The sequence below is a fragment of the Haemaphysalis longicornis genome, unplaced genomic scaffold, assembly GCF_048455015.1.
Source record: "Haemaphysalis longicornis isolate Haplotype H1 unplaced genomic scaffold, Haemaphysalis longicornis Haplotype H1 scaffold_6, whole genome shotgun sequence".
In the NCBI taxonomy this organism is placed as follows: Eukaryota; Metazoa; Arthropoda; class Arachnida; order Ixodida; family Ixodidae; genus Haemaphysalis; species Haemaphysalis longicornis.
The window spans coordinates 27,388,216-27,459,139 of record NW_027526407.1 but is presented as its reverse complement, the minus strand read 5'-3'; the positions used below and the strand labels follow the sequence as shown (position 1 = coordinate 27,459,139).

The 70,924-nt window shown below is 53.3% G+C and overlaps 1 protein-coding gene across 1 annotated transcript; it reads left to right on the top strand.

Moving 5' to 3' along the window:
- The first annotated feature begins 21,713 nt into the window (after positions 1-21,713).
- On the top strand, positions 21,714-68,812 carry LOC144142347 (G1/S-specific cyclin-D3-like). The gene is made up of 5 exons (XM_077673776.1): positions 21,714-22,226; positions 25,602-25,817; positions 38,586-38,742; positions 63,795-63,940; positions 64,736-68,812. Exons 1-5 carry the CDS (start codon positions 22,011-22,013, stop codon positions 64,949-64,951), a joined length of 951 nt encoding a protein of 316 aa, XP_077529902.1. The 5' UTR covers positions 21,714-22,010; the 3' UTR covers positions 64,952-68,812.
- The last annotated feature ends 2,112 nt before the right edge of the window (positions 68,813-70,924 follow it).

Here is a 70,924-nt window from a genome sequence, read left to right as displayed (position 1 = left end):
TCTGCGCTTCTCGAACTTCAAACGCCGCCCATCCTATATCTCCCTGCACTGCTTCGTTAGTTGTTTTTCCATGCGCGCCTAAGGGCAAACGGCCTACCGTTCTCTGGTTCACTTCAAGGCCTGATAGAACGTCTGATTTTAAGCAGAGTACAGCATTCGCAAATGTGAGACCCTTTATTGCTACTTTATTGCTAGCAAAGCAATGAAGTGGCTTTGACGCATGACATGTGTATTTTTCTCCGCCATTTCTCCGCACATCATGTTGACGAGCCAGAGATACCGCACCCCGCGACGAGTGGCAAAGACACCACCCAAATGTGCAGAAGCGGCAGATGTAGGCTTCCCGATCCGCACCCGCAACTTAGCCGAAGGCAGCAAACGATCGTGCGACGTACGCAAGCGCGGTCCCCATCCCGTGCTCTTGCACAAAACGTTCCCAGCAGAGCATGACACTTCATGCCCGTTTCGCAGACGATCCGAATGCACTCTAACACACATCCTTGCCGAGAGCACTAAGCTCAAGGACCCCCCACCCCAACCCCCTAGAGCGATTGTCCAGCCCCGACCTAGCGACCCAGCTGGCGCTGGCCACCTCCTTCTCGGGTGGCCGGCAGGTGCTGGACACCCGAGAAGGAGGTTCCTCCCCGTCTGGTGCCTGCGTGCGCTAACCTTCGCTAAGGGCTCAATAAAAGTTGCCCCACACCAGGGCCTATTGGCCTCCTCCTGTAATAAAGTCATCCATTCCATTCCCCCTCCCTTATCGTTGGCTTTGTGCGCAGCATTTCAGCTATGCGGGAAAGCAGAACACACGAAAGGGTAGCACGGAGTAGTTGTCTTCTTGCACAACACTGCCGCTATGCGGGAAAGCAAGGCACCCGAAAGGGTAGCATTGCGATACTTCAGCTGCAAGAGCAGGTTGTCACGTACCAGTTGTATTAGCCCCAAAAGGATCGACGCCACTTTCATGGTTGGGAATCACTGGTCTAAGCCGTCATCAATGCGCGCCGAAAATATACGGTTTGGGCTGGCAGCGTTGAGACGCCCATCATAGACCGCACGAAATCTCCAATTGTTTTATTTTATTTCTTCGTGTACTCGTATGCAGGTACTGCCTCTACGGATAGAGATATTTAAACAAAAAGTATTTCTTTTTTTTCTTTTGACGCTGCTGTTGCCGAAGTGCATTATGCTCACGTGATCACCACACTGTTCAAGGAATTTCGGCAATAGTTCGGCGAAATATGCGCCGCCTTTCGATGGGAGTTTGGGAAGGTCGCCGGGGAATAAAAGCGACCGCGGGCATTTTCAACGGATATTTTGGAGGTTTGACGAGGCACTGCTCTCCCGAGCTTTGAAAGAGAAAAGGCTTGGCATTTTGAAAGCGGGAAATGACTGCCGACACAGGAGTGTGCGCGCTTAAAGATGGACGCCGCCGAAAGCACACGATGAACTAGCCAGCTTGAGCAGCATTCGCGAAATGAAAACACGGGAGCAAAGGGATGTCCCCTTTGTTTATGCCGAACGCCTCGCAGGGACCCTAGATTGGTCATGTCCGTGTGCATGCCACAGCTGCGTGAGCCCGCGTGAGCCCGCGTCGCTCTTCGAGTTCAGGGACGAGACGCAGTTTTTAGCGAGTCTTCTGGGATCTACTGACGGCGCCGGGTGTGCTGAGCAGACTGCAGGCGGTCATTTATGCAAACGGGCGAGCGCCCCTGCCCGCAGCTCAGAAAAACTTTCGGGTTCGGCGACCGCGAAGAGGAGCGCTACCTGCAACAGTTAGCGTGGATCAGGGGAGGAGAGAGGATCCGCATGCACGCCACACAGAGGCGACTGAAATCCTTTACATCGCACGTATCGGTGACCCACACACAGAGAGAAAGAGAAAATTCTTTAGTGAGACCGAAGGCCAGCCCTGCATAATGAAATTTGCTCTTCGGATGGTTGGGAATCATGTAATGAGGGTTAAATGCAAAAAAAAGTAGCAATAACAAATGAATCGCACAAACACAGTGAAGTCTATGACTGCACACGTATAGAAACGGGAAAACGTCGGAATTACCATGTTCGGCCTAATAAACCACACCTCTAGATCGTGAATTCACTCGTAAACGCCAAGACAGCGCAAAAACTTGCATTCTATTTTGATGTGCTAATGAATGCCGAAATCTGGTATCGGGATCATACTGGAATCCCACGTATAACCGAAACCTGGTTATACGTCTAAAAAGCACGTGTTAGAGGCGTATACTTGAACGTAATCGTAAAAGAAGTGCATTATGCCCCAGCTAGCTCAGCTTATGTCTGTTATGCGTACACTCCTTTTAAACACTTGCCCTGGCAATGTAACTACAGTATCATAGCAAACCACCCTCCTGTATACTATCACTATTGTTTTGCTTCCTGACACGTATAGCTCCCTTACATACATAGATAAGGGTAATAACTACAGGTTAGTTTTAGGAGAACACTTCGACATAACTTATCACGGCATTTTTCCCATTGTATAGCAGCAAAGCGATAGATGCGCTCAGAATTACAATACTGCCTCTTAAGTGTGTGATCGATGTTATCGTGCCATATATCACAATTTTTAATGTAGGCTTGTTACCCGGAATCTCTTCCCTATAGCGTGCAAATCGCAGAAGTTAACAGCAATATTCACAAAGAGTAATAGGGGCGACAAGACTAACTATCGCCCTGTATCAGTTTTGCCAGTTTTCTGTAAAGGCTTAGAAAAAATTGTACTCAAAGGAATCGTAATTTTTCGACCTTCATAAAAAAGTCCTGCTCAGTACGCCTTCCACAAGCAAAAAACGACTGAATTGGCTCTTGTTGCTCAAAAAGAATTTATATTGAATCATTTTGAAGCCGAGCAAACAGTACTGGGACTGTTTCTGGATTTCTCGAAGTCCTTTGATCTTATCTATCACAAAAGTGTACTGATAAAGCTCGACTAATATGTTATTAAAGCCGTAGCTCATGCTTTAATTTCTTCTTGTTACAACATCGGCGCCAATTTGTAACCATCCGAAATGAATCTTTGCTGGTAAAGCCAGTTACATCAGTTGTTCCCCAAGGAAGCATTCTAGGACCTTGTCTCTTTATACTTTATATCAATGAGGTAGTAAACATTGACCGAGCTGCAAAATATATAATATATGCAGATGATACCTGTGTGTTCTTTGCAGGTAGCTCTCGTACCGCTGTCGCAACTAGCGCAAGCAGCGCTAACCAATATTAATATTTTTTTTTTATTGCTGAAGTTTGCTATTCAGCATGAGGGGAAATTAAATGTACAGATTCACCCCGGATTCCCGAAGGAATCGAAGCAGGGGGCCATGATGTGGTCCTTGTATCCACGCCATGAAGTCTGGCGGACGTCCGGGGCGCGGGCCGCAGGTGGCGATGTGCACATCCCGTAGGCTTCGCAGAGCAGGGCAACTCCACACCAGGTGCTCTGCTGTAGCCTGGTCAACTGGAGCGGGGCAAAAGGAGCAGGTGGAGTTGAACGGGGCATGGTATTGAGGAGGCCAGGACCTCGTCACAGCTGGCGTGAGGGCGACTCCCAGGCGAAGACGTCTGAGCAGGACCTCATCTTGGCGAGACAACCCGCCAGGGAGATCTGTACCGCGCGGAGGTATGAGAGCGCGCGCGGTGCGCTGTAGACGTTCTTTTGCACTGGCAAGGCGAACACCGTTTGACGAAGGTGCAAGAGGAGCTGGATATTGCACACGCACGGGGTGTGTTCCGGCATCTGCAGCAGATTAATAATTGCACCGTTGATAATTGTTTGAGAGTAAATAAGGCTATTCTGTTTCATCCCCGCAACCAAAGCATTTAATTACATTCCGTTAAATTAAACGACACAGAAATCAAAGTATTAAAATCTTTTGAAACACTTGGGGTATACTGCAATAGAAATATGACGTGGGATATAACCATATTACGCGTATTATTGGCAAATTGTCTGGAACAATCGGCTTTGTACTCAGCCAGATTTCTTCTTCAAATATCGATCAACAGGCTTCTGTCTAACTCAATAGAATTGTCTTTTATCAACTACGGAATTCTTGTTTGTGGTACTACCACGAATGAAAACTTGCACAGGCGCAGTCTTGCGAAAACGAGTCATTCGTTTGTGTTGTAAACACTATCACATCTATCACACACTATCGATGCTTTTAAAAGATTTGACATTGTTCCAATTAATTATATGTATAAATATAAGCTGTTTTGCTGTCGTAAAATAAGTTTAATCAGTAATGACGATGCACTAACCAGGCTTGCCGAATTAACAGAAAACATTGGAGTCTACGAGGCCCGCACACCAGAACCTTGGAGCGCAAACAAATGCCACAGAGTACACAAATGATCCAGTACTGATGTTAAGTATTGTTTTTATTAAAGGAAAAGTGGCCGTTTCAACGCTTTCATTCAGGGAGTCGCGTGATGTGATCTGTAATCCCAACGCACCGCAATGAGACTCTGTACCACCTGACATTTGTTATTGCTATGATTTGTATTGAAAACTGCACTACGCTTGTTTTGCACTAGTGTACTAGTTTTACACTTGTTTTGCAACAGTACTGCACTTGTTTTGTAACTCCTCTCGTCGTGCTTGCTGCCGTGCAGGTGGCCCTTCAGGCTGTTTCAACAGCCTGCTCTTCCAACAACACGGTCGTAAAATAACTCAATTCAATTCAATCCAAGCATACTGCATCCATCCTCGCAACGTGCCGACCTTTATCGCACCTCAGAAGCAGTGAAACGGCGAGGTGGGAAAAGAGGGAGGGAAGCTCGTCTGTAATGCGCAGCCACAGTATAACGCCTTCAAAGACGGTATCAACGAGCTGAATCGCAGACAGCCTAACGCGGCATCACTCCTTTCACTAACGTGTGGGAACCAGCGAGATCTGGGATTTGAAAAGCACACACTAGCTATACAATTTCCCGGGTGTACTCATACCATATATCACGAAGAAAGCGTTCGTGATTCTCCCGCCGAGCCGATGCCATGCAGTCACTGTATTTCCGACTTGGAGATCGCTGCCGACATGCATTGCGGCGAAGAGCAGGCGACTCTCGATCCGAATCAGACGAGCGCAGCTTTGTGGTTCCCGGACAGACGTGTCCACACCCATCGTCGCATCATACGTACGTCACGCAGTTGGTCGCAACATCTGCGTCGTGTTCTGCTGAGCAGAGCGCTGGGATGCTGGATGAGTTGCGCCAGAGTGCGGAGCATGCGTGAACGCTCACATCAAGCGAACTCAGATGCCTCACGCAAGGTGGGCACCCACGCATTTCATTCCGACTCGCGATGGTGGGTGGATGGGGACCCCGTCTCATACTGGTTCCCAGAAAAAAAAGCAGCGTCATATCGAGGTCATTGGAACTTAGGTGTTGCAACTCCCCGAATCTGGTAACATACAATAAACACACCTGACACGAGTCTTTCCCGTGCAGCCCTTCCATTCGTGAGTAAAGTAAAAAAGAAAATAAACTGGAGTACTTCCGCCGAAAAGGTTAAAATGATCAACATTAAGGCCTACTGGTGGATATTTAATTGCATCAACACGCACACTGAAGCTTAGTTTAGCGACTGACTCAAGGAACAGAACGCGCAGAGCCCAGGAACACCGGAGGGCTCAGAAGCCTGCAGCCGAGGGCCTCGTCTCCCGAGGCAGGGGACACGGAAGCCCATCTACTCTAACTAGTTTAATGTATCGGAACATAGATATGTAACTTCGAGTGACACGTATCAGGTGACAAGAGCAGAATGAGGGGACGGGGCTCCGACTTAATGGAACTTCGTTCAAACCATCACTTTCGGTTCGCTCCACTAAGTCGGCCAACCGAACTGCCCCCGTCCGGCCCTTAAAAGAAAATCAGCGGGGAGCCTCGGCTTCTTCGCGGAAGCATCTACGCGGCCTCCTCTTTTTAAAACCAGAGTTCAGGATCCAAAAAAGCGTCGCGCGTGTTGTGCCGTTGGTTTGTTTGTTTGTTTCAAATAATCGAGGAATCGCTCGGTGTAGGAGCATTCACCGCAAGGAATTATGTGGGCTAGCCGCAGAGCGCAGGCCTGAGAACGACACCGGTTTATTCGTGGGGTCCGCAGAACTCCACTTCGGCACGTGTTTCCTCAACCTGTCTCACCATGACGCTTCTCTTTGCTTCTAAGCGTTGGGCGGCCATCAGCAGGCCGCATGCGTCTTGCCTCGACACGTCCGTCGTCAGAGGGAACACCGTTTCTCTGGATGGACATGCACGGATGACAACTGCGGAAACCGCCGCTCGGCCAACCATGGCCTCCAAGAACGCGCCTGGGGTGATCTGGAAGACCATACGGGCAAACCATTCAAGTCACAGCGAATGGTAACGGCTGTGGTGGCTAGCCACCATAGTAACGGCGACGCTCAGTGACACTCGACTCCATCGGTCGGCCAGTGCTTTTGACGGCTGTTTCCGTCGGCGGCGCCGGTGCTCGAGATTCGAGAAGCCGACGGTAGAGGCGGTTCTGCCAGCAAAATGCGACTCGCGCGAGAAAAAAAAAACGCAAGGACGATACAGACGAAAGGAAACGGCAGTGAACTGTCGGGGGCTAAATGCGAGGCGGGAATAGGCGCCGTGCTCTTTCCTGGAAACAACTGAATGCAACGGCAGTGGTGTTGTTTATTGGAAGGGCACTCGCCTTAACAGCCGGATCGCTTTGACAGTGTGAGCCCGGACCCTGAGCCGCGTTCCCCGACACGTTGGCGCCAGACCTCGTTAACCACAGGACTTACATGAGAGATGGCATGGCATGAAAGGCGTGTTGGAGAGAGAGAGCAATCTTTGATGATACTGGCGATGTCAGAACTTGGCCATATATGCCTCTGGACCGCCCTGGAAGCGCGAAAGCGTCCGACGAACTCGCATTTCTGCTCGTCGACGCACTGCTCGAAGCCTCTCGAACTCAGAGTCAGCAGCGCTGTTTTTATATAGCAACCACACGCCACCATGGTGTTAGACGTACGAGCTCTTGGCATTGTTTCCACGAAGGAGTCATGTGCACTCACCGAGTCTACACACTCCTCTATCACAGTTATGAATGCTTCCCAGTTCGAACAGCGAATTACACGCTGTGGGCGGATACCCGTAAGGCCATCCACTGAAATGTAGGCCGGCACGTGGTCGCTGCCATGCCCTCCATAATGCGCTGTCCAGCTCGTCCTATAGCAATAAGTTGCGACGAGACGACCGTGACGTCCAGGGCGCTTGATACCTCGTCCCAGAAAAAGTTGGCTCTCCAGTGTTGACGGCGCACACGCCATGCCTATGAGCAGTGCCCTTTGAGCAGTGCCCTTTGACTGTCGCTTTTATACTGCCCCAGAAGGGGAGGTAAGCGTCGAAATCCACAGTCAAAATGTGCGGCGCTGATGATGCTTTCTAGGCGTTTTGTATTTAATGCCACTCCAGGCGGAATGTAAGCAGAAATTATTGTGGAGGACAAACCAGCGCCCCTCACAGTTGGGGTCAACGTCCGGACGCTATGGAAAAGACTGGTGCGCAGGCGGTGATTGGTCCAATTGGGCGCGGGCTGGACATCTGAAGTCGACCAGTATAGGACTTTTGAGCTGAGGAAAACGGCATTACAGTTGGACAGGACAGTATCGTTTCTTTCTGTTGGGAATTGTTTAAAACATCATGTACATAGAATGTGAAGTCAGTAGAAGACGCAATATATCTACTCTAATCAGATGACTTGGAAACTGTCGCCTCTACGTGGTGCCAGCAACGAGTTCGCTTTGTCGTAGGGTGGCACTACACAGCTCTAACACCACCAGCCGGGTGAACGAGAGAGTGAATAGAAACATCACTTGGTCATTCATTTGGAAATAGTTAGAAATACGGAAGGTCCGTTCGAAAGCATCAAAGTTGTGCATCTAAAAGAAAAGCAAAGTTAGAAAGAGAAGGCTGGGAAAGAAGTTGCCAAAGATGACGAAGCATCCACTCCGTGCAGCTTTCACGAAGCCGCATGATTGCTCCCCTCACGAAATACAAAACAAATTCCAAAAATTCCCATAGCACCGACAGTGTTTCTACATGTGGAGAACTTATCGGGCCCAATACGATTGACTGATTGAGTATAATTATAGGGTTTATAACGCGCCGATGCAACGCAGGTGATGAGGTGCGCGTTGAGGGCTCCGGATTAATTTTGACCACCTGGGGATCTTTAACGTTCGCCGAAATCTCGAAAACATGGGCGTTTTTGCTTTTCTCCCCCATCAGAAAAGCGGCCGCCGCGGTCGGGAATCTAACCCGCGTCCTCGTGCTCAGCAGCACAACGCCTTATACCACTGAGCCACCGCGGCGGGTAGTCCATCGCTACGATTTCCGGGTAAGCAGCGAGACTTCACTCCTCGTGATTGCCCGGACTGTGAGGAGAGGACGCGTACCCCATCTGTTTCTACCTGTGAGCAACCGCCGTCGTCCAAGTTCTGTTCCCGAGTAAGCTACATTCGTGCTACTTGGTGCGACCCATGCCATGGAGTTCCACGTGTGCGTTCTGCCCCACTCGATTTCTGCTGCCTCCGAATCAGTGTTGTACACGTTCCTCCAAAATATGAACGAAAGCTCGTTCCTCGTTCCTTGCCAATTTTGAAACGAGTTCCCGTTACAAGTTCCTTTATTGCGAAAGGAACGCGTTCCAGTTCCACTTCGAAAATTGGAACGTGTCGTTACATTAACGTTACAATTAGGTTTTTAAATTAAACTTATAGTCCGTACACCGAAATGTGCACGCACATTTCGGTGTACGGACATTTCGGTGGACAGACATTTCAGTGTACGGACATTTCGGCGGCCAAATTATCCGGTGCTTGCCTGTTTGCGACAGCCGTTATATTTTTATTTCCGCTTAACGTGGGTTATGAACAACAATCTGGAGCAGTGAATTTATTTTTTTGTAATTGATGCCATGTTCGATCTTTGCCAGGTAGTTTTAGAAATTCTATATTTATATATTTTCGTTTAATACCTCCTCCTGGGGACACCTGTTATGCGGCCGATTGAATTCTTTAGCACACGTTTTTTTTTTCCATTTATGACAGGTTGTTAATTTATATTCGCTCTTTTTTAGCGAATATAAATTACCCGTGTTTACGATGGTCTACCGCCTCTTTTGTATTTTTTAAAAATTACATACCCTCAAATTACATAAATTACATGCACACTCTCAATATCCAAAAAGTAACAAACATTAGCTAGCCCCCCAGAATGAAGAAAACCTTATGAAGAGTATTACGTAGGCTGGGCTGCCTTGCTAAAATGAATTCGTGAACACTGATCTAGGATATTGTCGGGGAGGAAAAACGGGCCTTTTGGAAAACAGCCGCAGGTTCTAATGTCCTAAATGCTGATTAAGCGCGTACCGGTTGTGCATACAAATACCACCCATTGTGTTCGGGACAACCAACCTTCGTTTAATGTTTACAAGCCTACATTTACCACATTTTAATTCTTTGTTCTAGCGCCCCCCCCCCCCCCTCCCACCTCTTGCCTGTGCGATCGAATCTCGACCACATTTCTTTTTCAGCCATATTATTTTCGGTTTCCCCTGAAAATCCTACTGGCGTGGTGGAGTTCACGGTCTCGGAAGCGTCACCGCAGTGATTTTTTTTATTTTTTTATTTAGAACATACTGCTAGCCTCTTAGTCGAGGCTTTTGCAAGAATCGGGTGATACATTCAGAAGAATGACATAGCACACTTCGCGTTTAAAACAGAGAAAAAGCTTTACATTCACCATGGGCGCACGAAACCTCTATAATGTGACACAAAAAGCCACCCAAAAAGCCGCTGAGAACACAATGGCCACTATCGTTTGCTGGCTACGCCCTTCCGCGCGTCGTGGTCATATCGACGGCGCCCCCACTCCAGGAATGGCTCTTTCTGCGCCTTCAGTCGCCCCCTTGGGAATTAACTCATCAAGTCGCGCATATGATGGACACCCCAGGTATACATAGCTTCGTCCCATTATAAGGAGCAAAAAAAATGAATAGGCTAGTGTGACGAGAGCGGCAACAGTCGTCTTCAAGTTTTCGAAGTCCAGTCGAGGCAATGGTGAAGCACAAGTGACACCCCTCTCTCTCTACTTAGGGGGATGATTGCCGGCGGGGCTCAGCTTTCCCCTCCCCTAAGTAACGCCACCGTGAGTGCGATCGTTGGTTTGTTAGTTTTAAGTAGAACTGACACCGAATGCAACGAAGGCGAGATTGATTGAGAGAATAATTAAAACAAAATGCACACGCGCCTAATCGACCTCGGTTTCCTGGATTTTTTTTCGCGGACGTTTTCTTGGGGGGGGGAGGGGGGGGGGAAGAGGGAGGAATGGACTAAAAGCAGCAGCGTCTTGCACCATTGGGTGAAGTGAAAGGAAAGCGCTTTGGTAACACTTAAAGTATTAGGGTTGTTCACATGAATGTTAAAATAACAAAAAATGGTTGAACGGATCCAAATTAAAAACGTTAATTTTTACCATCTGCTACAGAAATTGGGTTTCACGTGGCAATGCTTCGCCAGGGTTTAGCGTTCGTTTTCACGAACGGCGGCGCAAGCACAAGTCTCGAACGTAAAATCATATCAAGTCACGAAATTACAATATTAAAGCTAAAATGCTAAAAGAATGCCTGGGACATCCCCTCACTCAAAATGTCTGGGCCAAGACGTCGTGCACCAAAATGTCCGTGCACAGAAATATCCACACCGAAACGTCCTGGACCGAAATGTCCGACACCGAAATGTCCGGATTCCGTTTAGCAGTCCATCCGTTTCGTTGGCTACGTTGTTACCGGGGTTACCGGGACCGGTCTGCTCCTGAGCGCGGGGAAGGGCGAGTAGGAAGGGTGCGGAGGCACGGACATTAGGGTGCCTCGATGCGCGCCCGCTCCGCGGAGGGTGGCGCCACTCTTTGAAGGGGTCGCCGCCGCCAAGACCGGTTCTCGGGAGGCGCCGCCGCCATTTTCTTGCATCCCGCCCCCGCCGACTCCCACGCTAGGCGCGCGAAAAGCGGCGCTCTTCACAAAATCTCTTTGCAGAATGTCTGGGTGCTGCGTTCTCTTGTGTTCTAGCAGCGCTAAAAATCTCTGGAGCATGTTTCGTTTCCTAAAGACCCAAAAAGGCGGCTTCTGTGGACGGTGAAGATCAAGCGGGACAAGTGGCAGCCGACGAAGCACTCCTGCATATGCAGTGCAAAATCTATTTGGGGCTATTGTAAGCTTGTCTGTGTGGCTGTTTCTTGATACTAGACGCACGGTTTTACGTGTTTATGTTGGAGGTTTCATCATGCTTTTGCGGCCTTTTTACATTTTGATTGATGCAAACGGACGTGGCCTCTTAAAGCGGGGGGCCGATATAAAACGTGTGGCGCTTTGCATCTTCAGTCATTTCACTTTGTATCACGAAATAAGGTGCTCGTTGTAAAAAGGTGTGCGACAAATTTCTCAGTCCCGAAGCGTCACCCCGGCGCATATCACGCTTACTTCCCCAAAAGCCGATTTTTTGGCAGTGTGAATGATATATCAAAAAGCGTAAAACTGCATGCGACGCGTTTTGCTCGTGTTTCTCCGTGTTTTCTCAACTTAAGGTTTGTTATAAATCTTGTTGTGCGCAAAAATTATAATATTTAAGACATTTATTGTCGCTTATCATGCCATAAAAGTAGCGCATGGAGGTGAAAAGAAATGTGTTAATTATACCTCTATTATGTGAATCATGTGGGAATGTGAGCCGATACGCGTGGATGCCGGTTTGTTTGATTTGCTTGATTTCACGTCATATATTCTTATTTCTCGGGAGCAAAAGGCACCTATATTGACAATTTAGCGTGCAGGCTCACTTTGAAGGATCCTGTTTTGAACAAATCTGTGCAGATGGATGGAAGGAGCTGAAGCCAAATGCTGTGCCAACGCCTTTCCCAATCAGAGGTCGGCATTTACCATTTCATTCACTGCGTGTTTTCGTATAAGTGCGTACATTACTTTAAAAATCGGTCCAAAGCAGCGAAAGGCACCCGGAGACAGAACGCAGCCTGAGCCCACAATCCAACAATGAAGAGGTGGACAACACCGCTCAAAAACTTCACGTATCATCAGACAGCGGAAATCCTCCCCGAGTCAACTCACAAAGAGACGCCATCGGTATACCAAGAGACGGTATCACAAGAGACGTCATCGGAAAACCTCCAACTCAACAGCCCAGGTGTCGAAGCTTTGAATGTCGAAATTCCAAACTCGACAAATAAAACTCTCACAGCTAGTGGGACACAAAGGGATTGAGCTGAGTTGAAAAAGCAGTTGGCAGACCTGGAAAGAAGATACACCGCACTTCAAGAACATCACACACGTACATGCTAAAAACGCAATTCAAAACCTCAAAAAGCAAGTTCGAAAACATTCGAGCGTAATCATCATTACCTGTATTATAACTGCAGTGAAGTGTGTTTGTATCATTATGTATCAGCAGTGGAGGATGTCGTTCATCACTTTGTGCATAGTGTATTTTTGCTTCAAGGTATTAAATGATTTTCCTACATCCGTGTAAGCCTTTATGTTTAGATTGCAGCCCAAGGACGCTGGTTCGATTCTCGACCGCGGCGGCCGCTTTTCTGATGGAGACGAAAATACAAAACGCCCGTTTGTTTGAGATTTCGGCGCATGTTAAAGATTCCTAAGTGGTCAAAATTAATCCGTAGCCCTCCACTACGGCGCCTCATCACCTATGTAGCGTAGGCGCTTTAAACCTCACCAATCAATCAATCACGTTCATATTGCACAGTGCATGCATGACACACTTTGCCGCCAGGCAATCCTGTATATGTAAGTACCGCGTAATAGTTTCAGTGGCTGTAAGCGTGCCGGACATTTGCAGTTGAATATGCAGCAGTTCCCTTCCTTCGTGTACTCCGCCTAATTTCTGCTATGTTTATATGTAAACGCAACGACAGCAAGTTCACGGTGCCGGTATGACACGACGGCGTTAAGTTTTCCGCCGTGTCACCTATCGTAAAAAAAGAAATGCATTCACCATACCTTCGCTTATCACCTCAAAATAGAGAATCCTTCACCAAAACCTTACTATTCTGTTAATCTACGCTAGAAAAAGAATGTATATCAAAAGTAAAGCCAAATCAAGCCCACACTCGAGACCAGCACTATCAAGGCGCGTCACGCAGCAAACGCGCGCCCCGCGCCTAGCGGATGCAAGAAAATGGCGGTCGCGCTAGCAGACGACGCGGTTGTCCTCACCCTCAGCGGAGCGGGCGCGCATCGAGGCACCCTAACGGACATGGCGAAGGCAGGCCCGCGGAACTAATCCCCCTATCGCGACGAATGCCCAAGTGCCCAGCCGGGTCCCGGTCAACCCAGTAACAGCGCATACGACAGAACGGACGGACTGCTAAAACTCTCTATTCTCTCCCAGCCAGGGAACAATTCTATCGGCCAGACGCGCATTGTGGCCTCCCCAGACAAACGATGAAGGGTGAAAAGCATTCTCGCGGCTACGCTATTCACCCGTCGAACGCCGCGTAAGCAACCAGCATGAAAGCAAGCACAAGCTGCGGCCTGCTGCGTGGTTATTCTTCTGCCTTTGACCTTCGAGGAAGCACGTACGGAAACGCACTAGCGCTTTGTGGATTTTTGTACTCGAGACTTGGCATCAGAAACAGCCAAATCCTAGCGATGTAACGGCAGGAACGCCGTTCCTGTCGTTCCTTCAAAAACGTAACGAGTTACCGTTACAGTTCCACCGACCCTTAATGGAACGGTGGCGTTCCTCCGTTCCTCCAAAAAGGAACTAGTTCCAGGAACGCCGTTCCTTGTAACGCCGTTCCGTACAACACTGCCTCCGATCAACTGGCGCTAAACCTCTCCGATCAGCCCCCTGTTGCTGACGAGCTCCAGCAAACGCTGTCTTGTTTCGTGGTAGTTCGACTGCGGGAAATATTCCCCCACAAAGCGCGTCCCTCTTGAGGACGGATTAGCTGGCTTTTTTGGGGACGCCAAGCAAATACAGAATCCCAGCAGCAAGAGGTAGGCCTCGATATTATCCAAAGTGATCCAGTTAAATGGCTGGACGTTATAAATGAAAGCTAGAATTCAGGGGCGAGTTCATTGATAAAGGGCCATGGTATTTTAAAAATCGGGCAGAAACTTCTCCGTCTTCAGAAAGACAATACAAAAGTCTGAAACTCTATAGTTACCTCATTTTTTTCCACGCAAGGCTGAAAATAGGAAAGCATACGAGCGATACTGGTTAATGTATTCGAAATCCAAAGACTCGGCTCACTGTTTTATGTGCAGACTGTTTTCGGGTAATCCGACTTCTTTCTCCGCGCGCGGCGTGATTCGAAAATCCCGGACCATCTCCACTGACGTGAAACCTGGGGAGGAGCGAAGCGTGCACTGTATAAGTGTATTCAAAGATTGTAAGCCTCTCTCTTTCCCCGCGGCGTGCGCTGATTGGGCGCCGGACACACGCCGCAGTGGCTCAGTGGCTGAGGCGTTGTGCTGCTGAGCACAGGGACGCCACTTTGCTACTATAAACGCTGGGTTAGATTCCCGGCCACGGCGGCCGCTTTCCTGATGGAGGCGAAAAGCAAAAACGCCCGTGTGTACGAGATTTCGGCGCACGTTAAAGATCCCCAGGTGGTCAAAATTAATCCGGAGCCCCCCACTACGGCGCGCCTCATAACCTGTCTGGCTTCAGCGCTTTACACCCCATAATCAATCCATGGCCTCCGAGATTTTCCCGCCATGATCAATAAATCAAGAAGCGCCGTTGGGAGGAGCAATCGCGCGCTTGCTGGGGCGGTGGCGCGCTCTGTTGCGTTGAACCGGATTTAAGCAATTAAATGAGAGGCATTCTGGCCGTAAGTTGTCTTCGTGTCACACATCGCAGCATGCTAAGAAGTATGCTTTACAGGAGAAAACCTGGCTTTTGAACGTTGAAACCAATTTCGAGACGGAATTTAACAACACTATGTTATTAATGCAATTAAATCCTGACTATTTCTGTATTTCAAATTATGTTAAATCTAGTTCGTTTATTTTTAACCGGTTTTATTCGTTATACACTCGTTTTTGACCATCGTTTGACAACTTGATTTACCGTGACGACACAGGACGACGACAGGGGACGCCGACAGCCCCAGCCTCTGAGGTGCTTCACCCCTAGCCCCGGGGGCTCGTGCTTACAATTACATTCGCGATTTCCTTACCGATCGCACTGCAGTCCTTCAGATCAACGACCTGCGCTCTGACATAATACACCTACCCTCAATAGGTACCCCGCAGGGCGCTGTCCTGTCACCACTGTTATTCAATATAACGATGATTAATCTCCCCCAGCAGTTGAATAACATACCATCCCTTCATCACAGTCTTTATGCCGACGACATCACCTTGTGGACGATCGGGGGCAGTGATGGGCACATTGAGGATAACCTTTAACAGGGAGCAGATGTAGTCGCTGCCTACGCTCGTGGCATTGGACTTGAATGCTCACCGGAGAAAACGGAGCTACTAATCCTTCCTGCTAAACGTACCAGCAGAGACACTTCTCCTCCGGAGATTACAATCCGAGTTCACGAACAACCCGTTCCCCAGGTGCAATGCCTGAAGATCTTAGGCCTATACATACAGAGAAACCGTGCTAACACCACGTTCATAGCACACCTCACTTCTCAGGTGAATCAAACTATCAATCTCATACGTCGTATAGCTACCCGAAATCAGGGGCTCAGAGAGGCAGAGCGCCTTCGGCTGATACAGGCTTTCATTATTAGTCGCATCACTTACTATCTTCCCTACTTGCTAACTTCGCCCACCGAATTAGCTAAAATTAATTGTCTAATTAGGAAAATTTATAAAACAGCGCTGCAGGTACCTCAGAGCACATCCACTACCCGCCTTGAATCACTTGGGGTCTTTAACACCGCCGAAGAGTTGATTGAGGCGCATCTCTTGAGTCAGCTCACTCGTCTCACAGCCACGCTCTCAGGCAGAATGCTTCTCCGACGGCTGCGCCTTGACAGCCCATTCCTTATCGACGCGCCCATTCCCCTTCCCAGCCACATTCATGAGCTAATAACGGTGAGACCCATACCGCGCAATATGCACCCGACGTTTCATCGAGCGCGCAGGGAGCACAGGGCGAGGACGCTAACCAAGCGGTACCCAATCACCCCCTCCACCGTCTACGTCGACGCTGCGAGATACAGGAGCCGTGAAGCTTATGCGGTAGCGGTCATTAATGGCCCTGACGCACCTCCGCTTGCTTCCCTTACTCTGTACACTAACTCCCCGGCGACCGCGGAAGAGGCGGCAGTAGCCCTAGCCTTTACCCTCAGGCCGTCCCCCTCCATCGTAATCTCCGATTCCAAAACGGCCGTTCAAAATTTCCCCAAAGGAATGATCTCGCCTTTGGCCCTCAAAATCCTTCTTCAAAATTCTCCCACCACCCCAGTCGAGCTGGTATGGACTCCGGCCCATACGGGTGTGGGAGGGAACGAGGCAGCACACAGGGACGCTCGAGAGCTCACCGTCCGAGCTGGTCCTGGCCTTGAGCCCTTCCACGGAGCCCTATCAGCCCGCGACAGACTTGTTACCTTCAACGACATAACCTCGCACTACCGCCTCTCCCGCCGCCAACTACCCCCAGCCGCTCCGACCTTCTCCAACGAAGAGGAACGCCTATGGCGACTCACCCAGACACACGTACTCCCCTGCCGATATCGACTTCACCTAATCTACCCTTCTTTGTACCCCACCCCTTTGTGCCCCGACTGCGGGTCCCTCGACACCCAAGACCACTGCATGTGGCAGTGCCCCCAAAACCCATTCCCCCCTTTCACAGACGGAGAGCACTGGGCGAAGGCGTTGTGCAGCTCGGACCGTGAGGTCCAGGCTAAGGTCATTCACCGAGCTGCAATGGTCACCGGCCGGTTACCACCGCCGGTCACCCGCCACCCAGACTAGCCCCATGGGGCTCAAATAAAGTTTCTCTCTCTCTCTCTCTCTCGCCCCTAAAGAAGGAGAAAAGGTGTCCGCCCGTGCAAACACTTGAGATTTTTAGCATATCGTTACCGTGTTCACGTTACCGTTTACCGTGTTTGCGGGAGTCGACTGCGCAGCGCGCGAGTTACCGCGAACGGTGACTTGCCGGCACAGGCTTCACCGTCACCAGTGGCTCCCGGTAACACGGCTTCCGGTAACGCAAACACGGTAACGATATGCCAAAACTACCTACTGTCGAACACCGGCATTCCGTGGCAGCATGGCTAGCCCGCTGTAACTAAAGCGGCGCAGTCGACGAGGATAAGCACCTCGTCGCCAAGACCGGTCACTGGACAGAGGTGAGGGGGCGCGAAGCCGTGGCAATTACGCTTCTAGATGAGCACAGCCTGTCGGTCAGGGGCGCTGTTGAGGATTATGGTTCTCCAGTGAATGGCCCTAGCTTGTGTTCTGTGTGCTGCAAAAACAAATCTCGCGCAATACGTCGCGTGAATCCCAGTCATCGCAGTGGTTTTTTTTTTTTTTTTTCAATTTGGAGCAGCTAACATTGGGCTCCAAGAGAGAGCGAGAGAGGAGAAGGAGCCCAGGGCCCCGATTTCTCTCCAGCCCTGGTCTGCACGCCTCGAACCTCCCACCCTGAAACCATGGTTAAACGGCAAAATTGAAAATGATCGTGGAAGAGAGATTGAGTAGGCAGCTGTGGCGACCAGTACACCAACCAGTCGTGACGAAAGGCGTGAAAAGAGCCGAAGCCTGTCTGCTCCACCGAGTAAGAACTGACTCAGCCCGTAAACCAGCTTGGCTACATAAAATCAAGATTGTTTCATCCCCTTTGTGCCCCTCTTGCAGTGTGGCTGGTGACATTGATCACTTCATTGTGAACTGCTCCAAAACCAACCCTGAGCGGACGAACTTTTTTCGTGATCTCCAGAAGTTAGGAGTGCCCCATGCTACATCGGAGGACAGTATTAAAGACGATAGTCTTTCTTGGGCTACTTAAACCCAGAAATTTTGGTCTGTCTGTCTGTCTGTCTGTGACTCGATTCAGCCACCCGGCCAAAGTACTACAAGGCCTGCGCAATACTCTTATATAGTCACAGTTAAATCTACCCGCCTAAGTCCAGTGTAATGTTCATACTTGTCAACATTGTTGAAGAAGAACAAGACACTACGCAAATATAAGACAAGAAATTAGTACAGAAATTATATTTGCAGTGTTCCTTTATTAAAATCATACATGCTTGACTTTTGCGAAATTAAAGACTTCATCAACTGCAAAAAAAAAAACAATCACCCCGCCGTCGTCTGCTGTCGCCCGCGCCACTATAGCTTCTGGCGCCATTTTAAGAAATCAACCGGCAGCAGTTACGAAAGGTTCCACTAGATAGGTGCCACGTTCTGTCTGCAACACACGTGGAGTAGTGAAGTCGGGCACCTCGAGGAGGAGGAATAAACGTGTATCTGAAGCTGTCAGCCCTGGGGAAGAGTCCTCATTCCAGGACCCCTTGAGTCCGTCCGGCTTCTTGAGCTCGCTGCACCAGCCAAAGCTGGTCGTCAGGGTCCGTGCTGGACAGTGCTCTCTCCCAGTGCTCAGGGGAGGGGAAAGGCAGGGGGGGTAGGTGGGGGTTCTTATCACAGCCCCAAATGATATGGTAGAGGGTGCCCGGAGCCTCGCAGAAGCGGCATTGCGATGAGTACAGGGTGGGGGCCAGAATGTGGGCTCTAGTGGGGTGGGGAAATGTGTTTGTCTGAATGCCTCGGAGGTGGCGCTCTTGTTCTTTGGTGAGGCTTTTGTGCGCAGGAGGATATAGCATTCGTTCCAGACGGTAATGCTGAGTGACTTCGTGGAACGACAAGAGAGGGGAGACCTGCCACTGCTCGCCGAACTCCTGGCTTGCCCGGTGGGTCAACTCTCGGGCATGCTGATGGGCAGCTTCGTTGCCAGACACGGCGGAGTGGGCTGGAGCCCAAATAATCCGTACGGGATGTCGAGGAGGATGCTCGAGTAGAATTTTTCGGGCAGGTCGGGATATGAAACCGCTGGAGAAGGTTCTACAGGCTTGTTGGCTGTCTGTGATGATTATTTCTGCCGAAGTTTGTGCAATCGCTAGGGAGATGGCCGCTTCCTCCGCCTGCAGAGAGTGGATGGTGGGAATTGATACGCATGTAACGAGGTTTTCGGTAGTAGAAACCACAGCGGTCATAGCTCTTCGCCCGGGATATGAAGCGGCGTCTGTATAGACTGTGACAGAGTTTCGGCCGTATTGATTAAGAATAGCTTTCGCTCTGGCTTCCCTACGAGCCTCGTGATGTGTCGGATGCATGTTGCGTGGTAGTGGGGCCACATCAATGAACTTGCGAACCTCATCGGGAAGCTGAGTCGAATCCGCCTGCGGGTGTTGCAGAGGAGAGCGCAGGTGTATTTGAGATAGAATGGCTCTACCGGTAGGGGTAGAGCTCAGGCGTAAGAGTGCACCTCGATTCACGCGCGTGTTCGCCGTACGGCAGCGTTGGCATCGAGACACCCGGCCTGGAGGCTGGAGCAGTGGAACGCGGTAAATTTAAAATGATTTAAGCAAACCTTTGGCGTCTTTACCTTGAGAGGAGCGCGACGCCAGAGGAACAACATGAGAGGTGAGCGGGAAAGCGAATGTAGGCATTTACTTGGCAAAGGTCGATAAAGACTATCGTCTTTTGTCGACATTTGCAACGAAAGGAGCAGATACGCGGTTCCTTCGGTTTTGGTTCACGATGGTCGAGAAGGTCCTTCGCAAGTTGTAGCGTGACTCCGATGGAGCCTGGGATGCTTTCCTGGGGACCACTGGATTGTGCGAAGAGAGGTGTCTCATCTCCTACTCGGATTCTTGCAGTCCACAGGAAAGCGAGGTGTGGTGACATTGAGTGTCTGTTATTTTAGGACTAAGTGAGGTGTGGTGACTTTGCGTGTCTCTGATATCGATTAAATGTACAGATAAGCGGAGTACATGAGGAGGTCCCAGAGTAAGAACTGTCGGGGAGACTTCCTAACACATTGAGGATAAGATGATGCATAATATGCAGCACACAACTGACAAAGTTCTAAATACAATGTGTAGCGTGAACAAAGGGAACGAAAACACTTTACTCAATTTAAAAAAAAATAACGAAGATAAAGAACAAGTCTGCAATAATTAGAAGATGGAGCAATTGTCGGCAAGATGAAGATGAAGGTGAGGCAATTGCCGGCAGCTATGCAAGGCTATGTCCGCCTCATTCAACAATACATACATACATACATACATACATACATACATACATACATACATACATACATACATACATACATACATACATACATACATACATACATACATACATGCATACATACGTACATACATACATACATACATACATACATACATACATACATACATACATACGTACGTACATACATACATACGTACATACATACATACAGCTCCAACTGCCGCCTGACCGTTTCTTGCATACGGCGTCTTACATTTAAGCTTCTTTTATCACAGGTGGGCTACGTAAGCGCGACTCAAGCAAAAAAAATGAAAGAAATGCGCAATTGCCCGTAAGCTCGTGTCGCGGCGCCTCCCAACCTCGAAGGACTGACTGAAGTACTGCGAGAGCCACTGCACATAGATCCTCCAAAGGAGAGAGAGAGAGAGAGAGAGAGAGAGAGAGAGAGAGAGAGAGAGAGAGAGAGAGAGAGAGAGAGAGAGAGAGAGAGAGAGAGAAGCTCCTTAATGGGAATTATCAGAATTATCAAATATAAATATCTTTGTGATTCATCTTCCCAATTGACGCTGTGATTTCCTGTTCCATTTTACACGTGTTTTTGTTACCTATGTGCTGGAACATTAGAAGCAAAAATGGAAGCGGTCGTTTGTTTAGTGCAACCCAGATTACTTTCCTTTTTGTGCTTCGTTGAGTCACACCCTATCTTGTATCATTTTTGTTAATATATTGTACGCCAAGTATATCAGACCTTGTATTTCATCTTTAATGTTTATTGTTTTTTTTTTCCAGTTTGTGCATTTGAGCGACTAGTTATTCATTTATCATATTGTATATGCCACTTGCCCCCTATGCAATACCCTCGTGAGAGGGCCTTGAGGTGTATTCTGAATAAATAAATAAATAAATAAATAAATAAATAAATAAATAAATAAATAAATACGTAACTATTCTTTGCACGAGCTCACGTCCAGCCTTTTATGGAAGGGCGTTTTATTAAATACCCCAATGCATCCGTGTATACACAAGATCGCATAGCGCCGCGCGTTACAGACAGGCAGACACAGTTGGGCAAATTTCTGGGGAGAGTCGCCAAAGAATGCTCAAGCATGAACATGTTCCCACTTCGAAATTCCCGCGCCGCGACTTTGTCCGTTAGAGTTGGACATATTTCAGTTGAACGTAACCAGCCGCTCTGACGAAACTTCAACGATCACGTCGCTTTTTTTTTTTTTTTTTCTTTGTGTAGATCAGTTTCTTCGACTGCGCCATGGACTGCGCGCGCAAGCCCGTGAGCCAACCGCGACGTTTCTCCTCTGTTCGCCGTGGTGTCGTCTCTATCGGGGTTCCTATTTTTCTGGATACATCTATTTTTTTCTTTTTTGCGACCTGTAGGAAGGCAGCGCAGCCGCCGCCGTCTTCCTCCTCCCCGGAACCGACCAACGGGGGACGAGCGCCGTCAGCGCCGCCGTGGTGGAAGGCTCGCCGAAAAGTTGCCGAGCAAACGACGGAAAAGGGGAAGAGGAGAGAAGCTGCTCCGTTCCGCAGACGACTCCCGGCAGCCGTCGTGTGCAGTCGACCGCTCTCGCCTGCCTGTGACGCCGAGTGTCGTGCGCCGGCGTCTTTTCTTGCTCGCACGTCTGCCTGCCTCTGTCGGATTACCACGCTGGCTCCGACAACGTTCGACGGTCTGCCGGCCAGCAGCCAGCAGATGGAGGAGTGCGTGGAGCTGCTCTGCATGGAGTCTGCGAACTTGGGCCAGGTCCTGCGAGCCCCGCGGGACCCGGCCATCGTGGGGGACAGCGGCGTCGTGGCCGGGCTGCTGCACTTGCAGTCCCGCTACGCGGCCGACCGACACTACTGCAAGCACGTGCAGCCAGAGATACTCGAACCCATGCGCAAAACGCTGGCCCTGTGGATGTCCGAGGTACGTGCACCGCCTGCACTTTCCCCTTCACTCGCGAGAAGCGTGCTCGCCACGGCGGCGTGCCGAAATTGGCCGTTATTCCGGCGGTCAGCTGGCTGCCACTGTTACGCCATTTTATCTCGCGGCGTCCTTGGTTGGCGCCAGTGAAAAATGTTAGGGCGGGTGTAGTTGGAAAGTTTTTAGCGGCCTTGGTACTTGCTACACTGGCCTAAGCCGTACGCTCTAAGTACGCTCTGGGTTTGTAGACCGAGCTGACTTCTAACGAGCTAAGTTCATGCTTGTGTTCCTTCTTCAGGGATATCTCCAAGATTGTGAGGCAGCGTAGTTGGACCATTTCACAATCACACGCAGCAAGGGTCTCTACTTGTGGCTTTCGAATATGACGGTCTGTTCAAGCGTTCCTTTTTCTTCGCAATTCATTCTCATGGTAGCAGCTGGTCGCGCTCTTGAGCGCGACATTTATTGGAAGGCTGGTGGTCAAGATTTGATGTGCTTTTAGTGTCACTCTGCGGATTACATTGTTCGTTAAAAACCGGTACCGAGATGGATCATGAATTGTATTACGGATAAAAGTAGACGAACGGCACCTCTGCAACGCTAATCGCATAAATCGTCGCCCGGACAAATTATTTTCGCTGCGTCTAGTTTTGTCCCTTAAAATTACGCAACTTGGAGTGTTTTACCAGCAGTTCGTGGGGTGTTAAAACAGGCCCCGTTACCGTTGTGGGTACGTAGCAGGCGACATGCGGCCCGCAACTCCTGTACAAACCTGCGAGTCCCCAAATGCCTTGTGGCTCCGCACGATTCGTGTGTTGTGACGGTTGCTTGTGAGAACGTAATTGGGACGCCCGATGACACGGGTTCGTCTTCACTTCACCGAGATAACGATGACAGGAGCCTTTGGTACGCTCCATTGTCATTACTTTTGCACCTACAATTAAGCCAGTGCACACCGCCTCTTCGCTCCGTTTGTGAAGTTTCTCGCCAGAAATGGTGGGCTCATTAAGAGCTGCACAGTGGTGGCGAAGCTATAGAAATGTACTGATATAGTTGTTCACGTCCAGGGGCCTTGGTTGAGGCAGCTAGGTAATCCCGTGCAGAGGTTGTTTGACAGGGTTTTTCCCCTTATCCTCTTCGTGCGTGTGGCTATCGTTGAGAGATGATGCAGTCCAACTCGAATCCAGCCGCCGAAACGGGCTGCTTTTTCACTCCATGCAAAGCATTAACGTCACTTCATGCAAGCCAAGCAGGTTAGCAGTGCTAGCCTACCACGTGTCTAATTCCTTCGTTCGCAAGAAAGGGAGCGCCAGCAACCGTTACGATGCTGCCCCCCGCAATTTCTCATTGTTCCACGTCACGTTTTACGGCCTCAACAGCCTGAAGAAGTCGGTGGAAGCAAATTAACGTGTTATTTCTTGACTACAGTTGGGTAAACTGGAAGTCGGTTTGACGACGTCCGCGCGAGCTTACTCGTGCGATGCAGGACGTTTGCACCAATTGGATGGATTGACAAACTCTGCGCTTACAGATGTCAAGATCTTGTACAAGCAGGAAATTCGCTTACGTGTACGCGTCTTGAAATATGCGTTATATATCTCTACAAAGGGCGAACAGTTCTGTGCCCTGCAGACGGCTCGATTCGCGGACGTCACACGCACCTTTTTACCCTCGCATGCGCATACACAAGCAGCTGATTTTGCGGAGGAATTCCTCTTCGACTTTCTTTTGTGCGTGTGTCACTAGTTGTCACTTCGTCGCACACGCGTGTGCGTCTTTCTCTTTTTCGTGGTTGCTGTTCATGGGAAAGGCGGCGTTTGCTGCTTACGCGCTATGTAGTACTTGCAAATGGCGCATGTCAACTTGGTATTCAGGCTGTTACGGACAAACCTTCGCGTTTCGAGGTCTTGAGCGCTGCATTCCGAATGTACAACTTAAACTCTGCGAAACCTTCACTAGCGCGTTGTCCTCCCTACATGTAGGGGTTGAGGAAGATTTTTGGCGATGTGTCTGTATGGCTGGCCCGCATTACAAACCTTTGAAATTGGTGAAATATTTTCGAGTCTTTCAGTAATTAATGACCCTCTTTTCAAATTGCTCGTTCTCTCATCGCAGCACGTACGAGTAAGGAATTCTTTTGCCCTGGCCGTTGCCCATCCAATGTCTCGCTAGCCTGCAATCGCTGTCTGCGAGGTGCGCTTGCTGAGTTCTCGGGTCCGTCGGCAGGCATGTGCGCACATTGTATTACATGTCCTCCTGTAGTGAAGACGGGTTGTCGTTGGGAACTAAGGAGTAGCTTTGAAAGGCCATGGGGACAGGCATTGTTAACCTTGTCCGTTGGAAGACGGAAGTTGAGCTAGTTGGTGTTTGCCTAACTTGGCCATATGGTCCGACATTGGCGTCCGAAGCACAGTTGCTTCGGAGATGTCCGGCGTTTCTGGTGGTTTTTCCTTTCCCGTCTGCGTTTCGTGCTCCATCAGCAGCTCGCCAGTCACGTGACGCGGTGGACTCGGACGCACCCGTTTGACAGCCCCTTGGATGTACATTCGCGCGACCTGAAGCTGATTCGTTTGTTGCAGAGGCAGCATGCAAAAGTGTGTGCGGGCAAACGTTTCGCGCACCACTTGGTTCCATGGGCTGCAGGCGCAGCTCGTGTGCGTGGTTGAGGAGGTTTCTCAGCGCCGTCGCAATCGTGGCCGAGGCGAGCGGAAAAGGTCTGAGTGGCGGGGCATCGGGCGTCGTGTACACGTGCTGTCGTCACGCAGGAGCGGCGAATGCACGTATACTAATAGAAGCAACGCGCCGCCGAAAAGGCTTCGACGACGTTTGTGATTTGGACGCGGCCGTCTCTGGTTTCCCGCGAAGGCCGCATCGCTGCCTCATTGGGCAAATTGCAACAGCGTGCGTCGTCAAACCCGACGCGTTGATCTGTGGCGCAGGGGCCTCACAGGGGGCCTCAACGGAGCACAGTGGCAGGGCTGGATTGAGTTCGTCCTCCTGGCTGCAGGCGAATCCACTCCTCACACGCGCCCATGGAATGCTCGCGCACTATCGGAGAATTGCGCGCAGGACTTTCCTTGGGATACCCTTTTCCGTTTCGTTTCTCTTTTCCCGACCTTATAAGAGCCGTCCTTCTTCCGAGCTGTAACCATGCCGCGGCATGCTAATGAACTACTTCTGCTGTGTATCGATACACCCTTCTGCATTGTGTTGCCGTGACGGCGCCAGCTTTTGGCTTCAGCAGCGCGCTGAAAGTGCAGTGCGCGTGTATATGCACGTGTAAGGTGCGTGGGCGTTTCTCCTGGTCGTGCACTTGGGCTAAGGCAAGAGAAAGAGGAGAGAAAAAGCGTGCGTGTCCCCCTCCTCTGGTGCGTGCAGGTGTGCGAGGAGCGCGGCTGCCGGGACTCGGTGTTCCCGACGGCCATGAACCTTCTGGACCGGTACCTGTCGCGCGCGGCCGCCCGCAAATGCCAGCTGCAACTGCTGGGCTGCGTCTGCCTCCTGCTCGCCTCCAAGGTGCGCCAGACGCGGCCGCTGGCCCTCCACGACCTCGCCTACCTCACCGAGAACTCGGTCTCCGCCCGCCAGATACAGGTATGCCCTGCCTGGCTGCCTGCCTCCCCGCGTCTCGAGTGCAGCAGTGGAACAGGGTTCTTGGGAACGTGCCCGCGTTGCGAAGCGGCCCGAAAGGCTGCAGTCGCTGCCGGGCCGAATGCGTGCGCGGGCGTGAGGTTTGGGATGCTCCGTGCCTGTTCTGTGGCCGGCTGTCCTTTGCACTGCGGCGAGAAGGAGTGCGCGCTTCCCTGCACCGAAGCGCGTCCACCACCGAGCCAGCCGCGTGCTCTTGAAGCGCGTGAGTAGGAAAGCACGCTCCTGGAAATGTGCCTTCCAATCTAATCGTGGGACCTGCCTCGCACACCTGCTGATGGCCAGCTTGCTGATTAGCCCGCAGTTGGCCGCGTCCTTGCAAGCGGCTGAGCTGCATGCAGCACTCACCTGGGGCGGTGTTCTCGAGTTTTGTCCCGTTTGCGTCCCTTTCAAAAGTGTCCCTTTTGGCAAGGCCTGATTGGCTAAAAGCAAACAACCGGAACTGACGTAACGCAAACGCGGCAAACCTACTGCCAACGCTCACTGCTTAACCGGAAGTCCGTCACGAGGAAGGGGCGCAAAAGGGTCAGTTAGGAGAGTACCGCCCCTGGTCTTTCATCGTCGCGCTATGCTAGAGGTGCTGCAGAGCGACCTGTCCATCGTGCGTACGAAGTTTCAGCTGAGCTCTCGCACCCGTTTTGCCTGCTGTGGTCACCAACGTGCATTACCTCTGTGCGCTTTCACTGTTGGGCTCGCTCTGCACGTATACGTAGCGGCCCCTGCCCTGAAGTCAGGCGCAGGCTCGGGTCGCTCGCCGGGACAGTGCCCGTTTAAATAAACAGTTGGCCACAACAGCAGCTCTTCGGTCCCCCGAAAGCGGTCGAGCCGGTCAGCATCTCCTGCGAGCGGCAGGTGGTCCGAGTCGTCCCCCGCCGAGATAACGGGCGCTCTTTCTTCTCCCCCTGCGGGGCAGCGGGCAACCCGAGGAACTCTCCACCCCGCAGTAGCGGCATTTTACCGCGTGGGCCAGAGAGAGGGAGCGGGCAGCGCAAACAGTGGCGGTGCCGGTCGTGTTCCGAACGTGACCCCCGCGGATAGAGTCAGCGATTGTGGGCGGGAGAAAGTGCGTGCCCTCCCGCGTGGCCGAGGTCAGAGGTCAACGGGAGCAGAGCGGACACTTTCGCCCTCCGCGGTGGCCAAGGGGTTGGCGGCGGCCTCTTCAAACCTCGGGCGCATGAAAGCGAGGCTCGGATGTCGCCAGGGGGGATCCCCCGGCGGCAAGCGTGGACGGGAGACGCTGCTGTTAAATCCCCACTTTCCCCCTTCCTCCCTCTCTCGGCTGTCGCTTAGAGCCCGATCGGGGGCGTTTAACAGCCCCGTCGTCGTGCTCAGGTCAGTGCCTCTTCTGCGCCGTCTGGCTGATCGGAGGGCGTCCGCTTGGCGCGAAAAAGAGTGGGAGGCATGTTGCTGCTCAGCGTGTGTCGTGTGCAGCGAATTGTATTTACGCGTGCAGCAATCTTACTGCTGGGGACATCCCGTGGACGAGCCCGTGGGGGCGCCTTTCCCGAGGCTGTGGCCACCGTTATGCGCAGTTGCGATCGCTATCGCGGCTGCCGACAGCTGCTGGCCCGACTGGACTGAGCGGGGCGCGCTCGCTCTCTCGGCCTCCGCGCGCCATTAGGCATCGATTAGGCAAATTCGGCGACGCCGCTTCTCGTTCCACTTCGTTGCTGCTCCGCGTTTGTTCGCCCGCTACTGCGGCCAAGTTGCGCAATGGTCCCGCTAGGCGGCGTCTGCTGTGCGTGCGCTTTCCTCCGCGCAGTCCCCGAGCATCTGTCCCGCGAGGCCGTTTCTGGATTCCGGAGACGTTCCCTGAGCGACGGTAGGAAGAGCGATGAGCGCAGTGCATATAATAGGAAGCAGGAATAAAAGAGAACAGCGACCGAGGGTTGGACCCATGCTTCTGCCTAACGTGCATCTGGGGCCCTATTCTCGACTGCACAAATTGCCGGCAATTCAGGCAATTTTCCGGAAGTCTTTTCTGATTGGCTTTCAATTTTGGTCACGTGGTTCCGGTTGACAAAGCGGTTGTGTGTGCTGTCGTCATTTTGACGTTTCATGTCGTCTACGGACACCAGTTCTAAAGTTTGCCTTATTTCTCGTTACTAAAGGCGCATAATTCTTGGCCGGCGATGAAAAACCAGACTAAATGCAGCGGACATGACAACGTAAGCCTGCCTTTGCTATTCAACAACAATACTGCTTGTAATACACACCCCCTCTGTGATTGGCTGAGAAGGCGTGACGTAATTTAAACAGTTGGCGGGAATGATTACGTCATGCATTGGCAACTTCAGCTTGCGTAAAAGTGACGTAACGCTACGTAAATGCTTGAAAATGGCGGCTGTTTTTGTCGCAAAATACAAGCAAAATAGGGCACAATATTGCCCCGGCTTACGGCGCCGCGAAATGTGCGGCAATTTCCAGCAGGCGCAGTTTCGCATGCGCGCTGTTTAAAGCGTGTTTCCTACCGGAACAAATTATAGTTTCAACTGCTTCCAAGTCAGCGATCATGGAACATACAAATAACATGCAGTATTTTGCTTCTATGTTTGGCAATGAAATAAAAATTATTTGTTTGGCGTAACCGCAACATAAGAGGGCAGTACAAGCCTCTCCATGACAAAGAGAACCCAATGCATGGCATTTGTCCATACTTGTCCTAGTAAGCTGTTGGGTCACATGATCGAACTCAAGAGAAAAATAACAATGAAAAGTGACTATTTAGTTCATTACAGCGCTGATTGCAGTCGAGCTTGACGAATGAGTGAATCGGCGACATCGGTGCGCTCCGCGGTTATCAGGCGTAGCGCTTCGCTGCTCTTATGTGTCATAGAAGCGATGGTCGCGGCCGTTTTTTTCTGTGATCACGCCATAAACTTGTAACATAGCAGCAGACGATGGCGTGGCGGCGGTGGCGGCAGGGAAGGTGATAACGCAACAAAGCTTGCATTGAAGCAGAGAGCCCAGCTATGTTAATAAAAGCGATTGAAAGAAATAAATAGATACGGTAAAAAAATTGTGTGATGTTCTTTAGCTCGACATCCGCCTTTCGCTCGCTTTTGGATCAACGTTACTCGATCGCCTTGTGGTGTTGGCGTCAAATTTGACCTCCAGAAATGTGTTTTTCTTGTCAGCCTCAGCTACCGTATTAATTTTTATAGTACATGCCAAGTGTTTTTATATCTTTCTTGCACAATATTTGATACCTTGGTAGCGATCTTTATGAGTGACTCGTCAAATTACACTGCATGTCGTCATAGCTATAGGTGCAGCACGTCACTGATTGCTTACGTCGTGCTTACGCAAAAAAACACGGGCGAAATGCCGGCAATTTGTGCAGTCGAGAATAGGGCCCCTGGTCACGACTTTCGACGTCGCCCTGCGCATGGCCCGCAATCACAGACGCCGCCACCAGTGCCCAAATCTATCGGTGTCGGTTTGGACTCAGTGCGGCGGGTGAGAGGGGCAGTTTCGCTCGAGTACACTGCGCACTGCAGGGCCGGGCAACGTTGGGGCCGGGGGGATCACTGCGAAAGTGCTGCATGCGTGAATGCCGCGTTTGTCTTCGGCGGCCCCTGTACCTTTCTGTGCGTTTCTTTCTCGTGACGTGTCTCGGTCAGAGGTTGATGCCACACTGCGTCGTGCAGCTGACATGCCTGCCGATATTTATTGCTTCGTGTGTGCGCAGCTGGCATCTGGGTCGGTTCCTGAAGGGAGTGAGGCGTATGACCGAAATTTCGTCCGCGCTTTTTGTGCCGCAGTGGTTTTTCCTTCTGCGAAGAGGTGCGCCTTCGGCATAGCCAGGCGACGGTCGTCGTGTATCGAACATCGGTAGCGCCTCATCCGACTTTGCGGAACTCTGCTCTGTCGCCAAGGTTCACGCACGCCGGCACAACCGCAGTGCGCGGCCAGCCTTGAAAGCGCATAAGCGAAGCCTCGCAGGGTCATTTCAAACTAGCAGCAGTACCTGGCGCTGCTTGGGTGGGCCGCTATACTAATGACGCTAATGAGCACAACACTTGTTCAGGTATTTCTCGCTTTTCATGACTCGGCAGTTCACCGCGAAGTTGTGCTCGATTAAAAACTGTCGGCACATCGGCTGTCAACGCATGGCCTCCTACAGGAGGCGTTACGTGGTAGTGGGAAACGCCTGGAACCATGGGCGTCGGCAGGATTTTATCTCGAGGGAGGCGAGGAGGATGAGGGGGCGGGGCAGTAGTTCCGGGGTTGCTCGGAGGGGGCTTTTGCGCCCCCTAGCTACCCGTGCCTGCAGGAAGTGGTGTTGCATTGTACTGTAACGCTCCCGAAACAAACTGTGCCAAGATGGTGCGCTCAAACGACTGCTTACCCATGGGAAGAGTTCTCTCAGTAGGTACGAGCGGTACTCATCGGTCGTGGTTTTATGGTAGATAACGCAAGCTCATACTGGAGGCGCGCGTGGTTGCAGAAAGTTCCAACAGATTGCGAACGCGCGGAAATCGAGCTCAATTCCACGTCCAGGAGTGTATAACTTAAAAAATCCCGCTGGCCGCGCGTGCTAGGACAGAATCCTGAAATTGCACGTTTTTCGACAGCTGTACGGGCAGCATGTGCGAGCGAAAACGAATTGGATATATCGATGGGCTGTATCGAGGAATGTGTAAAAACACGCAGTTTTCTCGAAATCCCGATTGTCCCTGGTTTGGGAAAAAGTGCCCTAGAACAGTGTTTAGTTTCCTGAGTAAGTTACCGATATCAACAAAAGCCAGCTCAATATCTCAAATGGCCTGGGATTAAAAAAATAAAAAATTATTTCACCGACGCTTTTAACTCTCTCCGCGGTGTAAGTTTTAAACATATCAGCAATATTGAGCTCCTACACCATAATTACAATGTGTTCATAAATTTGGAAGCTGTTTGATCCAGTAGTTTGGCTAGGCGTTGACATCACGTGTTAGCCCTTTCCGGCTCGTCAGGCGTGTCGTTAAAAAAAATTGCCATTTTAGTGCGGCGCAGGGCGAAATCCTTAAAATTTGTTTTCTGCATTCGTACGAGTAACTTTTATTAGCAAAAACCCATTTGATAAATGAATCAGTGAAGCATTTATTGGAGGATCTTTAAGAACGCCAATTTTGTTCCGAAATGCTGAACTGCTCCGATGGTGTTAGTCAGGGCGAAACCCTAAAACAACTTTTAAGATTTCCGTAAGGGCTACACATGTCAGCAAAAAGCACTTCTGTGTGAATGTGTGAGCGAAGTAAGAACTATATTACGAAAATACAATTTCCCCGTTTCCTCGCTTATGAGTGCAATTTATGAAAATCGCACCTTAGTGAGGCCCTACGCCAGGACACAAATGTACTCCCTAAATTTCAAATCTGAGTCAGTCAGTCCGTCGGGTGGTTCTCTTTATAATCGGATTTTTAAGCAAATAAAAAATGTAGTCTTGAGAAACTGTTGCGTAGACGCGATCTGAGAGCAGTACAAAAACAAAAAAAAATTGGGCCCATCTCCCCGCGAGGGGAACTCGAGTAAATGCGTCGCATAGGGGGTGGGTGTATTGCGTTAACGTTTAGTGTTTGGGGAGTTGGTGGTAGTGAATGCGTTGTATCAGCAGCTTCTTGACGTAGTTTGAATGAGTCAAGGATATAAGGCGCGCTCGTAGCCTCCCATTCTGTGTCGGCTTTGTGGCGCAGTGGGTAGAGCACCATGTACATTGCGTTCCGCCCGCAGGGTCGAGGGATCGCAACCAGGCGCCAGATAGTATTTTTTTTATGTAGTGTAGGGGAGGGGTGCGGACTACGACTACGGACGTCAACGCGGGTGACATCGTGAGTTACTGAAATGCTCTGCATTTAAAATGCATAAAAATAACGCTGGTGCTACGGCGTTCGGCTGGCTCAACTCGTTGGTGTAATTAAACAGGCAAACAAAAAAAGTGGGAAAAGTGCCGATTGGTAACAAAGCCGCTGCCCGCAGTGGCCAAGACCGGTTGCCCACTCAAGTCGCTGCGCGCACAGAAAGTTCCGTGCTCGCTCGTCAGCTGGAGCGCTGCCCCGCAGGGGCCAAGAGAAGAGCCAAGAGGATGGCCCTCCGAGTGACGCAGTGTGGCGGGACTCGGTGCACATTCACTTCTCTCGGCGGAGCTGTGTGCCTGCCTGGATTGGGGCACCTTCTCTCGTCATTCGTATACCGTGGCCTCCGCGATTTGCTGCCGGCGGCGCGCCGCCGCCGGCAGCCGATCGCGGAGGCCACGCGTATACGCGCACATTTCGCTCGCCTTCCGCTAGTCCTCGACGGTGCTTGTTCAGGAACCGCGCGGGTTCATTTAAAGCGATTGCACGCTGTGGTTGTATATCAGGGGACGCATATGCGCGACAAGTTTGCCAAGAGTGCCTCAGAAGACCCTCGGGACACAGCGTCACGCGGGAGCATGGGCAGCGTCTACGTATAGTGTCGTCTGTATGACGGCTGCGCACTGAGGTGCCGCGCCTGCGGCTTGTAACGGAGTATGCGTGTTCGCTTTGTGAGACGCGCAACCAGGCCGTCCGGGGCGCCTGACAAGAGGGAGGGCCGGGGTGCTGCTGTGCAGCGTCGACACAAAGTATATCTGCCTCGCGGCGTCCCCTGGCGCTGCTTGTCAACGCCACGACGCGCATCTCCAATCTGCGCGACAGGAGCTGCAGCAGCAGCAGCGCCGCCGACCTTGGCCGCCCCCACTCGGGGTGTTCCCCGAGGCTTTGACCCCGTCTGCGCAGCCCGGCGCCGGGGTTACGACCGCGCCTGTTTGTTTGGCGGCGACGGCGTCTGCTGCTGCTGCTGCGCATGCAGGCCGCGCAGAATGGGCCGCTATCCATCACGCGAGGAAGAGCGCAGCAGCCTCCCCCTCTCCGTCCTCCCCCGTTGTCGCAGCTGCGGGGCCCCTCCCAGCAGTGCACCTGCTGCAGGCCGAGGAGAGTGCCACGCGCAGCCTGCAGCAGGGCCACGGCGCGATTGTGCTGTAGCCGGCGTGATGGAGCGGCCCCAGTAATGGCCCTCCCCCGCGGCCCTCCGGAGGACGGGCCCCGGGCCCGACGGCGACGCTGTGACGGCCGCCGCCACGTGACTCCTGCCGCTGACTCCCGAGGCGAGCCCTGACGCGTGACGAGAGGCCGCGAACAAAGCGCCCTCGACTGACGAATCGACTGCGGCTGCCCTTCGACGACACAGGCGCCCCCGAAGCTCGTAGGCCCGGGTTCTCGGGCCCCCACCGACCCCGACTGCTAGCGGTCGCTCGCTCCTGGCCAGCTGCGTGCCCAGCATGGCCGCCAAGACGCGCCATTTCCGCGAGTGTTGATCGATCCGGCAGGGGTTCACGTTGCCCCTTCGGGCCTGACGTTCCCTGTCGGCCCGCGGGACAGCGCGTGTGTCAACGTGTCAAGAAACCCGCCTCGTGGTCGTGGTCACCGTTCGCGGCGCGCTCGAAGAATGGCCGCGGTAAAGAAACAGAATGCAATGAAACCGACCGACATGTTCGTTTTATTACCGGAGTCGCGAACGTGTGCTTACAGCATTCGTTTACGTGGCAATGGTGATCGACTGATCGGTCGACCTGTGTTCGCACAAATTACGAGTAATCGGTTGAGCTGTACACGGCGTCACGGCGGACAGCAAGCGTCCGTCGTCGGGAAAGCGCGCACTTTCCCGTCGTCGGCGGCGCCTCGCACTAATTGTGCCCGCAGTGGGCATCGTCGCAACGCGCGCCGCGGATCTGCAGGAAAGCTGCGCCTTGATGGATGGCGTCTGCTGCTGTCGCAAATAGCGCACGCGTACTCTGCCCCGTCTCCCTGCAGCGTGTGGTCGACGGCCACGGGACGAATGTGCACCCATTGCTTCCTCTCCAGCTGAGGCCCCGTGATCCCGTCGCGACGTTGACCGCCCGATTGGCGACATCCTTACGCGCGTCCTCGCACTTCGTTGTCCGACTGCTTGTTTGTCCGCACCGGATGTTGCGTGCGCGTAATTTTTTATCATAATACAGTAAAAGCTCGTTAATTCGGATCTCACGTAACCGGGAAAAATGTCCGAATTATCCGAACGCCGAATTAATGAATGAATAGGAAAAACAACATTAAAATCACGTTGGAGAAGCATACGTTTATTTGCTGAAGTATTTTGTAATAGCCGTCTGCTTTTTCGCGCAGATTCCGGCTGACATTACAATTTTTCTTAACTCTTCCAAGTGGCCAACAGCACACAAACTGTCGGAACTGCTCAGACAAACGTCCTCCAATATCAAAAGCGCCTCAGAGACTTCTCGTGAGGTGCAATGAGGTTGTGGCTGCACCTCCTCGCATGACTCTTCGTCAGAATCGTGGTTGATGACGATGGCGATGCCTCTCAGGTTTCTGTTTCACTCCAGTGGTTCCAGTGCTACTAATTTACCACACTTTTGTGAAGCGGCAGCCGTCAGCATTTGTCCGAATTAAGCGGTGCCCGCGGGGGCGAATTCTGACGAAATAACGAAGGTTTGGTACCATAGAGTAACATGTGCTTTGGCCGGGACCAATAGAGCCGTACGAATTATCCAAATTTCCGAATTAACGGGTGTCGAATTAACGAGCTTTTACTGTAATAGACTTCAAATCGCATGCACTAGTTCGAGGCGTGAGTTGAAGTATTGTTTTGGATACCGCTACGGAAGAAACATTGCCGGCATCGCTCCTTTCCTCGCGAAGCCGGTCCTGTGCGGAGCGCGAAGAGTCGGAGCTAGGCGTCAGCTTCTGTATTAAGCAATCTTTAGAACAAAGCGAACATGCAGCCAGCTGCTACTAACCGACAACAGCGAAGATAAAAGACCAAAACAAATTCCTGGCCTTCGGGGCTATCGGCTTCGGCAGAAGGCATTATGATTACCCGTAATCGTATGCAAGGTAAAACAGTTTTTGCAACCTTGCCGAACGCTCGAAATTATTGTATTACATCACTTCCCGTTGTCATGGCATGAAAGTATGCCGACATCTTTCGTGGGATGCAAAAACTGTAAGTTGAGTTCCAAATAACCTATGGGCGAGTGCTGGTTTTATACCGGGCTTCTAACCAGTACGGAGGTTTATTCAGCAAAACGAGTCAGGTTACGGTAAAGATAGTAACAATATGTTTGTTCAAATTTCGAGGGATACTTCGGTACATTTGCCAGAGCCATCATCTTCCAGATATTCAAATATGCGTTACAGGAAAACTGCCTCCAACAGGAGGAGGAGAAAACTTTAACAGTAAAATCGCGCTGATTAGTGGGCCGACCAGAGGGTAAGAGTAATTTTTTTCATTTGATGGAACGCCATCACGAGTAGACCAGGATTTGTTCTCTACGCCCGAAATGGTTCGAAAACAATAAAGAGCTGCTTGGAAATATTCATTGGTTTTGGTTGTTGTACTATATGTGCGTATACTATTTATTGCGTTCGTTAACGCGTACATCAATCCGTCAACATCGTAATCATGCATAATTGTTCGGTTTCATAGTTATTATAACGACGGTTACGATAGAAACTCGGAGCACAAAAACCGCCATCGAGTACTCCAGACAACGTTGTCTGGGGCGCGATCGCGGTGGCGTAGCACAAACCTTCTCATTGTATTTGCATGTGAATAAAACAAGCACGCTGCGGATATGCACTTTTTGCACGCAGCCATGATGAAAGCCAATTTGCGAAGAAGGGAATGTATGCCATACGGCCCGAAGAGAATATCCACACGATCTTTGTGAGCCTTCCAAATATCCCCAAGCCTACTAATAAGACGTTTGGGATGGTGCAGAAAAATAATGTGTTGGGCACAGGAAATAAACATTCATCTGATAAAGTCAACAACAACTAAAGAAATAGAAGACAGCCGCTTTATTTCCTGCGCTTGGTACGTAGCATTAGACTGTTGAGTCTCCATAAGATCATCTCAGAAATACTGCAGAGAAGCCTATGCATTTTGAATACTTATCGAGGAGCTTTGAGCGCTGTACCTCGCCAATAAGCTAGAAAGGACGAGTTACGATATTCTGATTGATGCTCTGAACAGAGTTGTTCTCTCTCTCCTCGTGTGTTGCAAACTTATGGGGAATACAGCTTGAAATTATTCAGGTGTGCCAGAAGCTGCCAAAAACAACTGAATTACTAGGAATGCGCTTTTTAATGCACTACAGCATCAAGGCGGGCGATTTCTAGCGTAGGCACTGCTGCCCCTCACCAGTAGCGGTCCCAGAGATCGGTTTTGGGGGGGGCGATTTTTTTTTGGGGGGGGGGGGGGGGGGGGCAGGCGAATTAAGATTCGCTCGCCTCCTTGCGCCAATTCTGCGGAGGTGGTGATAACCATGGAGGCGTGTGCGCGTATGCGGTGCAACCAGCTGGGATTTAACTTCGCGCAAGTGGAATGCTTAAAAAAACTAAAAATAAGAAACTGAGGACCTCTTTGGGGGGGGGCGACCGCCCCCTTCGCCCCCCCCTTGGGACCGCCACTGCCCCTCACACGCAGAGTGTAGCAGACGACAGCGGCGCGAGTCCCCAAGCCGACGTCAGAGCCAGGAGGCGCCACTCAAACGTCTCATCGCGAATTAGTCTGGGACGATAGCGTTTGTTGCGGAAGGAGGCTTTAGGGCCAGAGCGGGAGACCGGCTGACCGAATGGAATGTACTAGCTCGGTGGTATGCACTTTTCGGGGAAGGGAAAAGCACACAGAGAGGTCAAGATACAGTCACTTGAAACTGAGTACTGCTTGTCGCAGCAAGCACTACAAATTTAGCAAATAGGGTTGGACTGAGTGCAACAGCCACGCGGCAGTATGTGTGTATTACCCAAGAGTTGGCAAGGGGACGTTAGTGCAATGTTCGCGAGCTGGTGCTGTATGAGTCGGAGACAGGCGCTGCTGCAGAGTGCGCTCCTTTCGTCTTCAGTGCTTCGCTGCCGTCTCCGTTTTGAGCGTCGTGCCTTGCCTTGTGGGAATCGCGCTGCGTCACACGTGGACGGGTACGACCGCTCGTGGCTCCTGCATGTCCTCTTGGGCCCCTCTTGGTGATCTTGGCCCGCGTTCCCCTGTGACGACGGGCTGCATTCGGAGGCCGCGGTTGTCTACACGGCGGAAACTACGCGTCCAGGGGTGGCGGCAACTGCCGTCTCTCTCAGAGATTCCCCAATTCGTGCCGCCTAATTGTTCCGGGAAGACGACCTGCCGCCCCGCGGGTCACCCGGCTGTCACGGCCCACTGCGAGTCGACTTGGTTGTTCGGATCCCACGGCCCGAACGTTGTGTGCGCCTCGCTCGTGCAACGGGGGCAACGGAGTGAGCGCTGGCTCGTTCAGCGGGAAAATAATAGGTGGGAAAGGTTGCTTACGACAGGGGCAAACAAGCCGTGGATGGAGCTGGCCTTTTTTTGTGTGCGCCATCGTGGAGCACGGCCACAACGTCGATATTTTTTTACCGCCGCATTAGGCGAGCTGTTTGTCACTGTATATACGCACCCCCCCTTTTTTTCCCTTCCTTCCATTTGAATATCAATAACCCTTCCTGGTACGAGAATTTAAAGGTCCCGTCCCATGGCTTCTTTTTGTGTGTGTGTTATCCGTACACAGAGTTGAGACGCGCATGCGTGGCGCCATATTTGAAGGAAAAAAAAAGTTCTTTCTTAAGGTTCGGGTGTGGGCTCATAGAGAACGAAAAAAAGGGGGCCGGGGAGGGGGGCCGGGGGAATGCATCACCTTGCGGGATGCACTTGTCGTTCGACAGGTTGCGGCGTCGTTCACGTTCGATGTACCCTGTTCAGTGAACCCTCAGATGTTTTTTTTTTTTTTTTTCTCGCTCTCTGACTGTTCTTTTTTAGAAGTGGTTCTTGGTTGCTTTCATTATTGCAGTCCCTCGGCGTTTCGTTGTCGCTCCTTGCAGCGGGAGCCGTGGGCGACGCGCATGCCATCTGTTCGCAGGGGCCACTTCTTAGCGATAACCCCTGCCTACGCCCTTGCCTGCGTCCAGGCGAGGAGCAGGGCGCCGCCGCCGTTTCTCAATCGCGACTCGGCTCGGCGGGGCTGTCGGGTGAATGGCGTTCGTCGATGCGCGAGGAGGCAGCATTATCGGCGCTGTCCCGAAGGGAGCCCCTTTCAAGCCCGCGGCGCGATGCGTGGCGGTGCACCGTCCCTGCAGTTGTGCGGGGAGCAAGGTGCACGCCTCGCCAGTGGCAGCAGTGCACGCACGGGCTCCCTTTGTGTGTGCCCCAGTGGTGTTCCGGGGAAGCGAAGGTGCACGACCGGGCCCAAGGTCGCCCGGACAGAGAGGTCGAAGCGGGGCTTGAGTGCCCGCTTGTACGCGAACCCGCTGGCCGCAGGCCGACGGTGAAGCGGCAAGGCGCGTCCTCCGTGCGTGCATGATAAACGCGGTGTGGGACCTTACTTGGTGCAGGCACAATGGCGGCGCGTCACGCAGCATTGCCAGCCTAGACACACTGGCCGTAGCTCCGCTGCAAATGTGCCCCAGAGTCTTCTGCAGCCTCCCGGCCCGCGTGCTCGGTACGACTCTCGTGCGTTCTCCGAGCTGCCCGCGCGCCATGTGTGGGGACGCCGCTTCGTTGCGCTCGAAACGTTCCAGCGGTGCCTGGGGGAGCCGGTTCGCGGATGCACTGCTGCAGCAGCCCCGTTGGCAGCTTTCCCCCGCCTTGCAGTTTTCGGGAACGTGTGCCGCCGTTCACTTCCCTCCTCCCCCTCGGGGCGCGCAGGAGTGGGAGCTGCGGGTGCTGCAGCGGCTGGACTGGGACGTGGCGTCGGTGGTGGCCAGCGACTTCGTGGACCACCTGGTGGCCATGCTGCGCCTGCCCGAGTGCGCCGACACCGTGCGCCGGCACGCCCACACCTTCGTCTCCCTCTGCGCCACCGGTGAGTGGCCCTGCTGCGGGCACCGGCACAGCATGCGGCTCGGGGGCCGGCTCCCTCCGGGGTACGAGGACGGCAGGAGACGGTAGCGGCTCAGATGTACAGGCGGCCTTCGGCTGGAGTACTCCGCCGAGGCTAGCCCAAAGGGCTTGTTGCGACCGGGTAGGACGACTGCAGCCTATCCGAGTTCCGTGGCCTCCAACATACGATGGGTAGCGTGTATGATGCGAGCGGCCAGCCGCTGTTGCAGCCGTGAAGAAGTCCAGAGCAGTAGGATAACGTAACTGCTTACTTCATAGCGAGAGGTGAGCCGAAGCCAAAGAACAATGCCCCGACGGGCGAGGTTACAATACAGGACTCGAGCAGAGCGACCGCATGGATTCGCTGCTCAGACAGGAATGAATATCAGCGTTTGTGCTGCTTCTATTTATACCCAAAAGCAACAATAGGTCAAACGCCCCCAAGAGTAACACGCCACGAACATCACCGACACACACAACGCTCTTTCCCCAGTTTGTGAGTCATTCATAACTTCGCTGCACGTGGCGTCCGAGAGAGGGGAGAGAGTGTCCTTGAAAGGTGCCGGGGTCGCGCTATCGAAGGTTGATCGCGCCGATAGCGAAAACGTCTGAGCCGGGTATGTCGAGGCGTGACTCACCGCCGCGCAGGTGCCTGAAGGGTGTGGCGAACGTCGTGGCTTCGCACGTGGAAGCTGATGCCGGAAAACACGTGGCGTTGGCCGATTCGGAACAGCTAAACACGTGGCGTTGGCCGATTCGTAACAGGCTCCTCAGAGCAGCTGTTTCAAAGAGGCGCCCGCTGCAGGGAACCACCATGGGCAGCGCACTCGCAAGAGTTCTCCGGCAACGCGTATGTATATACGAGACTCCTCGCTGGACCCCCGCGGAGTGCTTCGCATGCCTCTGCAGTGACGGGGCCGAACCCGACCCAAGTGCTATCTCGCCTCACTGAGCGACCCGCTGGAATTGTACCTGCTTTGGCATAACATCGCCTCCTGCATTTTTGTCAATCTCGCCCGCTTCACAGTGGGAGCGAGTGGGCGTGGCCTCCGATATTACCCCGCGCACGCTTTGCTCTCGCGGTGATCTCGGAGGCCATGGAGTGGGACGCCTGTTTCTCCCAGATGTCGTAAGGTGGGGCCCCGAGCTTAACGGAGCTCACCTGACCGTAGCTAAATTCGAGAGCGACTTCTGCCTGGTTGCGATTGCCAAGGCAACCGGTGTTTGAGACCGCCACAATAGCGGCGCTCTGGCCACCGATTGACAACTCAGCGCCGCCGCGGAGCAGCCGCTTTCCACAACGCGTCGCCCCTAGATTAACCAATCGCGGGACTAAAGCGCTGGGAAGGCTAGCACTCGGGTGGGAGTGGATGGAGTGGAAGGAAAGGGGTTGGTTGGCCGCTCGGGGCTGGTGCGTTTGACATTGAAAATATGCAGGAGGTGATGGTGATACATACGCGAAGCTGTCCTCACCGATTTTCTGCTTTTTAAAGCAAAGCTTTCTACCTCTACCAGCCAACGGTTCTTTTGCGGCGTGCGGGACAATAAAAACTCCCAATGCGGCGGGGGTGCCGGAGGCTTTCACTCACGGAGTACGGCGAATTTACCCAGTGTTCCCCGCGCGGAGGTGCCTGCTCACACAGGTGGGCGCGTCGGCGGTACGGCTTTGTCGTCTGCTTTAGCGACAGTTGTTTTGGGCCTGTTTTGGCGCATCTTCGAGTCCATTGCGCGCTGCCTTCGCACGGCTTGATTAACTTGTTCGACAGAACCTCTTGGGTAACACGGACCGACGAAATTAAGTGGTCGTGCGGCAAACATACGTTAAGGACTGGTTTCCAGGCCGGGAATACAAAATGTACAAACCACACACAGACATCTGGCCACTAAAGAAAAGCTACCTTTTGCGCGCTGCTTGCCACGAATGGGACTCCGTTTTCTAAATTAACGAATACCAATTCGGTTGTGTTTACGAGGTATTACAAAAGGTGGAAGCAGCAACTGGTCCTGATAAATACCGATTATAAAAGCTCCCTCAGTTTAGATTGTTTGAGAATAGCGAAAAAGCTAACTAGTTTAAATCGGTATAAATGGGAATCCCTAAGCTCACATGCCGAATTGTTTCGGTGTCTACGCTTGTGTCGCGAGGTGGTGCAGCCCCAAGCTAGCGCACCAGGATGGCTAGGTTCCGCTGTCTCCCCCTTCGGAAGACGCTCCTCTCCGTTTTCCTTCTGCCGACGCACGGCCGTGCTACATCGGCCGCGTCCACTGCTCTACCCTGGCCGACGCTGCTGCGTTGGGGACGCCGCTCCCCCGAATTCCAAGTAACAGCTGGCAGAATCTCTTGTTTCACTCTTTGTAGAGCCACGTGTGTGAATTCAAGTGACGTCGCATGGTAAATTGTTATGGGTGTCGTTTAAGTCTTTGCTTTCCAACCACTTTCACAGCATGGATTGGAGCCAGTTCTTTTTTTTTTGTATTCGTCGCCTTGCAAGCATTTCCATTCTATGTGTGGCTAGAGGAAATGCGTTATTTTCGTGCCCAATACTCCTGCCCGCGGAACTTTGCGCTGTGTTTTCTCTTCCTAAGTACAATAAATCCGCACCTATTTATTATGACTGCTTAATTTCTGCCGTTTGCCTGCCCTTCACTGCAGATTTATTTGCGTGAATTTTCGAGGCGTCTTCAAAGTGACGCGAAGGACAGACGAATCGTTGCATCGCCCGCCAGGGTAACCTTGCAGTTTTGTTATTGCTCACAAAGCCATCCTGAAAACAACAGCAAAGAGAACCTTGTCGTGCATTTTTTTCCTCCGTAAACATTATTATACAGGCGCAATAATGGGCGTCAAAGTTGAGCTTCCAATATCGCCTTCAGTGGAGCCCGTATGTGAAGCAGCACGTACGGCCATTCAACCGGGACGTTCGCACCCGCGGCATTTGCACCACCCATCCGCCGTGCATGTTCGTAACGTGCAGGCTTGGCCTCTTGTGCGACCGCCGTACTTTGCCGCGTTGTTCAGCTGCCGTCTTCCAGGCGTAGTCCCCGGGGTGGGTGGTCATTCCAAACTGCGGGAGTCCGTCGCTAAACTGCCCAGAGTGCAGCGTCATTGTAATTAGGAACGTGGCTGCGCGCGCTCTCCAGCCAGTCGGGGACCTGATAACTTTCTGTAGAGCTATCCTTGGCGACGGGGTCGTCGTACGTGCGCGCAATCGCGCCCCGCGTGTCAGCGGCCGTCAAGTTGGATGTCCCCTCGGTTGTGGCCCACGCGCCTTGCCCGTTGTTCTCCGCCACGCCGAGTGCGCTCCCCCTTTTAGGGGCGAAGCTCCTTAGGGCGTGGGTCTGTCCATCCTCGACGTATGTATGTAGCCACCTCTAGTTTAGTTCTTCTATTGTTTACTAGATGGCGTGGCTACCTCTAGTTTAGTTCTTGGATTGTTTACTAGATGGCGGTACTTGTATATGATGAAAAGATGCGCTTGGATTGTTTACTAGATGGCGTGGCTACCTCTAGTTTAGTTCTTGGATTGTTTACTAGATGGCGAGGAGCGTTGTAATAAAATCCGTTCGCTGTTGGCGCGCGCTCGGAGTCGCCCGATGGATAAGGCTGCAGATGTGCGAGCCCGCGAGGCAGAAGCGCTCCGTGAAGCTGCGCGACGCCGCCGCCAAGATCCTGCCGTACGAGAGCGGGAGGCCGAAGCGTGTCGTCTGGCTGCGCGACGACGCCGCCAAGATCCCAGCGTTCGAGAACGAGAGGCCCAAGCGTCACGGCAACGGCGCGAGGACCCTGCCGTACGCGAAGCGGCACGGCTGCGGCGCGAAGAGGATCTCCAAAACGTCAGAGAACGGGAAGCGGCGAGAAAGCGCGCGTATCGGCAGGCAGACCCCGATGCAGTGAGAGCTCGTGAGGCGTCTGCAAAACGCATCAGGCGAGCTCAGCCCCAAGGTGCCGACGCGCGGTTTAAGCGAGACTTTCTAGACGTTACGTTCGGACACAGATGTAGTGGGCGAACTTTCACTGAAGAGTCACGGTTTTACCGATGATTTCCCCTCAGGAGCTTCGCCCACTCATCATCATTCACCCCGTGGATATGCTGTGAATTTTTTTTTCTTCGGGACTCTCGGTGTCGTCCTGACGTGGCCACGTTGAGAGAGTGCGCCTCGCGTATTGCCTCCGGTGGCCGCGGAGGGTGTTGCCCCAGGGACGCGCCGATCGAGTGGCAGTGGTTACGCCAAGTACGCGCTCCAGGTGTCGGCTAATCTTGACTGCGGGGCAGGGGGCCGCAGATAGCGCCCGCCCGCGCGCGTGTGTGTGCCAACACTCGTAACATAGCTGCGCACGCTTTAAAAGCCCGGCGTGTGGGCAGCTGACGAACGGCGCGCTTCGGTTTCTGTTTCGAAGGGTGCCCAGCGAGTGTCCCCCCTCCCCTAGCGGTCCCTTTAAGTACACGGAAGTCTCCCTTGGAAGAAGCCGCGGTGGCAGGCGACCCCGATGTTTTACGGGAGCGAAACGGGATTTCTCGCGGAGCAATCCTCCCATCTGGCTCCTGCCGACGCCTTATTGCGCTGTTTTTTCACGCATCGCCCGCTGCTCCGCCATGGGTGTCGGCGGCTGGGCCCTGCACGCCTCAGTACACGCTGCTCGTGCCGTGTACCACCTACGGGAGTGGGGGGGGCAGAGCCGTTTCGTGGGTGGCGATCTTTGTCCGTCTCCTCCTGCGGCCTTGCGTACACGCGTCAAGCGATCCTTCAGTCCGCGGGCGGCGTAGCGGGCCTGAAAAGGGATCGTTCTGCGCCAACAGGCGACTTTTCTGCCTGCTCGTATCCTTGCTCTCTCCGCGGTTCTCGCACTGGCTCCCCCTCCCCAGGCGTTTGAGGCGCAGGAACCGGCCCCCGGGGGCTTCTGGTCGCGGGGACAATGGCACGGCGCGCGGGACAGACAGACAGAACACCTGGATGCGGCATGCCCCTGGCTGCTCCGACAATGGGCCAGCCGGCGCGCGTCTAGCGCGTGCCACTCTTTTGTGTCCGCTCTCCTCTCCCACCCGGCAACCAGTCCACTTCTTTCTCCGCGCCCCGAGAGGGGAAGGGCCAAGCTGGCCGCCCCTGGCCTCGTCGTCTGCGAGTTCGCACCCGCGCTTGGGCCTCCGTGCGTGTCGTCGTCTGCTCCGGCTCGGGAGGGTCTCTGCGTCCCTAATATGCCTCGCCGTACGCCACTGTTCCGCGAGTCGCCCGCTGCCAGCTACCGCGGCTCCTACGCGTCTTTGCCAGAGTATTGTGCAACAGTTCGTTTTCTGGACACCGCTGTCTTAATTAAGGCCGCCTGCAAACAGTGGCTCAGCAGGGGAACCAAAAAAAAAGAAAGAAGCGAATCGACCGAGGTTCCGCACGGATTTCTGGCTCCCAGAGGAAACGAGCGAAGGAAAAAAGTGGGGTTCGAACCCCCTGCCGTTGCCCGCAGCTGTTTCCGGTCCCTTTGGGCGCGAAGCTCCCGTGTTTGCACTCGCTCCTCCTGTCGTCCCGGCGGGGCGCTCATTGATTTCTCCGCCGCGGTTACGTGGGGGGAGAACAGTAGAAAAAAGAAGCGGGATCCGCACGTGCCCGGTAGCCGCGGGAGGAGTCTCTCTCCGTCAAGGGCCCTTATTAATTCTTCTGCTTGTTTTCCTCCTTCTCCGGCGGGGTAGAGGATGGGCGAAGGGGGCCCGGCGGTGAACGTGCGCACTTAGCGCGGTGCGCCCATGCGGAAGGCTCTGATTACGGCCCCCCTGAGCAGAGGCTACCGTACACAGCCCCCCAATGACTGCGTCACGCACGCTCGTTAACTCTCCATGATGGGGCTTCTTCTGCGCTTTGTTCTCTTCTTGGCCCAACTTGTCGTTACTCTTTGTGCGCGTCTGCTCTGGGCTCACTATCGGAATCGGGCCGAGCGAACGCGAGTTCAGTTATCTCCGGCTCCTGCGAGGTTTTGGCTGGCCCAGTGCAACGCAGCCGCCTGTTGTTTCCCTCTGCTGCGTATCGTGGCATCGTTTTGCGGCCACGATTTTTCACGTCGCCTCGTGGTGCTATTTCCCCGCTTTGCCTCCACCCCTGCGCGGCCCGAGGGGGAGGCCGTGCCCAGGTGCGAAGCACGCGCCAGCGGGCCTTGCGGTGCGTGCGCTAACCGGCTCCCCCTGCGGAGCTATCAATCTATCGGCACACGCGAGCTGGTGCGCGATCGAGTCCGCCGCCATGTGCGCCCACCGCAGCTGCCAGCCCGCGAGTCTGGCTGCCTTCGCGGCTTTCCGCTGCCGCCGCCGCCGCCACTCGGTTGCGGCAGGTTTGCTTGTTTCCCCGTTTTGCGGGCTTCCATTAGCGCTTCTCCACTTGCAGCTCCCGAGGAGGAGGAGGCCGGCTGGCGCGTGTCGGATGCAGCAGCTTCGCCTTCTTGCGGCCCGCGTGGCTCGCCTCGTCCCGCTAGTGCACGGGGACCGCCCGAGAGTCGTCTTTATCCTGCTGCTGTGTTCTCTCCCCCAATGGCAATCGGGCACGGGGTGAACCCGCAGGGCCCGCTGTGTCCCGTCGCTCTCCGAGATGCCAGCGGTGCCCACGCTGCAACTGGGCGGATTACTCGGCTCCCGTGACGTGCAGCGAACGCGGTCGCAAGGGGGCGCGCTTATCACCGTGGACTTTGCGATGATGATGCCGTAATCGAGCCTGCGTACACGCAATGGGTTGACCGAAGTTTTTAAGGTGGTCTCCAGGGCGTACAATATCGTCGCGGACACGTTGCATTCCCGTGGGGGCTCTAGCTTCGCTGCATGGTTGCCCGGCGGACACCATCATCAACTAACTGTGCTCACAAACCTGTTGTAGTCGTACCCAATCAGGGGATCGGCCAAACATCACTCCTCATTAAGAGAAGAGGATAAATGTGTTCTTCTTCTTTTGCTGGGGCGTTGCGCAGCGGGCAAGTTGGGCTCAGCCGTCCGTTTCGTCCGGTCACTGGCTCTGAGGGCGACGAGAATGCGGAAAAGAGCCGACCGGGGGAAGGCGTATCTCCGTGGGCGAATCTTCCCAAATCCCTCGTTTTGCGCCCCATTAAGTCCCGGGAGCGCGTGAGATGCGTATCGGCGCGCCTCCTCCCGAGGGCGCCGCCGGCCGTGTGTGCGAGGGGACAGTGCCCTCCCCCCGCTACTCGTGTTCGTAGCCCGTTCGAGGGTCAACATACGCACGAAGCGGTCGGCCGTCCGGTGGCGTGGCTCAAAGGCCACCACAGCCGTGGTCCCGTTAAGCCGCTCCTCCCCCGCCGTCTGCTGGGCGGCGGTGGGGGGACGAAAGGGGCGCCCACCCCTTCCTCGCGTGGCCGCCGGTTCGAACGCCGAACCTCCGAGAAGCATTCTCGGACGCTGTGCCGCGTCCATTGTGGTGAGCGGCCACCTCTGGCCTCCCCAACCCTGCGCTGTTGCGACAGCCGAACGCGTCTGGGCTTGTTATGTCCGCCCCCCGCACACTAAACGCTCCCGTTGAGCGCACCCCGAGTAGAGGGCTCGAGAGCGAAAGTGCTTGTTCCGTGGACTTTCTGCGACACCCGAGACAGCCCTTCTGCAGGCTGCTGGCCTCTGAGCCGTACCTGACGCCTTCTCCCCACGCCTTCATTTAACGGGGCGCTCTGGGGCAACCCTCTCCGTTCCAGCCTGTTCTTGCTTCGTGGCGTCACCCCGTCGCTTGCGCGCGTGCTAGCCAGAGCAGCTTGTTATTAAAGGGACAGACAACCGATTGTTGTCGCGTATATGTTCTCTAGCTCATATGAAAGCCCGCGTTTTATTTATCCCAGTAACCACATGTAATTTCTAAACAAATTGGCGGAAATAATTTTAATTTGGCAGCAAACTTCCTGAAATCGGAAGGGTGACGGTTCGTAGTGCCGAAACTTGACACTACAATATGTGTTCCTGTCACGTGACCGGCAAACCTAGCAGCTACTGTAACTGCTGAAACGTTTATTTACGTATTGAAAACCTTTTAACACTAGTATATGTACAAGGTTAAATTGTATATGTATTTCTAAACATTATTTTGAAAAATTTAAACACACGCCGCCCGCCGCCTGCCGCCGCAGGGTTGCTCTCAGGGTGGCTAACTGAGCCTCCATGCCCGGAATCGACGACAGCGGTCAGTAAACAGACCCCGTGAAGGAGCTTTGACGATTCTGCCTGAGTCGGGGGAGTTTGTTCTGCCAAAATATTTGATTTCAGTTTCCAAATACGCCAACGGCAGCTTAAAAAAAAGAAAACGTCGCGCCCGGGGAGAATCGAACCTCCCAACTCCACAACGTGAAGCCAGATTCTACCTATCGTCTATCCTAACAGTTGGCGCATTCGTGCAAAATAGACCGTTGCATTAAAAAAAAACACATAAAGGAACAGGAAAGCCTGCGAGTCAAACTTTTTTAGCTTGGGACAAGTTTTTAAATATCGTATTTCATTTCGCATACAGGCAAAAGTATGTTGCCGAGCTACTCTATGTCGTGGTTGCCAGCATTACTTTTGGGAGGGACCCGCCGCGGTGGCTCAGTGGCTAAGGCGTTGCGCTGCTGAGCACGAGGTCGCGGGCTCGATTCCCGGCCGCTTTTCTGATGGAGGCGAAAAGCAAAAACGCCCGTGTGTACGAGATTTCGGCGCACGTTAAAGATCCCCAGGTGGTCAAAATTAATCCGGAGCCCTCCACTACGGCGCGCCTCATCGCCTGCGTTGCGTCGGCGCGTTAAACCCTACAATCAATCAATCAACTTTTGGGAGGGACACACACGGCTCGTAGATCTAAAAATTTCGATTTAAAAAGTTCTAGGGCGTTATCAGCAAAACCGTTTCTCGTCAAGGTGCTTTAAGTGACGCCCCCCTTTCGTTCGGGATAGAGAATTTATACTCGACAAAAATCGGTTCTGTCCCTTTAAGCGACACTACTGGAAGACCCCGTGCACTGCGCTTCGAATTTCCTCCGGGTGATGATGCGTCGGAGCTGATCACGGGGCCAGAGCGCCCAGGCACAGTTCGCCTCGGCTGGGTGGGACAGCGTCTTGTGAGCACGCGAATAAAGCGCTAGCACGTCTCGTTAGAGTGGGCGTGTGTGGGTGCGTCGCAGCCAGGGTGCGGACAGGGTGCCTGGCCGCCGCTGGGAGAACCTCCTGCGCAACCAAGTGCTCTGTTGGCAGAGAAGTGGAGCAGGCGCTGTCGGCAAACTTGGCGGCGTTGAACGAGTCCCACAATGAAATGGATCTGTGTGCCACGCTTGGCTGTTCTGAAGCCGCCAACGATTCGGACGGCATCGCCGTCTCAGCTTTTGTGGGGCACAGCGCAACCTTCCGCGATCCAAGAACCTATGGCCTCGGTACGTAATTTTTTGCGGGGAAGTTTTTTCCTCTCCTCACCGGAGGCAGGTTAAAACGCGATGTGTGGCTGGCCCGGCCCGTGGTTTTGTTTGGGTCCCTGAAACCGCGCAGCGACAACGCGGCCGAAGCGAAACTATGAAGGCAATCCAAGAGCGCATTTAGGTTTGGCGCGCTAATGGCTGGCTTCCAGGAAAAGAAGCCGCTCCACTCCCGAGGGAATCTGGACGACCGATCTCAGCGGTAGGCGGCGTGAGACTGCCGAAGGCTGAAATATTGCCCCTTTGTGCGGTAGGAGCTGAACTCGTCGCGCAAGGCGGAACAGGACACGGACTCGGCAGACAGCGCGTCTGCTCCCGCGCAGCGTGCGCTCGGCGGCTGCAGCGCTGCTGCGGGCCGTCGTGTAGCGGACGGTCGCGGGGCAGAAGAAGTGCCTGCTGCGGCCGCGTGTCGTGACAACGGGCGCGTGTCGCCCGGCACGTGGCGTCACGCATGACGTCACTCGATCCAGCCGGCCCGCGCTTGTTCCGACGAGCAGCAGGCCGTGCTTCTCTCGCTGCGCAAACGCGGTCCACTTTTCCAGGTAGCCCCGCCGCCTGGCTTCTCTGTACAAGTCGGCGCGCGCTTGAGTGACGGCGTCCGCCTTTGTCGTCCGCCGCGCGTCCGATTGTTGTTGTTGTCGCACAGAGTTATGACGGGGGTGGGGGGGGGAAGTAATGAAAGAGACGCAACCTGCGGCGGCAGCTGTACGGGGCCCGTGGAAGAGTCCCCCCCGCGGCGTGCGCGCAGGAAGTGTCGCGGCACGCTCCGGTGCGCATGCGTGGGACTGGTGCTACGTCACGTTCGGCGCGTGGCCCGTTTTCGGCGATTCCTTTCGTCCTTAAATTGGCGTCATTGTGTCTCCCCGTGGGCCGCCGCACCGCTCGCCGCCAGCTGACTGGCCAGCACTCGTACAGCGCCTTTTGGAGACGCGTTAATTTCCCCGCCTTCTGGGAAATTTCTCACTTCTCTGGCGGCAAGCCGCTTATGGTCAAGAGATCCAAAGAGTCAAAAGGTCCAATAATCACGTGACAGCCGAGTCAAGAGAATAGGCTTTTTGGACTATATTCCGCTGCTGTAAGGAAACATGTATACATGCATGTGCGTGCTTGTGTACTATACATAGCAAGTAGTTACTAAGTGTGCATTCGATCTTTCAGCCGCTGCTGTTTTAATGTACTGATTCTAACCTTGTGGTTCCTCAGAAGGACAAGTACTGTACCTTTTGTATACCCCAATGCCTGGAGTAGCCAGCTCCTGTTCAGGTTGGAGCTAAACTCTCCAATAAATTGTCATTTCTCTCTCTCTCCAATGGCTCAAAAGGTCCAAAGAATCAGAAGATCAAACGAGTCAAAAGGTCCAAAGCGAGTCAAAAGATCCAACGGGTCAGAGATCCAACGGGTCAAAAGGTCCAATATTCTAAACCGCGTGAGAAGGTCCAACGAATTATGACAACCTTCGGAGCCATGGCTAGGATATGTAATTTATAGAGTACGTCATTTTATTGCATTTTTAGTGCTGTTTTGGCTCCCATACCCGAATTTTCTCTTTTAATGTAGAAGCTGCGCATTTAGCGCTCCGGATTAAGCCGTGGCTAATTTGAACATTATGAACAACACCATTCATCAAGCTTGTTTTTATTTCTGATTGTTTTCTAAGCTTGTTGTCATTTCTCGTTCTTCTGTCATTGGATGCTATTACATTACAATAATTTGGTAGCTATTGCTTTGTAGAATCTGCCCTTCAGTGATGCCAACTAGCCACGACCCCATGTCGCTCATATTTGGCTACGCCGCGCTGATTTGTATGATTGCTGCTAAAAATATCCCGGACAAATGTTCGTGCATCTTCTTAATCAAAGTCAACATCCATCAAATAAATGACCATTGTATGGCTCATGATTACGCCTACAAAAAAATCAGGATCATTGCTACACTGCTACATTTTGGGAAGCTCGTTACCAGATTTCCACGCGATCCGAGTTGAATGAAGCACGTCACGATAACCTGAAGCCGCTAGCTGCAGTCCGCGTGTCTCTTTTTTTGACACTCCCGATAATGTAGTGCGAACACCTGCTTGTGTGGCTTCGCTTCCATAAGGGATTTTTCCCTTTTGTGCGAATAAAGAGGTACAGGCGGTGGGGAGCTGATGATGACATTGGTCTCGGATGAGAACAAAGCCACGACCAAATTATGACCAGTATGCTTTGAGGAAAAACGGCGAAAATGACAAATGAGCTCTCCTTTCAGCAAATTAAATATATGTATGTTCCAGAAAGCATTCAAAATGCCTTTGGGTATTTCAAATCACAAACACACCGATTTCCTGGAAACGGGGGTGGCGCCGGGCCGGAAACGTCCGGCGGGGTGTAAGGTGCCCTTGGTAACGCATTGGTCAATGTGTGCGTTGCGTTATCAGCAAACGGAAGAGCACATGGATGCGAAATGACAAGAAATTACAAGTTCTTTGTGATTGAGCTAGAAAGCGACTGGCTCCTATCCTCTAGCGAAAGCGATCAATTACGCAGCAGTTATCACAGATACTCGAAATTGGAAAAACTTGTTGCCTTCACTGATTTTTAAACAAAGATATGGTGATAATATGTCGCTAGAAAGAAAACAACATATGCAGCAATAATATTATCTCACAGCTACAGTTATTCCGGCAACTATTCCGCAGATAAAGAAAACTTTATTTGGTAAGGCCGCATAACCTTATCAATACGTTACAATAATGCGGAATTACGAACAAAAATGCGTGTATTAAAGAAGTACGATTTTTGTGCCTGCAACTGCCACGACGCCTAAACTGCGCGCTTGAATTCGTTTTTGTAACGAAAGCTCCGTGTACCGAAAGGCCCCGAAACCGAAATGCCCTATACTGAAAAGACCGGAGCCGGTAAACGGCATTGTTAACGCGCGCTTAACCACGAAGAGTCTTTCCAATGCCAGTGACGCAAACGTAGTTTTGTATGAGAGCAATACGCATATACTTGAAAAAAAAAAAAAAAAAACTAGCATATGGCTCGGAAATTGGTGCTTAAAACGAATAAACACGCTCCTTGCAGGGAAAACGAAGAGGTAACATAGTCTTGACCCTTAACAAACAAAAGTGCGCCAAGGTGAGGCCCATTAGATCACTTGACTGGCCTTAGCCGTGTCAAAAGATACAAGTCAGAATGTCTAATATTGGACCTCTTGACTCGTTCGACCTTTTGACTCGCCTTAGCCGCGTCAAAAGGTCCAATACGAGTCAAAAGATACAACGAGTCAAAAGATCCAACGAGTCAAAAGTTCCACCGCGTCAAAAGATCCAATATTGGACCTTTTGACTCGTTGGATCTCTTGACTCGGAATCGCAGCAAGCGAAAGGGAAGCGGCTCTTGGCAGTGTTGGTCCGGCTGAATTTCGACTGGCAAGAACCGAGCTTCGCGGCATTCTAGCTTACGCAGCAGCACTCTGGGCACTGCTCAGCTCTTAAAGTGTGCTGATCTCAAGGTCTCCAGGGCTCTTCTGGGTGATGATTCCTCGAGAGAACGAACATGCGTCATTCTTTTGCTTCTTCCCTTGTTTTTGTGAGTTATGCGCGAGCCAGAGAATAGCTCACAAACTGCAATCTGCGTGTACTTCTCGAGAAAAATAAAATTGCCAAGGTGGCGCGCGATTTCCGGCGGCTGCAGTTTTTTCCAACTTTGGGGCTTTGGGCACGTTTTTATCGTTCTGTCTAAAATTTGTTTTGAAACGAAACTGCACCAAAAGGACAAACAGGCCAAAACAAATTGTCAAGTCGCGCCAGACGCCGCATATTATCGCTAACTTGCAAGTGAGAGGTAATAGGCAGTTTTAGCATATCGTTACCGTGTTTGCGTTACCGTTTACCGCGTTACCGGAAGTGCTGGTGACGGTGAAGCCTGTGCCGGTAAGTTACCGTTCGCGGTAACTCTCGCGCTGCGCAGTGTACTCCCGTTAACACGGTAAAAACACGGTAACGATACGCTAAAACTGCCTAATGTCGACGAGATATTTGTAAACCTATCTGTAAAATACCACAGTGTCTAGAAAGAGCTTGAATGTACGCGAAAAAAAAAAAAGGTTTGCCGCTGTGCTTTTTCTAAAAAACTTTGAAAATACGAATAAAAGAAAAACCCGGTCTCGGTTTCCTTCTAAACAGGGGGAAAAGAGACTCATCAAGAGGGTCAACAATCCCGACGAAAAACATGGTGCATGAAAAACAAGTGGCTTAGCAGAGCTAAGCCACTACTAATTTTTTCGCGTACATTCAAGTTCTTTCTAGACACTGTGGTATTTTACAGATAGGTTTACAAACACCTCGTCGACATTACCTCTCCCTTGCAAGTTAGCGACAATATGCGGCGTCTGGCGCGACTTGACAATTTGTTTTGGCCTGTTTGTCCTTTTGGTGCAGTTTCGTTTCAAAACAAATTTTAGACAGAACGATAAAAACGTGCCCAAAGCCCCAAAGTTGGAAAAAAACTGCAGCCGCAGGAAATCGCGCGCCACCTTGGCAATTTTATTTTTCTCTAGAAGTACACGCAGATTGCAGTTTTCGAGCTATTCTCTGGCTTGCGCATAACTCACAAAAATAAGGGAAGAAGCAAAAGAATGACGCATGTCCGTTCTCTCGTGTAATCACCCTATGCCGCATTCGGACTCGGGGCGGAGCGTTAGAGAAGCAGCGGAAGGTGCAGCATGCAGCGTCCATTTGTGTGCGCGCATTCATTGGGCGCGATTGCAGTGGTCGTGTGCGAAGCCGATTCGGGTGCACGTATGAATCATGTTCAGATCCAGCTGGGCCACCTCCTCGCACATGCAAATGAGCGCGCGCGCTCCGTGCCGGCAGACCCCCTTCTCGTCTGCCCCTCTTCACCGACGGAGGGAGAAGAGGTGGCGAGAAAGCGAGCGCTCTGTTGTACAAAGACAAACGCCCAGAGCGGGGTCCTTATCGGCCGCCATTGTGGCGGCACGCCGCCAGATGGTCGGCCGTCGGCGCTTTTTTCCTCCCGCTCCTGTTATCCCTTTCGTACTCTGGTCCGCTTCTTGGGCGTCTTTCGAGTCATGTGCAGCCCCATATGCAGAGGCGACAGCCCTGCAGCAGCTCCTTTCAGCTGCCGATCATTTGCCATTTGCCGCTTACGGAGTTCTCGGTATGCTAACCGGTGGGCGTGTTGTTCGCACTGTCGTTTTCCACGCTTGAACGGGTGGGCGCGCGCGTGCACCGGCGCCGCGTCTTCTCGCGCAAATCGGATCCTCGCCGATGCGTTATCATGCCCGCGTCCGTTGACACCACGCCTGCTCTCCGCAGGGCTTGTTGGCTGGGGTATATCTGGCACAAACTCGTGCGCGTGCGTGAAGTCGGCCGGTGCGTGCAAGCGCGAGCCCTTCGGCGGCCGCGTGACACTTCTCGTGGACGAACCAAACCGAATTTACCGAGATAACGGAGCAGCCTCGGCGGTGCCCCGTTTTGCGGGCAAGGTCAGGCGCCGGAGTGGACTGCTCCGAAGCGAACGGGTCCAGGATTCCTTTCTGCGGGTGCGCGCAGTGCGCCGGCGCCTTCGAGCGAGACGGGGTTTCGCCACACCGGGCAGTTTTGTCCCGGCTCCCCCACAGACTGTGGAGCAGGCGAACGCTGACACTTTCCTCGCTGGGCACCGGGTCAAGGAGAGTGCTTGTGACGCTCCGCATCTTTTGCGTCGTGCGCTGCTCGTGCTCCCGACGTTCATGGCGCACTGTCGAACTTGGGCGTTCCGCTTCGTCGTCTCGGCCGCCGCGTGCGACGGAGTGATGGGCAAATGGCCGAGCCGGGTTCGTCACGGGCACTGCCGCGGGTTAATTGGGACCGGCTGCGTCAGGGAATCGTGCAGTGTTCGCGGGTAGCGCTGCAGCGGAGTCTGCCGGGCCGAGCCATTAGAGCTGAGAGTTGATCGATGGCCGTGCGCACGCCCCTGTTGTGCACAAGTGCTGGCCCTGCAGGCGGGCACGTGGTGCGTGCCGACGCCAGCGAGAACCAACTGCACGGGTTCGAGGGAGGCGGGCATGATTGGTTAATCGCCCTCGGTCGGCGCAATGCATGCAGATTGGCACCAATCGCCGTCTGCGGCCGACGCGGCGGCAGCCGCGGAGGGAGAGCCTAAGTTAAGCAGACCGCTCGTTTTAGTCGCTGTAGCCGCTGCACGCGGAGCGTTCTAACAAGGGCGCCCTGCAGCAGCAGCAGCGGCAGTTCCGCCTCGTTTACGCCCCTCATTCCGCTCTGCTCACGCGCTAACCTGGTCACCCCGCGCTAACCCACCGCTCGTGTTTCCCCCGTGTCGGAATCGCTGACGCGTTGAGCACTGCCTCGTGGCCCCGTGTCACAGGCTGTGACTCCGCGCATGAGTTGTCCGTGGGAGTGACAGAAATGCATTACGCTCTCCAATGCCGAGGACATCGGTGGTAGAATTCATTCGCTCCGCTTGGAGTGATGTTCCCTCTCCCAGTGTGTACGCGCACTGTGCTGCTCCCAGATTCCGTGCTTCGGTGGCCGGCGTCAAAGAGCGAATCCCGTGCACGGGAACAGTTGTTTGCGAACAGGCAGTTGTGTAGGTGGCCGCCTCGTGCGGCAAAAGCGCGTTGTCCTTTGGTGCTCCATTCCAGTGGGCTTGTTTTTGAGAAGCGGCCGTACTGGAACAGAATTGGCCTTGCGCTTGGGGTAGCGCTGCAGAAGGAATGCGCGGTGACGACGCCTCCGCGCCGAGCACGACTTCTCTGCACGCGTACGCTCGCTGCGGTCCAGCAAGCGGGCCAATAAGGAGAGGCCTGCAGTGTACTGGGCGAACAAAGTGGCGGCCTGCGCTGTGTCCTTCCCGCCTGCAGGGCTCGCATGTCAGAGTCGTTATTCTTCACACGTGGTGCCGCTCAAGCACGCCGCCGCATTGCTAGGCTGCTCGGTTCTACAGCACGCGTTCCAGCCACTCGCCTCCAATGTGGCGGAAATCGGGTGGCCGGGAGGAAGAAAGGAAAAAGAACACGAGGGGAGGACTGCACTTGGCGTCAGTGGGCCCCGGGCGTGGGCCGATGCGCTTCCATGAATCACAGGCAGGCGAACAGTGAGCATGTCAGGCCTGCAGCCGTCCGCGTCGTCTGCTGTTTCCCAACCAGTTTACGAACTGTCGGCATTTGGCGGGACGTCTGTCTCGGTGGGCTTTTATTTTATATTATAGCCCTTTAGCTTTATGTCTCGGCAGAGCAGTCAGCGCCCTCCGAGGGCAGACCGAACGCAAAGAGAGGAGCCCACCGGCCGCCGAGTGCGCGCATTCGGTGGTCCGTCTGCGCGGACACACGCGTCCGTCTGCAGCGCCAGCGTTTGGGCGCCACGGGAGAGGAAGGAAAGGGGTGGGAGATTCCTGTGAGGGTGGCTCAGGGGGACATGCGGAATACGCTATCAACGTGAAGACACTTTCCCCGAGTGGTCACTCCTCGTCGCACCTGAATGCCATGTCAGCGTGTTCACATGCAGCTGGTCCCGCGGGACCAAGCGAATGAGGACGCTTGGGCGAGCTAGCGGGACAGCATTGGCTGCGTCTCCCTCTCGTCACACGGGCTGAGTCGAGCGGACATGCGCTATTCGAGCCAGTCCATCGTTGCTCTCCTGCTTAGTCGCGCGTCCACCTCGCCCCACTCAGACGCCATTTGCTTCCCTAAAAGCCGCCCCATGCAGCCTGCCTACTTGCAACCCGAAGAACGCTGCTATTCTTAGCTGACACTCGCAGGCGCCCAGTGAGCTTTCCTTTGCGCTAAGCAACGGTGACACGCATGAACCGTGCCATCAGCGCTGTTATAGTTGGGAAATGCCTGGCCTTGTATACGCACACTCGGTGTTCACGCGCTTTATCGTGAGGGGAATGCCTGCTTGGTGCGCAGCACTCTGACGCCCGCCACTGTGGCTTGGCGTCCTCGCCGGCCTCGTAAACGGGTGAACGACGGTAACACCGAACACTGAAAGAAAACGGAGGAGGAGATTGTGACGAAACTTTGAGGGACTGAGGTGAGGGCTGGTTGCCGCGGCGGCGCGAGACGCCCCTCTGAAATTGTGAGGGAGGGCAGTTGCCGAGCCGTGGGTGAAAACCGCCCGAGAAAGGAAATGCAAAACCAGGCATGCAAGTATGGTTCCTAGAAAGCTTGGACCATAATGGAAGCAAGCGTCTTGTTCTTTCGTGTGCACAAAGGGCGCAGAAGCCCAGCACGCGCCGCGTGCTGCACGTTTATCAGTCCTCCGTCGTCGTTCTCGTTGCGGGGGTTCATCTTAACCACGTGACATTTGCGCGGGAGAAGGTTCGAACAAGATGATAACGCAAGAGTAGTGTTTGCCGCCGTGCGTTCGCAAATCATGCGAATATACTTCCCGAGACGCAGCAGCTGTGAGCCTTGACCGAGAAGACTGGAGTTCGCGCTGCGCACAGATTTTGCATATCGTTAGGCGTTTTTCTTTTCTTTATTTTTTTGCGACGGAACCCACTCCGTGAGTTGAAATAGGCGACGCCGAGACGTGGCTGTTGAAAAAGAAGAAAAGAACCGTGCCGGGGTTCGTTAAAAGATGCTTCACATACACAGACACACACACGTAAAAAAGCGTAGGTCATATGGACTCATACTGAAGCGATTAATGGCATATGCGGGATGTGCATAACATTGTTGGCGGAAGATTTTTTGCGGCAATCGGATGAACGTCCATATGGCCACCGCGTCCCCCGTGGCTTTGGATTGTGCTCGGCTTGAATGGCGCCACGGCACACTCACCTCACCCCCCGCCATTTTTTCTTCCTGCTCGCCCCGCTTGACGGCGCCAGCGGAAGAAGAATGCTTTGCTCATAAAAAATGCTTCCCGCGTCTCTAAAAAACAATGCGCTGTGCTGCCATCTGTGGTCACGGCCTTGTTATTCTTCGGCGAGTCGTTATTGTTGGGGCGCAATTTATGATCACCCTTCGACACGTGAGGCGGCCTTCGAAAAAAAGGAGGTTGCCAAAAGCGCCTTTTGTGTGGGTGTGTGCGGTCGCAGCTCTTACTTGCGAAAAATCGCCCGTGCGGATGAAAGGCTTCGGTCGTTGGCCGCATGAACGGGATTGTTGGCAGTCTACAAAAGCGCGTTCGGGGTAATAAACTCTCCGCTCAACACTTGCTTTTGTTTGCAAACATAAACATGCTCGGCTCGTTTTCGTTGCGGGTGCCCCGATTCTCTTCCCGACGGAGGCTTTGTTTTCGCTCGGCGATTTTTCGCGCGAAGGCGATCGTTGCCTTGCCGCTCGGTCGCGGCTACTCTGTTGGCGGTGCAAATGGCCTGGCTGTCGGTTCCGCCCGTCGCCAGAACATGGCACTGCGTGTGACTGCTGCGTGTGACTGCTAATGGTTAGGGTAGAGATCTCTCACCCGCCCGCTGTAAAGGGTGTAACCGCAAGATCATCATCATCATCAGCTCCATGGCCTCCGCGATCGGCTGTCGGCGGCGCGCCGCTGCGCCGTTGGCCGATCGCGGAGGCCACGTCTGCTCGCTGGAGATTCGCAGTCTTCACGCGGGCGGAGCCACTAAATGGGCCTCTATCTAGTGACGCTTATAGGTGCGGGGAAGTGGAGAGAAAGTGAAAAGAAATATTCTGGTCGATGTGCTGATCCGCAAAACGAGGCGTATTTTGGAAAAGCGGTGAACCTCGCTTTCATCGTATACGCTGTTCGGACGAACCATTCGGGCTCAGAATCGTAACCGGAGCCACGTCCGAAGTTCAGATCATTTCGGGGTTTCACGCTCAGACAGTGCGCACCCGGGCTATCGGGCGTGCCCACGTAGGACTGCGAATCGTTGCACACCACCTGGGAATCTTTAACGTGCGCCGAGACACGGGAGCGCCTCCGTTTTTCGCTTCCACGCCAACGTGAAACTGGTGTAAAAGTCGTCGCGAAACCCTTTTGAATGGAGCTGAACTTGCAGACTCAGAAACCAGTGGGTACCGGTTGCAGGTGTGACTTTTAGCGGGAAAAAGTCAACGATCTGGCCGACCACTTCACTCGCTGAAAGGGAGCGAATTCTTGTCTGAGGCGTACCGCATACCAGTCGTGCTCGGCTCGGCAGACGGCTTCTTCGATTGGCGCCTCGGCTGCCTTTGTCCTGCGGGAAGAAAGGGCATTTGTGGGATTCCCGCTTTGATCCTGTGAAACCGGGATCATGAAGAGGTTTGCAAACTGGCAAGGTAAACGTACTCGATTCGGAAGCCGCGCCTCTCGTGCGGAGGAGAAAAGGCCGAGGGGGAAAAATACCGGCGACTGGCCGCATGCCGGATCGTCTCGGGGTGGGGCCGACGACGAATGTGCGCTACCGTCCAGCGCTTTCTCATTGGCGTTACGAATGTCTATTGTGGCGGCCCAGGAACTTGCGAAATGCGAGCACCCCGTGCTCTTCTCGGCGTCGTCTTTGTTCGGACAACGTGCGACGGGAGAGGCGCGCCCGCTCTCCTCCGGCCCGTTTTCCCATCCTTGGTGTGCGACGATTAGTCTCCTGCGTGCTCCATGGGTTCCCGAAACGGGCTGCCCCGACTCTCTTGTCTACGCGTCTCTTTGTGCGAGTGTTTGATCCTCGCAAGAATCCGGCCGAGTGGCACCGACATTCGAGGCTTCTCACTCGACGACCAAGGCTGGTCCACGCTCAGCGGTCGAAAAAAAGAGTCTTTGCGTCCGACTTGCGGCCTTCCCGCATTGGGGCCGTTTACCCGACACCTTCTTCCGTGGCGGGGCTGTGAATGGAAGCCGCACTGGGAATGCCCCAACCGAGCCTCGGTGCAAGCGCTGGTCGGCGGTAGCGATCTTGGCGCGACGAGTGCACGGTACGCGAGAAGCGAATGCGGCAGGAGGAGGCCAGAATGTAACGCGTCCGCTCATAAGAAAGGGGAGGGGGGATGGAAACTGCGCATAGTGTGGAAGAAAGCTCGGGGAACGACGGTTTCCCATGCAGTGACCCTTCCTTGGTGTGAGTCGGAATTCCCCTTCTCACAGCGCGGGCCAGCAGCCAGCGCCAATGCAATTCAGAGACGGACCCATTGGAATGCCGCCAAGGGGATTTGCTAGGTGGCCCCATTGTTGGCGTGTGCGCACAATGGCCCGCGCATCTGTACCCCTTCGTTCGTCCCCACTGTTTTTGCACCTCCGGCGGGCCCGAGCTCCATCCGAGGAGCAAAACGATATATGTCAGGCTTAGCCGGTCGCGCCTGCGCCCGCTCGCTTTTATTTGTTCCCTTCTGTTCCCGCATCTCGCCTCTGCGCCTGCTCGATGCAGCCCCGAATCACGGGGTCCTCTTTGAAACACAGTGGCAGGCTGCGATGCAGACGCGAGGCAGGCCGAAGTCTTAGAAGGGTTGGCGAGCGCAGCCGTCGGGCGTCATCGCGCATTCGGTTCGAGCGTTCGGCCGTTGTTGCTCCTCGAGCCCATTCTTATTCCGATGCACGCGGTCCCCGCGAATAAGTTGCGATTGCTTGAAAAGAGCGCGAGTTGTTTGTGGCAGAGGCGCAGTTGAGAGGCGTCTCTTTCGCGCTGCGGAGCATTTGGTCCGGCGGGAAGGAGAACGCGCAGATGTTGTTGCACTCTGGCCGTATACGTCCGTTGCAACTTTTGTGCGTCCCTCATTGTTACCCCCGAAAGGAAGGAGAAGCTGCGCTACGTCTGCAGCATCTCTCTTTGGCCCGACGTTGGCGCCTCACTTTACAAACGTGCTACCTCGCCTGTGTTTCCCCGGAAAAGATGTTAGGCGGTGGGGCGTCGTGGTGACTTGCGAGAAAACGAAATAAAAAATCAATGCCTCGTGGCAGGGGATAGCACGCAGCTAGCAGTGAGGAAATGGCGAATCATGTGTTTTGGCCCACTTTTCCCTGCTGTCGTGTTGGCACTGGGCAGTTAGCCGCCATGCGCGTCTTCGCCAGCCCTGCGTTTACTTGTCATGCGGCATCAATGTAGCACTGGCTTCTGTATACTCTCCGATAGCTGGGGCAAGCAAGGTTTTGGTGCGAGTTTGGACAGCACGCGTAGCTCTCACAGTGGGGGCGCTGTTCTTGGCAAGACACGACACAGAAGTGGGAAACAAAGAGTGGCCGCTGCTGTGGGCGACGCGCAGCAGGTGGCCGCCCGCGACCTCTGTGCGCACACGACGCGTACGTCTCGGAGTGATCATGGCACTAATGGGATTAGCGGTCCGTCCTCTCTCGCCCCCCGCGGCAGCGCACCATCCATCTCTCGGTTCTCGTCACGGTATCGCCGCGCACACTCCGAGGAGAGAGCGCAAGAAGAGTTGAACGGGAGAGCAGCAGATGCGAGCGGAGGGCGCCGTGAAGTGCGGCGGATCGCGGCCGCGGTTGCGCGTGATTGCGGCTGCCTTGGCGGCGACAGATGGCACGCTCCTTTGTGGAGGGTCCGGCGACACGAGCGCTGGCCACGCGGCTATCGTCCGCGCAAAATAAACGCCGTGGGCGAAAGGGAGGCAGCGGGGGATGGCCGTGGGGCGCCGAATCCCGGTGACTCATTTTGCGGCCTCTCATCGATGGCGGTCATTAGGCAGCGGGGGAGGGGCTGCCCAGGTTTGAGCCGCCACTGATGAGGCGAACACTGCCGCAGGAAGCGTGCTTCCGGCAAGGCCTTTTCTGCCCTTCCCGTCGCGGCGTCCGCTCAGCGCTGGGCGAATGCCGGCCGTTCCCACTCGCCTCCGACTGTGGCTTTGCTAGGCAGCACCGCCGTGCACCCGTACTTGGACGCCTGCCTGCAGGGAACTGGAGAGTTGGTCGTTTGGCCTTGTCACGACGGAGAGGCGACGACGTTTTGCGCGTGGTCTTGTCCTGCCTCATCATGGGAACAGGTTAAGCGCCAGTCACAACTGGAGGAAGTAAAACAGACAGGAAAGGGGCGCGTGCAGGCAGTTCCGGCGTGGAACGCTTTGACTGTGGCTTTAGCGCGCATCGAGTTCAAGACGCCTGGCATGGAGTCTCCGTGTGATTGATCATGCTCGCGTGCCTCGCTTACAGACCTCGGGTCGCGCACATTTGCGTTCGAGACACGTCAAACGCCGAGGGAGCGACGTGCGGCGAATAGCGACGCACTTCTCCCTCTGTGCTACGCAATTAGGTTGATATTATGCATATAAGAACGGGTTGGCGTCGCAGTGGCGCGCTCCGATAAACTATGTCGGCCAGGAACTTCAGACCAGCTATGCTCGAAAACGGTGCGGCCCTATAAAATTCGAGAACCAGCACCGACCGTGCAGCGTCACGTGGAAAGGTCTCTCGGGTCCATCGCGCCGAGAAGAAAGCGCCGGAAATCAGGTTTAAAGCGTCGCGTCTGTCGCCGTATTACGCGCAGAGCGGGTGCAAAATGCACGTGGTCAGCGCCTTCCTGCCTCCATGGCCGGCGTCGTCGCGCAGTAGCGGCGCTAAAGGAAGGGGAAAGGGGGCAGAGAGAGCTTCCGGAACATACGGCCGGAAACTTTAAAAATGGCGCCGCTTTCAGCTGCCTCCGCCGCCACGCCGTGGACAGGTGGTCCCGACGACGGGGACCTTTAAATGGGTGGGGCCTCTCTCTCTCGCCATCCTCCTCCCTGCCGGCGTCGCTGAAAGCAGGCGCAGCGAGGTTGAGGCCCTCTTCGAGCCCCCCCCCCCCTCTGCCGCTCCGGGCCAGCGGGGTCTCTCTTCTTATGCGCTCGTTTAAAGGGCCGCGTCTTGCGCCCCGACGCGTACCCACGTCGACGCAGCGGAGCGGCAGGAAGGAGGCTGCTGTAAACGCGACCACGTGCTCGAGAGACCCGATCACCGGTGCCTCGGTAGCGGTGCTCTCGGTGAAAATTCGGCTGGTGTCCGAATGGCAGCCCTAGGCTTCGTTCCTTGAAGCTGCCCGGAAGGCATTTGAAGGTCGTTGGAGTGGAGCCCAACGCGCACTTTTCGTACCCGAACGTGCGCTGCGCGAAAGCGCACGCGCGTGGTTTCTGTCAAGCGGTGTTCACGAAGTTCTGAATGGCGCGCAAGCTTCCTACGACCGGCCTTCGAACGAAGCTGGCTGTGTGCATTTGCTCCGTGCAGAGGTTACTGCGCCTCAAAGCTGAGCTTGGTTCGGCCACTCGTACAGCTTGCCGAGGAGGGATGCGGAGCAGCGAACGGACGGCCAGGCGGCAGCGTTGCACGCGAGCTAAGCGGGCCGACACGAACAGGCTCACCTCACTCTGCGCTGTGGATGTTAAAGATAAAATCGGAGGCAACAGCAGGAAGCATTTCCCCGAGAATAGCAGCCCTTCCCGCACAAAGCGCAGTAGCGCAGCGTCTAATTATTGCGCGACGTCCACCAAGGAGAACGCGTACATATATGTTGGGGTCCGCGTTCTGTGCCAGCAGCGCAGCACGCTCCGACTGGCATCGTCGCGCAGTCTTTTCTCGCTCCGGACGTCGTACTGCGTCGGTCGGCCGCATGTTTGCGCGCGCTGCTTTCTTCCTGGCCGAGCCCTTCCCGCTGGAGGGGGGCAAAGAAAGGAGCCCTGCTTGACATCGATATTCACGGCGCTGGGTTGGCGAACGACCGGAAGTGCGCTTCCTTCGCCTCCCGCCGCTGTTCGCGGAAGGGCGTCCCTTCGCCCCAGCGGAAGACCTTTAAACGGCGCCAGGAATTCGGGGAGAGACTGCCCCCCGCGTCTTCCCGTTTCGCACGCGGACCGGCCGGTATGGCGCCCCCTCCTGGGCACTGTCGCGCACGCAGTGTCTCCGAGGCGATGGTGAGGGAGGCCCCACACTTCGCCAGCGGTCGTCGGCAGCGCCTGGAAGGCTGCACCAAGGAACAATGGATAAGAAGTTGCCCTCGACGCCAGTGTCGTCCCTAATCAAAACGGCGTCGCGGGCTAGACGCCCCTCCTGAAATTTTGTGCCCAGCCTGGCCGGGGCTGCACACAGAAGCGGCTCTGTGTTGGAAGTGTGCCGAGGTGGTACAAGTTACCATTACCCCTACTCCGTAGCTCTCCCGCTGGTATAGCGCGCCTCGTCATGCCCCATTTTTGGCCTCGACGCTACGAGCACTTGAGCAAGAACATTGTACGACGCTGGCAAGCAAAGATCTGTCCGTCAGTCTTGGAAGAAAATTTTGCTGTGTCGTGAGCTTTATTTGTGGCCACCTAACAAGGGCATATCAGCACCAACTGAAACACCATCTGCGCCGGCACTTTTGCATTCCGGCTCCCCTGTAAGCATGACCAGTGATGTAAGCCACAACTTCATTCGACACCTTATGCGCACCGCCAGACTGCACTGCAGGTGGATGGGCTCGCTGATGAGGGCTGCCATTGGGGCTCTTTTCTGCTGGCATGCGAGTACGAGATGCCAAGGCTGTGGAGGCGCGAATGCCGCTGAAGTGATCGCTCGTGAGCACGTACTCATCAGCATGCATCCAGTGAGTCGGTGTGTATAGTCGCGAGAATAAACAAATGGCCGGGTGCAAACCCGCTCCTGCATCTCGCTGGTGAGCATGCTGCCGCTAGGTGTGCCAATTTACGGCGTTCACTGTTTCCCACTAGCCCCCAGTTGTGAGTAAAGTCCAGCCTCGCTCATTGTGCCTCCTGCTCTGCTCCCTGTCCGTGCAGAGTACCACTTCATTGGCTACACCCCGGCGCTGTTGGCGACAGCCAGTGTTGCAGCTGCAGTGCACGGCCTCAGGGGTCCCCTGCACACGACAAGGTCCCAAGACACCCTGCTCTCCTCCCTCGAAAGGATCACCAATGTCCCAACGGTGAGTCAGTCGGGTGCTTGCGCTTCACTCACTCACTGGGTCACTGCAAATAGAGGGGTCGTGGTTGAAGGGGTCCAGTTTGGCACCTCTTGTCCCTCTTTGCCTTGATTTGGTGTTTGCTTCCAATTTCCCGCTTTCTGCGTGTTGCAAAAGAAAGTATGCTGGCATTGAAACTATACCTCCTTCTCTCCCTCTCTTTCTCCTCTCCTCTTTGTAGTTACTTGGGGGCTACCCACGTATCTATGCGACAAGTGAATTTTCATCTTTTCTTTCATTGTAGTCAACCATTTGACAATTTTTCAAAAGTCTGGTTGTTGATAATGATACGCCGTGAAATTTTGTTCAAATGTGCAACATTCAACATCAGGTGCCTTGTCAGGCTCGAGACATCCCGTTGGCCCCACCCAGTTTGTTTGACATCACTGCCATCTTTTGCCGTGCTTCTGTTGAGACCTCGTCAGAAATGGCTTACCTGCACGCTGCTCACATTAGCGATTCACCATCAGCATGTTTTTTCTTGTTTATTGTCTACGATATTCAGTCACGACAAGAATTTAGCCATCAAAATCCCTAAAAAACGAGTCCCTAAGGAAGCACGGACTTTTGCCAATCTTTATTCTGGTCCTGTTGTGTTGGCATTTGTGGGTTTCCCATAAGAACCGGCCAACCTGCACAATATGGGCTGTTTTGCCTCTAAGTAGTCACCTGCCTCCTTATGTCAGACTTGGAGAAACAAGGAGTGTCCCTGCTCCCTCCCTGATTTCCGTGCCCCTTTTCTGCCTCTCCCTCCTCCAGGTCGACATTAGGCGCTGCGTTCTCGAGATTGAGACGCTCATCGCGGCAAACGTGGCCGACTTGCAGCAGCAGGCCCCCTCCAAGGCAACCACCAATCTCGCTGCTGTACCAGTGACGTACGGCAGCAGCAAAAACAACGGCCTAGTGACGCCCTCCGGTGCCGATATTTCCAGTCAACCGAACACGCCGACGGACGTTCAAGACATCAAATTCTAGAGATCATAGATATTGTCAGTGTTTATTACAATTGCCCCCTTTACCCGTCGCACATGCTGTTTGTGATCTGTTGCCCACATCTGCCCCAATCATCACCCACCTCGAATGTCTTTCGCAACGTTGCAGGAGTGGTGTGCGTGTGCGCACTTGGTGTGGCCGAATTTTCGTGGCATTGTTTTTGAGATTCGAAGCGTTACTTTATTGGCAGCAAAACAACCAACGAATTCCCAGCAGTGTTCAAATTTCAGCAAAAATCTTCAGCACACTGAATCTCTGCTCTACAACTCCAAAAGTGGCCAGCGCAGTTGAATGCTGTGTTGTGTGTGCCCGTCTTAGAAACAGAGATAAAAGGCGGGTGTTCCTGCCATATGTAGTTAGAGTCCCAAATTCAAGCATCGCCTCATTGGGAATGAGCTGGCTACGAGTTCTGTGAGTTTGGCAGTCAGGCGCCATCGACCTGGCCTACCCTAGACGATGGTGCCATCAGCCGATATGCAGTACCCCTTGGACCCACACCCCGCATCCGCACCCGCGCCTCGCACTTTGCCCAGAGGATAGCCGATATTTGCTCCATGTCCCCTTTAGACATCTCTGAGAAAAACAACTGGTTTGTGTTTAGAAAATTTGTTTTCCCCGTTGACTTCAGAACAGTGGTAGGGTTGAGTTTCAACATTTCTGAGTAGGATTATCGACTGGCTTGGATCTCTTCTCACTGTTGAGCTAGCGCCACAGCACAGGGTTTGCTCCCTCCACTTTACACACAGGTTTATCATTCTTCCGGTCCCCTATCGCCAATCTTTCGGAGAAAATCAGTTGTGGTGACATAGCGGAAGACGTGGCCCAAGGGCTTTCACTCATACAAGCACAGGCATCTCTTCCGCGGAACTACACAGCCCCTTTACTGCTTGTGCTCCTAAGGGTTGGCAAAGCGGGGTGTCTCGTCGACTGTCCTCATCATTTGTCTCACAATAACGAGTTCAAGGGCGTCTGCTTTGTCTGTGACACGGCCCCACTCGCACACAATCAATCTTTTGCGCAAAGTTTGCCTGGTGAAGACAGTGTTTTTACAGTATTGTCTCTATATATACATATGATATTATATTACGAGAATAGTTCTTTTTATGGCGTTTATCTCGTTCACTACAGAGCGTCTTTTCTTTTTCTTTTGGTGCAGCGGTTTTGTGTTTTTAAGTGTAGTGCGCCCTTCCGGCAGGTGTTGTGAGTGTTTTTAAGCAAAGAGCTGGTGGCTGAGTGTGTGAAGACTAGCCACGCAGCCATGAAGTTTTGCCATGTTTGCGGACAATGCGTGTGTGCATGTGGGTGTATTTGACACCACATAAGCACTACTCAAAAGCCTAAATGCGAGTGACAAAGTATGTTGCTGATGTTTTGTATTATTTGCTTTTCTTACTGTTAGGTTCATTCAAAATTGTTTGGGATGCCCAGGAGCAGCAGTTTTTTCTGGCTTGTCTTGGAAACAATTGAGATGTGGAAGTTGCAGGATTATCCCCCCCCCCCCCATTTTTTGTCAAGTTCATTTTGAGTATGGAGGCAGAGTAGGCAATTTGTGTTCTGAAGTGTGGCCTTTGCTGAAGGGCTGTGTGGCATGTCGGTTGCCTTCTGTTGTGGAGTAGGAAAACTAGTGGTCCTTAGATGGCGGCTTTTTTTTTTTTCTACAAAGCCTAAATTTTGCCCATTGAGATGGTACTTTGACTCGCACAAACGCTGCGCACCGCTTCTAAGTTATTGATCGCTTGCGAGTGCAGTGTTTTCAATGCTTCGAACTAGTCCTTGTTTTCCCATTTGATGATTGCGCCTTCCCTGGGCGCACAACTGATCTCAGACACTTGAAGCGACGCTCGCGCTGCTTCCCGCTGGTGCGACGTTTTACGGTGCTTCTTTTCTGAAGGTGTGTGTGTGCACGCACCGTGCACGTCGAAATGTGTTCTCGAACCGGTGCTGACTGTCTCTGTACGTTTTGCAGAGAAAATGATTTAAGTGGGATCAGGCAGCCTTTTTCCACATTGCAGTGAATACACTTGTAGTGACAGCTCGTTTGCATTCCATACCAGATTAATTCCATGAAGTTTGTGTTACCGGTGCCTAGTAGCCGGACGCTTGTTCTAATATATTCTACGAATTCTCGTTTTATACTCCTGTCGTATTATCTCTGCCGCTTTGTCCGGTCCGTTTTGTGTGTTAATTGAGTGTTCTTCGCCATATTGTAATTTATTGAATCCCAGCACTGCACCAAAAAGCCCTATGGTCCAGGTGTGTCTAGTCTCGTTTTATATTATTATTATTTTATCATTATTCCCGAACACCCCAATTATTTCACATGCACACACAATTCCCTCACTTAAAACGGTGTTTGTGACCCAACCCACGACCTGTACATACACCAGCCCATGTCACCCCTCATGAACACATTTTTACCCCCGCCCCGCAGTGATCTTTTTGACGTGCGTCTGAGGCGGGGACACAAGCCCACTTGGGCAGCACGTCACTCGACCTATTTGCAGTGTGGCACACATATTCTTCATTTCGCCAGTCAAAAAAAAAAGTTGCGGGTACTTCCGCATTGTGTAGAATTCAGGTCTACACGCCTGTGTAGCAATAATCTCACCCCCTGTTCAAAACAAACCAAAGTTCATTCCAGCCCACTTTGACTTGGCTTCCGAGGCACTATTTGAGTGCCCAGGAAGAAAAGGACGTGTGGGGGGGGAAGCCATTGTGCTTGGGCCCATTAGTGGCAAAGCTCATGCAAACGGGAAATCAGCGTACCTGAGTCTTCACTGAAGTGCCGGCTTTTAATAAGTGAAAGTATACCTCCCCCCACATGTTGACCACCTTTGCAGAAATCGGACCTGCACTGTTTTTGACGCGCCCCTTATCTTGTGGGCAACAACTCTTTGTCGTTACACATGACCTGTCTGTGATGATTAATTTTTGTGCCGCCTGTACACGCGTGTGTGCCGGCAGATGCTTTACTGGAGTCTCTGTATTGATGTTCAAAGGGCTGCCAGCTTACTGCGCGTTGCAGTGGCACATGTTCCACAATGTTGACGTCGTGATGGTTAAAACTGTTCGCCAGCACCCAGTTGGTGCCCCGTTCAAAGTGCTGTTTTTCTTTCGCTTTTCCGTGTTGTGTTACGCAGCGTTGCTAGTTGCATTCCACTGCCAAAGATTTAGTGCATTCCTTTATGATGTGCCCTTTTGCTCCCCTTTCCCCAAAGACCCTCCGTGGAAACGAATTTTGCGAGTTGCATTTTTTACATGGTACTATATACCCTGGTGTTCACTTTTCCCCGCGTTATCACTACTTTTTCAAGGTTGACACATTCCACAATGTTCTACTTCACGATGTTTCAAAGTTGCCTTCGTTAATGTTCCACTGTTTTGGGGGCTGTTTCGAAACGTGGCTCTGTTGTTGCCTGTACTCCCTGTGGCCCCACTTATGATCTGGCTCGGTAGACTGCAAGGCGTGCGACTTAAGCAACCCACAGCCAGCTAAGCAAAACTCCGTTCGGCTCACCTGGATGCGGTGTGCGACTGCCTGCCCCTCCCCAGGAGGAGGAGCGGTGTGCCTCCTCTTGCCGTGACCTCGAACGTTCTTCCAGTGTGTGCACAACACGTTGAAAGCATCTCTGTCTGTTTTACCCTGCAGATAGGCACGTGTCTTTCTGTACATACACGAGCATATTTTTGTACACCGAACTGCATTGAAAACTGGGGAGGGCGAAACACGTGGACATTCCGTTCTTTATGCAATTTTCCTTGCGAGTGTTGTTTTGTGACACTGCAGGCTTGGCAGTTTACAGAATTTTTGTGAAATTATAATAAAGATACGTTTTATTGCACACTGGGTCCTACCTGTTTGGGTGTGAGCTTCTTTGCCACTTACAGAATCTTTTGGCAGCCGGATACCTCAAACTGCGGCTCCGCCCCGCCAGTGTCGTGTATCATCGTCGTCCATCCATCGAAGGGGCATTAATCATCCCGAGAGCATAAATGAAGCGGCGATGTCTTGCAGGATCCGTTTCTCTCACCGCGCCGAGGTCTCGGAGGGTGGAAGGAGAGGCGCGAGATGGGTGTCCCCTTGTCATTCGGCAACAGTGCAGTCAGTTACCGCGCCGTACCGCAGTCACGGCTCGATTGTCAGGTCAATTTCTCGTGGGGTAGACGCGATCAGGTGTTTGTACTGTGCTCACCGTAGATGAAACTCTGGTGCTCACCGCAACGCGGCTCAAGGGTCGTGTCGAAGCGCGTTTGCTAACCGCGGCCGCCTTGAACGGCGATCGGCGACAAGTACGGGGGATCCGCGGCGGCTGAAAGGAGAACACGCGTGCTCGCCATGTGCGAACGGAAGAGGAGGAACTTAGACGGTGAAAATAGCGAAATAGACAGGGCCGTGTCCATGGTCCGCCCTGCAGACGCTGTTGATGTGGGCCGTGTCCATGGTCCGCCCTGCAGACGCTGTTGATGTGGTCATCGTCGCACGGGGCAGTACGGGGCAGTGCGCAACTCCCCCCCCCCCCCTTCGTTTAGTCCTTGTAAGACTGCCCATATCTCCTGTTCCTTGAAAGGGGAGTCGAGTTCTGTGATGTCAGTACCCTGATAATCCGGGTAATCTTCATTATCTGCTGGGCCCATTAGGAGATATCGATTAGCCAGATCCTGTACCAGATCTGCATCGTCGATCTTTTGCTTGTGAATGGGCAAGGGAAAAAAATTCGCCCCCATAGGGAATGCGCCTCACGAGGCGGCTGGTGCGGCAACGGCCACCACTGCCGCTTCCCTTCCTCGGAACTCTCGTCCAGCGCTGCTGTTTCCCTCGTTCCGCGGGCACTCCTACTTTTTGTAGCACCGATTTTCTGTGCCTCACAACGCGTTCCACGAAACTTAGACCCAAGCCTTCCACCTTAAAAATGGGAACGCCATCCGGGGAAGGGAAGCAGCAGCGCCGGATGAGCGTTCGTAGCAAGGGTGACGAAGGAGGGCAGGCCGCCGCCTTGGGGAGTGCACTTCCCGATGGCGGCGCTACTGGCGTTGGCGAGCGAGGGAACGAGCTTCGGAGGGCGCTGCGGCGAAGTTCAACAGAAATTTGGACAGCAGATCAACAGAGGATCCAGCAAGGCTTTCACCATCTTAAAAAGTTGTAAGCATTCCCCGTAGTTTTCTGTACCTCACAACGCGTCCCATGAAACATGGAAGTCGAACGAAGCCTTTCGTCCTGAAAGTAAAGCATCATTGATCAGCGCACTGGGATACGCACCAAGCGAACGCCGGAGGATTTGCTCCAGAGGAGCCTGAATTTATCAAATGAAGGCAGTTAGGCATACGAACCTGGCTACTTACAGTAACATCAGCGGTCTATATATGCTCGTATTGCGTGCAATACAATTATAGGTCTAGGCAAGCGTGGAAGAAAATGCAATGCTCGAGTCCCTTCCAATCCGCCACTGCAGCCTGCTATGCGACACTTGGTTCGCGACGGGGCTACTTGTAATGGAGTTGAACCATCCCTAAGCAGCATTCGGCGCGTGGCTGTGCGCCAAGAACGCGAACCCCTTGTGAATGCTTTGCATTGAAAAGGGGCTACTCCAAATGTTACCAAACTTGTCACCAGCCAGTGGTCGCTTGCGAAACGTAACCGATCACGGCGTCCCGGATGCCAGAGTACGTAGGGGCAGTAGCGAATAGTTCACGCACCATGCACTGCGCCCGCAAACCTAAAGCGTATACCGCTCACCGCGAGGCTGTCACGACGATAATCTCACGCGCGGACAAGAAACGTTCGGCTCACGAGCAAATTCCGCGAGGACCAAGTCACAACAGAACAATGTTGTACCTAAGCCCGGCTTCTTAGCACGCGGCTTTGCCACGGAACTCGCCGTTTATTCGGCGAGCCTCCGAGGAAATGGTTCCAATGCACATAGATGGTCGTCCGCTTCTTAGAGGTCACAGTGCGGT

What these genes read in the sequence shown, in the direction of transcription:
- LOC144142347 (XM_077673776.1), top strand. Translation starts at nt 22,011, where the DNA reads ATGGAGGAGTGCGTGGAGCTGCTCTGCATGGAGTCTGCGAACTTGGGC. An exon ending in TGGCCCTGTGGATGTCCGAG is followed by an intron (nt 22,227 to 25,601) that starts GTACGTGCACCG and finishes TGGTGCGTGCAG; the next exon opens with GTGTGCGAGGAGCGCGGCTG. An exon ending in GGATCACCAATGTCCCAACG is followed by an intron (nt 63,941 to 64,735) that starts GTGAGTCAGTCG and finishes TCCCTCCTCCAG; the next exon opens with GTCGACATTAGGCGCTGCGT.